This window comes from Ursus arctos, unplaced genomic scaffold (assembly GCF_023065955.2).
Source record: "Ursus arctos isolate Adak ecotype North America unplaced genomic scaffold, UrsArc2.0 scaffold_22, whole genome shotgun sequence".
Classification (NCBI taxonomy): domain Eukaryota; kingdom Metazoa; phylum Chordata; class Mammalia; order Carnivora; family Ursidae; genus Ursus; species Ursus arctos.
This window is the reverse complement of record NW_026622897.1, coordinates 58,844,122-58,909,436: the sequence shown is the minus strand read 5'-3', so window position 1 is coordinate 58,909,436 and position 65,315 is coordinate 58,844,122. Positions and strand designations below refer to the sequence as shown.

At 37.9% G+C, this 65,315-nt stretch overlaps 3 protein-coding genes across 3 annotated transcripts; all 3 read right to left on the bottom strand.

Annotated features, from left to right (window-relative positions):
* Positions 1–19,057: 19,057 nt before the first annotated feature.
* On the bottom strand, positions 19,058–20,005 carry LOC130544595 (olfactory receptor 56A3-like). The gene has a single exon (XM_057316911.1). It carries the CDS (start codon positions 20,003–20,005, stop codon positions 19,058–19,060), a length of 948 nt encoding a protein of 315 aa, XP_057172894.1.
* Positions 20,006–36,419: 16,414 nt separating this feature from the next.
* LOC130544524 (olfactory receptor 56A3-like) lies at positions 36,420–37,379 on the bottom strand. Its single transcript, XM_057316630.1, has one exon. The coding sequence runs from the start codon at positions 37,377–37,379 to the stop codon at positions 36,420–36,422; it is 960 nt and encodes a 319-aa protein (XP_057172613.1).
* A 20,928-nt stretch (positions 37,380–58,307) lies between these two features.
* Positions 58,308–59,255, bottom strand: LOC113248218 (olfactory receptor 56A3-like). The gene has a single exon (XM_026489576.4). It carries the CDS (start codon positions 59,253–59,255, stop codon positions 58,308–58,310), a length of 948 nt encoding a protein of 315 aa, XP_026345361.1.
* Positions 59,256–65,315: the final 6,060 nt, after the last annotated feature.

The following is a 65,315-nucleotide window of genomic DNA, read 5'->3' as shown; positions in this document are numbered from 1 at the left end:
TGTCACCTCCCTCCAAGGATGTGCTAAGTTCAGCTACACGTTCTTGTGGAGTTTAGGCACATGGTCAGTGAAGGACCGGTATTGTCTGTCCATGTTGAAAGAATAATCACTTATGGTGACTTTAACCATGACTATATTATAATGATGAAAGGGAAATGAAACAAAAATTTTACCTGTTGAGAAAGGATACCAGAGAGGATACCCACATAAAAGTATTTTTGTTACAATGAAAATGTAATTTGATTTTAACTTAATAATTGTTACGGAACATGAAGTCTTCCATTATTTTCCTTTGGGACCTCTGGTGCCCCAAACTGAGGTGCCCACACTCTTCACATTACTCTACACTGGTATTATGACCTTAATTTAGCTTTATGCTAATGTTTTTATTAATAGTAATAATAAAATCTTATTTAATTTTACTTCATCACAACCTCCATCTGAATCTCTGCCCCCTCCAAAAGGCACAAACCTTATTTATTTAATATATATCCTTTCTAATTCACTTTTAATATGTTTATTTATCGATGGGTTACCCATAAGAAAGTGTTTTTCTCAGTGTTGATGAGTGTTTAATTTTTATATATTGTATTGTATTATAAATCTCATCTTGGTTCTTAATTTTTCACTCAGTAGTCTCTAAAAAAAAACCGATCCAAGGTACAACATTGCAACTATAGTTCATTTCTTTTAACTTTGAGTAGTATTCTATTGTCTGTATATAGCTTTTTATTAATACAGGCAACATCTTATTTATTTAATTACTTATTTTTAAAGATTATTTATTTATTTACTTGACAGAGAGAGACAGCAAGAGAGGGAACACAAGAAAGGGGAGTGTGAGAGGGAGAAGCAGACTCCCCACTAAGCAGGGAGGCTGATGTGGGGCTTGATCCCAGGACCCTGGGATCATGACCTGAGCCAAAGGCAGACGCTTAACTGACTGAGCCACCCAGGTGCCCTGTTATAGGCAACATTTAGGCTGAGACCTTGCTATTAATACATTAGGAAGAATATTGTCATTTACCATTTTCTTAATGGACGTGTGAAAGTTTCCCTATGGTGTATACCTAAGAATAGGATTACTAAGGGCGTTCAAACATGCTTTTCTCTAACTATACCAGATTTCCCTCTAGGATACTTAAGCAATCCAACCAGAATTAGATTAAGTGTCTTGATTTCTTATAGCCACAGCAGTATTAGATATTGTCCAATTTCTTCTTTCCAGATATGATGGTTGAAGGTAGTCTGAATTATTTTTATTTAATTTTTCTGATTGTTTAGCATTTTTTTATTTTTTAATTTAGTATTTTTTCTTAGTGTTTTTAAAATAAACTTTTTCGTTATTCTGATTTTCCTTTCTCTGAATTAGCTATTTATGCTTTTTACTCATTCTTGCTCTTCTTTTTTCTTGATGACTTACAGAAATTTTTATTAAAAAATTTAAGTTTTAGAACATTTAATTCTAGTTTTAGATTTTGCTAATATCCTCTCCTAATCCCTCACAAATTTGCCTATTTTTGAACATGATATCTTTTGTTAAGTAGAAATCTTTTAGTTTTGACATAGGCCACCCTGTCTAGATCTCTTCTGATAGTTTCTAATGTTGGGCTCTTGTTTAGAAACTCTTTCCCCATCTCAAGGCCACAAACTTTTATTTTCATGTCTTCATTTATGGTTCATGTTGCCTATCTTGAGGCTGATATTCAGTTGGTTGCTCTGGTATAGTTATTTTGGTCATTAAAATAATTAGTTGATAAAAGCTACTGTTCTGGTACCTCTGGGCATCTATTCCCAGCACTGCCCTGGTGTCTGTTATTTATTTAGGATCAAGCAATTAAGGGTTAAATATTTGGCAAACTGATGGCCTTTCATGATGTGTCACGATCTGATTCACTCTGATCAGTTAGTGTCCATGTTATACTAGTTATTAAATATTTTGAATATTACCTCTGTGGATATTCTAAAGTATGCAATCAACTTTGCTTTTTGCAAATGGGGAACCCATTTTATCAACACAATTTACTAAATAATGGATATTTAGTACTGATTAGTAATAGATATTTGACAATACTGATTTGTGTGGTCAACTATGACGTTTGCTACATTCTCATATACAAGAATCTATTGTTCATATCATTATTGAAGTTGGTGTATTTGACCATTTTTGAATCAGTTCTACAATGTTTTTGTTACAATAGCTTTGTGAAATGAATAATATCAGGTAGGGTGAATTGGGCTTTATTCTGTTTCCTAAATTGTTTTAGTTAATGTGAAGAATTAGAATAAATGATTTTTTAAAGATTTATTTATTTATATTAGAGAGAGCAGGGGGAGGGGCAGAGGGAGAGAGGAAGAGAGGGAGAGAGAGGCAGACTCCCTGCTGACTGCAGAGCAGGACATGGGATCTCTCTACCCTGAGATCATGACCTGTGCTGAAATCGAGTTGGACGCTCAATGGACTGAGCCACCCAGGTGCCCCTAGACTAAATGATTTTTGAGTGTTAAACCAACCTTGCATTTCTGGGATAAACTTTGCTTGGAATACTGTATTACCCTTTAAATATACATATTTGATTTGCTAAGATTTTGTGTATTTATTCATGAATGAAATTAGTCTGAAAAGTTATTATAATATTTTTTTCTGGTTTTGATATCAGGGTAATTCTGGTCTCATAAAACGACTTAGGAATTTTTTTTAAACTTTATTCTATTTTTCTGAATTTTTGAAAGACGAGTACTATTTTTTCCTTAAATGTTTACTAGAATTCACTATGGAAGTCATATGTGACCAATTTGTGTGTGTGTATGTGTGTGTGTGTGTGTGTGTGCATGTGTGTGTGTGTATATGCACCACATCTTCTTTATCCATTCATCAGTCAATGGACATCTGGGCTCTTTCCATTGTTTGGCAATTGTGGACATTGCTCCTGTAAACATTGGGGTGCAGGTGCCCCTTTGGATCACTTTGTTTGTATCCTTTGGATAAATAACTAGTAGTGCAATTGCTGGGTTGTAGGGTAGTTCTATTTTTAAATTTTTGAGGAACTCCATACTGTTTTCCATAGTGGCTGCACCAGTTTGCATTCCCACCAACATGGTAAGAGGGTTCCCCTTTCTCCGCATCCTTACTAAGATCTGTTGTCAATGGTTTTTAATATACTCAGAGTTGTGCAATCATCATCATTAATTTTGGAACATTTTATCACCCCCCAAAGAAACCCCACACCCATTACCAGTCATTCTCTATTTTTTCCAAGCCCCCCATCCTACCCAGCTCCTAGGCGACTACTAATCTACTCTCTGTTTCTAAAGATTTTCTTATTATGGACATATTATGTAAATGGCATCATGAAATATGTGGTCTTCTGACACTGACTTCTTTCACTTAGCATAATATTTTCAAGGTTCTTCCATGTTGTATTGTATATCAGTACTTCATTTACTTTTATTGCTGAATAATATCCTATTGTATGGATATACCACATTTTATTGATCCATTCATTCATCAATTAATGGGCATTTGGGTCGACTCCATTTTTATCTGTTATGCATAATGTTGCTATGAGCATTTGTGTAGCATTTTTGTGTAAATATATATATGTCTATATACATGTCTATTTATTTATTTGGGGGTGTTTATCTAGGAATAGAATTGCTGGGTCATATGGTAAATCTGTAAAACCTTTCGAGAAATTGCCTGACTGTATTCCAAAGTGACTGCACCATTTTATACTCCCACCAGCACTGTATGAGGATTCACTATTTCCTTATATCCTCATTAATCTGTCTTTGTGATTATAGCAATCCTAGAGAGAATAAAATGGTATGTCATTATGGTTTTGATTTTCATTTTCCTGATGTCTAATGATATTAAGCATCTTTTCATGTTTATTGGCCATTTGTATATCATCTTTGGAAAAATGTGTATTTTCCCTTTATTTATTTATTTATTTATTTATTTATTTATTTATTTATTTTTCCATTTATTTAAACCCATTTATTAATTGGGTTCTCTTTTTGTGTTGAGTTGGAAAAAATCTTTATATTTTCTAGATACAATTCTCTTATCAGATATATAATTTGCAAATATTTTCTTATTCTGTGGATTTTTTTTTTTTTTTTGAGTATGGTTGACAGACAATGTTATATTAATTTCAGGTGTACAACATAGTGATTCAACACCTCTGTATGTTATACTATGCTCACCACAAGTGTAGCTACCATCTTTACCATGCAATGCTATTACAGTATCATTGACTATATTCCCTGGGCTCTACCTTTTATTCCCATGATTTATTCATTCCATAACTGGAAGCCTGTATCTCCCACTCCCCTTCACTCATTTTGCTCACCCCTCCCACCCCTCGCCTTTCTGGCAACCATCAGTTTATTCCCTGTATTTATAGGTGTGATTCTGCTTTTTATTTGATAATTCATTTGTTTTGTTATTTTAGATTTCACATGTAATTGAGATCATATGGTGTTTGTCTATGTCTGTCTGACTTATTTCATTTAGCATAATACCTTCTGGGTCCATTCATGTTCCCACAAATGGCAAGATCTCATTCTTTTCGTGGATGAACAATATTCGGTTATATCTATCTATCTATCTATCTATCTATCTATCTAATCACATCTTCTTTATCCATTCATTTGTCAATAGACATTTGGGCTGCTTCCATAGCTTGGCTGTTGTAAATATTGCTGCAGTAAACATAGGGGTGCATATATCATTTTCAATTAGTGTTTCATTTTTCTTTGAGTAAATACCCAGTAGTGGAATTATTGGATCTATTGGATCATATATTTCTATTTTTAATTTTTTGAGGAATGTCCACCTGTTTTTACTAGTGGCTCTACCAGATTACATTCCCGCCAGCAGAGCATGAGGGTTCCTTTTTCTCCACATCCTTACCAACACTTGTTATTTTTTCTCTTTTTCATTAGAGCCATTCTGATGGGTGCAAGGTGATCTTTCACTAGTTTTGATACGCATTTCCTTATGATGAGTGATATTGAGCATCTTCACGTGTCTGTTGGCCATCTGTATGCCTTCTTTGGAAAAATGTCTGTTCAGGTCCTCTGCTAATTTTTAATCAGATTATTTGCGTTTTTTTGGTATTGAGTTGTGTAAGTTCTTTATATATTTTGGAAATTAACCCCTTATTGAATTATTTGCAAATGTCTTTTCTCATTCAGTTGGTTACTTTTTGGTTTGGTGATGTTTTCTTTCACTGTGAAGAAACTTTATTTTGATGTAGTCTCCATAGTTTATTTTTGCCTTTGTTTCCCTTGCCCAGGTGACATGTCTAGAAAAAGATTGCTACAACCAATGTCTAGAATTTTTATGGTTTCAGGTCTCACATTTAGGTCTTTAATCCCTTTTGAGTTTATTTTTGTGGATGGTGTTAGAAAGTTGTCTGGTTTCATTCTTTTGCATGTAGCTGACCAGTTTTCTCAGCATCATTTATTGAAGAAACTGTCTTTTCCTCATTGTATGTTCTTGCCTCCTTTGTTGTAGATTAATTGACCATATAAGCATGGGTTTATTTCTGGGCTCTATTTTGTCACATTGATTTATATGTCTGTTTTTGTACAAACACCATACTATTTTGATTACTCAGCTCTGTAGTATATCTTGAAATTTGGAATTATGATATCTCTGGGTTTGTTTTTCTTTCTCACGATTGATTTGACTATTTGGGATCTTTTGTGGTTCCATACAAATTTTAGGATTATTTGTTCTAGCTCTGTGAAAAATACTGTGGGTATTTTAATAGGGATTGCATTGAATCTGTAGACTGCTTTGGGTTGTATGTACATTTAAACAATATTAATTCTTCCAATCCCTGAGTATGGAATATCTTCCAATTTGTGTGTGTTGTCTTCAATTTCTTTCATCAGTGTTTCACAGTTTTCAGAATATATGTCTTTCACCTCCTTGGTTAAGTTTATTCCTAGGTATTTAATTCTTTTTGGTGCAATTATAAATGGTGTTGTTTTAAAAATTCCCCCTCTCCTACTTTGTTATTACTGTATAGAAATGCTACCAATTTCTGGGTATTAATTTTGTATTCTGTGACTTTACTGAATTCATTTGTTACTTCTAATAGCTTTATGGTGGAGTCTTTAGGATTTTCTGTGTATAGTATTGTGTCATCTGCAAATAGTGACAGTTTAACTTCTTCCTTACCAATATAGATGCTTTTAATTTTTTTCTTGTCTGACAAGACTTCCAGTACTATGTTGAATAAGAGTGGCAAGATGAACACCCTCCTCTTACTCCTGATCTTAGAGGAAAATCTCTCAGCTTTTTCCCATTGAGTATGTTAGCTGTGGATTTTTCACATATGGCCTTTATTATGTTGAGGTATGTTCCCTCTAAACCCACTTTGTTGAAAGAACAAATGTTGAATTTTGTCAAATGCTTTTTCTGCATCTATTGAGATGGTCATATGATTTTTATCTTTCATTTTGTTAATGTGGTATACCAAATTAATTCGTGAATGTTGAGCTGTTTTTGCATCCTCAGAATAAATCCCACTTTACTGTGGTGAATGATCCTTTTAATATATTGTTGGATTTAGTTTGCTAATATTTTGTAGAGAATTGTTGCATCTGTGTTTATCAGGGATATTGGCCTATAATTTTCTTTGTTTATGGTGTTGTCTAGTTTTGGTATCAGGGTAATCCTGGCCTTGTAGGATATACATAGACACTTCCCTTCCTCTTCTATAATTAGGAATAGTTTGAAGAGAGGATGTATTAACTCTTTTTTAAATGTTTAGTAGGATTCACCTGTGAGTCCATCTGGTCCTGATTTTCATTTTTTTGGTAGTCTTTTGATTACCAATTCAATTTGGTCAATTTGTTCCTAGCAACTTGTCTGTTAAGATTTTCTATATCTTCTTGATTCAGTTTTAGAAGATTGTATGTTTCTGGTAACTTATCCATTTCTTCTAGGTTGTCCAATTTGTTGGCATATAATTTTTTATAGTATTCTCTTATAATCTTTTGTATTTCTGTGGTGTCAGTTGTTACTTCTCTTTCATTTGTGATTTTATTTATTTAGGTCCTTTTTTTTTCTTGATGAGTCTGGCTAAAGATTTATTAATTTTATTTATCTTTTCAAAGACTGAGCTCTTGTTTTCCTATTGTTATTTTAGTTTCAGTGTCATTTTTATTATTTCCTTTTCCCTACTGACCTTGGGATTTCTTGTTCTTTTTCCAGTTACTTTAGGTGTAAGGTTAGATTATTTATTTGAACTTTTTCTTGTTTCTTGAGGTAGGCCTCTATTGCTATATAGTTCACATTTATTTATTTATTTATTTATTTATTTATTTATTTTTCGATTAAAATAAAAACTTTATTTTTTAAAACTTTTATTTTAAATGCCAGTATAGTTAACATACAGTGTTATACTAGTCTCAGGTGTACAAACTCAGAAGTTCCATACGGCACCCAATGTGCATCATGACAAATGCATTTCTTAATCTGCATTGTCTATTTTACTCATCCCCCAACCGCATCCCCTCAGGTAACCATTAGTTTGTTCTCAAGAGTCTATTTCCTGGTTTTCCTCTCTCTGTCTTTTTTTCTTTCCTTTGCTTGTGTTTTGTTTGTTTTGTTTCTTTGTTTCTTAAATTCCACATATGAGTGAAATCAGAAAAGCAAAGCTGGAGGCATCACAATTCCAGACTTCAAGTTATATTTCAAAGCTGTAGTCATCCAAACAGTATGGTCCTGGCACAAAAACAGACACACAGATCAATGGAACAGAATAGAAAACCCAGAAATAAATCCATAACTATATGGTCAATTACTCTTTGACAAAGTAGGAAAGAATATCCAGTGGGCAACAGTCTCTTCAACAAAGAGTTTTGGGAAAAGTGGACAACTACATCCAAAAGAATGAAACTGGATCACTGTCTTTCACCATACACAAAAATAAATTAAAAATGGATTAATGAGCACTGACTGTTATACGCAACTAATGAATCATTGAACACTACATCAAAAACTAATGATGTACTATACAGTGGCTAACTGAACATAATAAATAAATAAATAATAAATAAATAAACAAACAAACCCAAAATGGATTAAAGATCTAAATGTGAGATCTGAAACCATAAAAATCCTAGAAGAGAACATAGGCAGTAATCTCTCTGACATTGGTTGTTGCAACACTTTTCTGGATATATAGATGAAGTGGGCATGGACTGGGGTGGTCCTAAGGCTTTCTGTGCAGAAGGTTCCCTGGCAGGATAGATGAAGCTGACATGGGTAGAGGCTGGGATGTCCCCTAGACTGTGTGCAGAGGATGCCCTGGCAGAATATCTGAAGCTAAAGTGGGTGAAAGCTGGGAGTGGTCCTTGGGCAGAATGTAGAGAGGGCTCCTTGGCAGAATGGCTAAAGCCTAAATGGATGTAAACTGGAATTTTCCAGGACTCTCTGCTCAGAGGGTACCCTGGGCAGGATGGCTGGCGTCAAGGAGGGGTGTGGGCTGGGGTGTCCTTGGGTGTTCTATGCATTGGATGACCTGGCAGGACAGTTGTAGCTGAAGTGGACATAGGCTGGTGTAGTCTGGTTTCTCTGTGCACAGGGTGCCCTGGCAGAACAGCTGAAGGTGCAGTGGGTAAAAACACAGGTGTCCTGGGGCTTTCAACACTGATGTCCCTCTGGTAGGACAGCTGAAGCTGAAGTAGATGCAAGCTGGGATTTCCTAGGGTGCTGAGCACAGTGGTGCCCTGGTGGGGTGGCTGGTCTGAGGCTGGTGTGAATAGAGGTGTCCCTCATGAGAATGCCCTGGCAAGGTGACTGGGGCCAAATCAGGCATCAGCCAGGAGGTTCTGGAGCACTCTGCCAAGGGGATGCCCTAGCAAACCATCTGAGCTGAAGCAGCGTAGGCCTAGAGTGTTCCAGGGTACTTTGTGCACATGTAACCTTGGCATGAAGGCTGGGGCTGTGCCCTGGTATGCACCACGTTGGGGCTACCTAGGTGGAATGGCGGGGGCTTTTGTGGGCTAAGGGCCCTGAGCTCACTGGGCAGGTTGGTTAGGGTGTCTGGACCCTGCTCCCATTCAGGATATCATGGTGGAGGGGGAATGTAAGCTGAGGCTCTTGCCAGCCCCTCCAAACTGGAGAGAGTTCCAGCAGCTCCCCCACCATTTGGTGGAGTTTTAGGGCTGGCTTCTTTATATGCTAGTTGCTCTTCTAAAGTGCAGCTTTTTATGTGTGCCCCGGTGTGTCTGGGGCTGGTGTGGTAGCAGGCTGGCTATGGCTTCCAGACCCTGCCCCAGTCTGCCCTTTCAAGGTGGAGAGGGAGTGTAAACTGTGGCGCTCACCAGTCCCTTCCACTGCGACTTTGTCCCAGCAGCTCTCACAGCATTTGGCAGCTTTCTAGGGCTGGATCTTTCATAAACTCGTTCTGTTTTTAGACCTGAGGTTATTTTCCTGTGCCCCAGGGCAGATGAATCTGCCCCCAGTCCCTCTCTCCCACTGCAGTTCTCAGTATGGGGTGGAGGTTCTCTGCATTACTGTCTCCATCTCTCCTGTAGTCCTCTGTGTCTTTTGCTGTGTAGAAGCTGTTCACTTAGCCCTCAGTTCTTCAGGAGGGTTTGCTCTATAAAGAGCTGTAGATTTGGGGTGTCCATGGAGGAGTTTGGGGTCACCATCTTGTACTGGAACCCTTCCTTTTTTTTCTTGATCAGCTTGTTTAGTCATATATTAATTTCTATTTCTATTAATACTAGTTTCTGGTTTGATTGATTTTTCTCAATTTTTTTTTTGTCTTTTTACTGTCTCATTAATTTTCAGTCTTATCTCTATTATGCTGAGTATGGTGGATATCATCTTAAGAGGCTCTGGAGTCTCTTACAGTCTTTCAAAGAGTGTTGAAGCTTTTGTTTAAGCAGACAGTTAACATGGTTTGACCCCAAAATAGAAACTTCTATGGGAAAACAACTCAAATACTACTTCAGCTGTTTATCTGAACTGCTTTGCATTTGCTGTATGCATGCTTGTTTCAGGAGTTAGCCAGAGACTTGGGAGAGTTCATATGTAGCATTGAGGTTTTCCACACTCTGGCACTCTTCTTTCCTTGATTTTTTTTTTTTTAAGATTTTATGTATTTGACAGAGAGAGAGAGAGAGTGAGCTAGCAGGGGAGAGGAAGATGCAGGCTCCCTGCTGAGCAAGGAGCCTGATGCGGGACTTGATAGCAGGACCCCCAAGACCCCGAGATCAAGACCTGAGCTGAAGGCAGATGCTTAACTGACTGAGCCACCCAGGCACCCCTCCCTTTCCTTGAATCTTGTTTCCTATTCCAGTGGCTGTTGCCCAAAACTTTCCTCTAGTTTTTCAGGACAGATAAGAAGACTGCTGGTTTTAACTACTCCATATTTTGTACTGACTTTGTTATTCGTTCAGGCTAAAGTCAACTGAGATGATAAATTGCCCACACCATTTCCTTCCTTCCGGCTTCAGCTCCCATCCAGTGTCTTCATGTTTTCCTTCACCCTTCAGTGCCTTCACCCCGTCCTCTCTTGAGGTTTATAGAGGTTATCTGTAAGGTTAGCAGGCCTGCTAGGAGTTTACCTGACCATACCGGAGATGGAAATTTGTGTGATATTAGTATTTTTTAATCTTTAGAGAGAGTGCATGTGTATGTGTGAGTGGGGTGGGGTATCAGGAGAAGGAGAGGGAGAGAGAGAATCATAAGCAGGCTCGACCCCGAGTGTGGAGCCTGATGCGGGACTCGATCTCACAACCCTGAGATCATGACCTGAGCTAAAATGAAGGGTCAGATGCTTTTTTTTTTTTTTAAAAGATTTTATTTATTTGTCAGAGAGAGAGAGAAAGAGAGTACAAGCAGGTGAAGCTGCAGGCAGAGGGAGAAGCAGGCTCCTCACTGAGCAAGGAGCCAGATGTGGGGCTCAATCCCAAGACCCTGGGATCATGACCTGAGCTGAAGGCAGCTGCTTAACTGACTGAGCCACCCAGGCATCCCAGAAGTCAGACACTTAACCACTGAGACACCCAGACACTCCGTGTCTGATATTAGTATAATCATTCCAACTTTCTTATGACTATTTGCTTTGTGTATATTTCTCCATTTTTTTTTTTTTAGTTTTTATTACTCTGTGCTTTTTTAAACTTAATTTTTTTAGACCAATTTTAGGTTTACAACAAAATAAAGAGGGAGGTACAGAGATCTCCCATATACGCCCTGCTCTGTGCATATGCAGAGCTTCCCCATTATCAACATCATACATTTTTACCAAGGATGAACCTACAATGACACATTATAATCACCATTGGTTTACCTTAGGGTCCACTTTTGCTGTTATATATTCTATGGATCTGGAGATGATATCCATCAATATAGCCATCAATATAATATTGTACAGAGTATTTTCATTGTTCTAAAACTCTTCTGTTCTCTGCCTACTCTACTCTCCACTACTCCCCCTCCCTCACCCAGCAACCTCTGTTTTTATTATCTCCCTAGTGCTGCCTTCCCCAGAAGGTCATATAGATGGAATCATATAGTATGTAGCCTTTTCACACTGGCTTCTTACACTCAGTAATATGCATTTAAGCTTCCTCCGTGTCTTTTCATGGTTTGATAGCTCATTTCTTTTTAGGCCTGAATAATATTCCATTGGATGTACCTCAGTTTATGTATCAATTCCCCTACTGAAGGACACCTTGGTTGCTTGCACATTTTGGCAATTATGAATAAAGTTGCTGTATACATCCTTGTGTGGGTTTTTGTGTAATCCATTTTCAACTTCTTTGTGTAAAAACTAAGGAGTGCCCTTGCTGGATCAAATGCTAAGAGTATGTTTTGTTTTGTAAAAAACCACCAAATCATCTTCTAAAGTGGCTGTAGCAATTTGCAGTCCTACTAGTAATGAATGAGAGTTCCTGTTGCTCCGTGTGCCGTTGTCAGTGTTCTCAATTTTGGCCATTATAATAAGTGTATAATGGTACTTCATTGTTGTTTTCATTTACATTTCCCTCATGACATAAGATGTGGAACATTGTTTCATATGTTTATTTGCCACCTGTGTATCTTCTTTGGTGAGATGTGTATTCTTTACAAATATTTTCTTCTAGTCTATGAGTTATCTTTTTTCCTATGACTTATCATTCTCTGGACATTGATTTTCTCAGAGCAGAAGTTTTTAATTTTAATGAAGTCCAGCTTATCAATTCTTTCTTATAGATTGTGTCTTTGGTGTTGTATCTAAAAAGGCATTACCATATCCAAGGTCATCCAGGTTTTCTCCTATGTTACCTTCTAGACTTTTATAGTTTGACATTCTAAGTTGAGGACTATAGTCCATTTTGAGTTAATTTTTGCGAAGGGTGCAAGGTGTGTCAATTTATTTATTTATTTGAGGATGGATGTGCAGTTATTCCAGCACCGTTTGTTGAAGACTTGCCTGTGCTTTTATATTGGAGGTGAATTTCATGTTAACAGCATATAGATGAGACTTGCTTTTTTCCTCTCCTTCCAAATCCCATATGTCTATTTGTGCTTTTTATTTGGATTATTTAGACCAGGGTTTCTCAGCTTGTAATGATAGTTAGGTCAGACAGTTTGTGTGTGTGTGTGTGTGTCTGTGTGAGTCTGCCCTGTATATTGTGGGATTTTTTCTTATTATTAACATATAATATATTATTTGTTTCAGGGGTACAGGTCTGTGATTCATCAGTCTTACACAATACACAGTGCTCACCATAACACATATCCTCCCCAATGTCCATCACCCAGCCACCCCATCCCTCCCTATTGTGGGATATTTAATAGCATTCCTCACTAGTTGTCAGTAGCACCATACACCCTAACTCACCTCTATCCCCACAGTTGTAATGAGCAAAAATGTCTCTAGACATTGCCAAATGTGTCCTGGGGGCCAAAATTGCCATCTCTTCCTGAGCCACTGATTTAACCATATGCATTTGCTATGTCGATGTGATTAATGCCCACTCATGGCTACTTTTACTCTATATGTCAGGGCAGTTGTAACAGAGACTATATGTCCTTAAAAATATGGGTATTTTAAAGAAAATTTCTTCTGTCAGTAGTCTAGTGTTTAAAAAATGCATCTTTCTATTGCTACAGTCAACTTTCTATTAATATTATTCTACTTCACATATAAATAAGAGTTCATAAAAGTTTACTTCCATTTCACCCCTTCTTATTATTCTTCTATTTTTATCACACATTTTATTTCTACATCTTTCATAAACGTGTCACTAGTACAATGTCACTGCTTTGCTCCTCTACTTTGTTTCTATCTATGCCTTCAATTACCAAGTACACAAATACTAGGCTGGCTAATATTATCTCATCAGTTGTCAGGTCACTCTACATTGTTTTCAGCATTATTTCCTTCCATTTTTTTAAGTTTAAATAGTTTATATTTCTATACCGTTAAGTTCTTTTTTCCCCTCTACACTGTCAAATCTGCTATAAAAGCCCATGTATAGACAGTACCTCTTTTATAAGAATTAAAACATTTGCTAAAACCATACAGCATTGCAAGTAACCCCCTCTTCATATATATGTAAAAGAGAACTGATAATATTCAATCAAGATTTAAAATTATGCAAAAGGAAAAATAAATAAATACTCTGTTAATGACAAGAAATGTGAAAACGCTCACTGACAAAGGATAGTGTGTCCGAAGTCCTGGAGTTAGATTGCTACTCTTTTCCTGGGTTCTACCAGATGCAGAAAGATTCACAGTTCTGTGAATTGTCTCAGTTTTCCCCCATGTGACACCTAATCTAGGCATGCTAGAGTAATAACGTAATTATTTGATTAATATTTTGGAATGCGAGGGCTTAGTATTGAGCTATCATTTCTATTAGATTACACTGTGATACATTTCCTCTGGATTGTGCCTGTTTTTAATGAAGGGCCTGCTGTTTTTTAGTCCCAATATCTTCAGTTTATACAATCGTGTTACTTCTTTGGCTCAAACTGAAGTTCCTGTTGCAATATTCTGTCTAGGCTTTGAAATCCTATTCTAGCTTTGGGTCCTGACTTTCTGCCAAGTGGTCACCTTCTTAGAGCTCGACCTTGGCTTCTCCTTGGCTATGTTCTTCCTACATATTGATATTTCTCCTTGCTTCTTGGACCCCTGTCTCACCCAGGTACAGACCCTTTGCACTTAGAAACATGGACCTTGCCTATCTTGCTCTCTACTGCAACCCTAGCACCATAGCAAGGATTTGTCTGTATTAGGTGTAAATGCATCTTTTGCAGATAATATGATGTTAATTGTGGGCCTAAAGGGTCATGACCATTCTCTATATGTGCTCTACATTGTTCTCTTGGCCCAGTATCCAGTGTCAGTTGTGTCTCAGATATCTGTTTCACTTTCTCAGGTCATTGAAGGAAGGGTCCAAATATGGGTAATGTGTGAGTAAACTGAAAAGTCTCCCCAATAAAATCTGAGCTTTAAGATTTTCTGGGTATGGCTGTCTAGTTTGAAGAGACCTGTTTCCTACTCTAATATTTTATTGAATAATTACAACACTTTTAATATTAAGCATTTCATATAAAATATATTTTATTAAAATAATAGAGCACAAAATAACTAACTTAAAATATTCATTTGTAAATGTAAATACTGTTGAGAAAAATTTAAAGAATTACAAAATATGATTGTTATCTTCTACCTTTTGAGCAACCGTTGACACTAACATCCAGTGCTTCCCCTAGCACTAATATTCCTGCCTTATCATGAGTAAAGTCTCTATTTACATCTTTCCTTAGGTTCTGTGACTTCCAAGGTTTATACATGGCTCTATTTAAAATCTGTCGCTGTAGGATTTGAGGGCTGTGTGTTGTAAGAAGCCAAAAAATGAGCGTTCTCTTATTTTACTCTTCTCACATTGGTGCTGGGATATAAGCACTCACGTCATGTAGCATTTTAGGACAAAGACGTTATTATCCATTTTCTTTTTATCCATCTTTCTTTTCTCCATGTGGAAAAACATAAGAAAGAGAAAAATCACAGCCATTTAGAAAGAATTTGGCTTTAGCTCTTTTCCAGGAAGGATAAATTTTTCTCAATTCAATTGCTCTCCTACCCATTTTTCATTTGCCTTTGAAGCCATAGACCTAGTGCGGATCCGACCCGTGTAGCACCTACTAGCCACACGTGGCTACTGGGCACCTGCAGTGTGATTGTCCTGACTGAAATATGTTGTAAATATAAAATACACACTGTATTTCGATGGCCTAGTGCAGAAAAAGAATGTAAAATATGTTATTATTAAATTTTCCTATATTGATTATGTGGTGGAATTATAATGTTTTAGATATATTGGATTCAGTAAGGTACATTATTAGGATCAATTTAACTTTTTATATTTTAACGTGACTACTAAAACGTTTAAAATTGTGTGGCTCACATTGAACAGCATTGTTCTGGAGGAGATTCTTATTAGTATCAGTTATTTTTGGGATAAGGCCATCGCTAATCTGTTCCCCTTGTTTACGAAATGAACCTGTCAATACTGCTTTTTTGTGTTAATACTGCTTTGATGGGAGCCATAAATGTGTAAAAGTTGCATATCAACACGTCAGTGCAAAGCTTTCAAAAATATATGTTTTAAATACAAAGATCTTACCAGTCTATTTGGAAGAGAAGACTTGTGTCAGATTTTCTCAGTCTTGGGTGGTACACGCTTTAAATCCCCTGATGTAGCCCTTTTGGGGCATTCCCTGTTCGTTTTCTAACAGTTAACTGGGGAGATTTGGGTTTGTTGTATAATGTGACCATGGTAGAAGTCAGTCCTGAAGGTTTTTGGTCCCTTGATGAGTAGATGTTAATATATGATAGTGTTAAAACTGGTAGACTTTTAATCTTCCCTAAGAGATTATAGCTTAAATTTACCTTAGCATATTATATCTTCCTACTTGTAAGACCTTCCTGTTGGTATTACCTGCATTTAAACCAAGTCATTTAATCTTATGTTGAAATATGTGAGAGAATGAGATATTGGAGAATTCTTTTTGAAGTAACAAAGAAAAGCACATCTATGGTATGAACCTCATTGGATCTGGACATTCTATTTTTATTTTTTAAAAGATTTTATTTAGTTATTTGATAGAGAGAGCACGAGCATGGGGAGGGGTAGTGTGAAAGGGAGAGGGAGAAGCTGACTCCCTGCTAAGGTGGAGCCTGACACAGGGCTTGATCCTGGGACCCTGGGACCATGACCTGAGCTGAAGGCAGATATTTAACTGACTGAGCACACCAGATGCCCCAACGTTCTTTTTTCACTTTTGAGAAATATATTATTCCAAGTAAAATGTTGACTATGTGCTTTTAACTATCACTTCTTAATTATGTGAGTACATGTTTATTCTTTTTTTATAATAATTTTTTATTATGGTATGTTAGTCACCATACAGTATATCCTTAGTTTTTGATGTAGTATTCTTAAAATAGTAGCAGACAGTGATATCTAGGAGCAGAGGAATAAAATATCCATTTATTGTTCTTCACTGTGAGATAGAGAAGACAAAGAAATGGACAGAGTTTGCTGAATGAAAGGTTAAGTAGTACAAGGATGAATCAGTCAAGGCTGAAAAACCCATATTTTGGAGAGAATATTGGTATTAGAGTATTGAGAGATTTTTCTTCCATGGTCAAAACAAGGAAACACATTTCTAAGTTGTTATGAAGCACACGAGCTAACATTTAGAAAGGATCTTCTAGAACAAATTGTTCACTGTTCTCAGGGGTAGCAGATGAGTAACATGAAACACAATCAGACCACCTCATTTGTTCCCAAGAATCCACCCCTTTTTTGGTAGTTGTGCAAGACTTACAATTCAGACCTTTACCCTCTATCTAGTGCTTTCTTATTTTGCCAGGTATCCTACTGCCTACGGGTGCCTTATTCCATTCTTCATTCTCTCCCATCAAGAATAATATATTCCTGGAACGCATATTTATATTCTCCCTAACCAAACTTTGAGCTCTCACAGCAAAATATTCAATCTATTTTTGTGTTTAATAGCTAACAAAGTTCCCAGGATGCAAAGTATGCTTAGAAACTATCCAGTTAATATGAAAAAAATGTTTAGATATTTAGATGGTATGTTTTCAAAACTTTTAATTATTATTACTGGATCACATAGTATAATTTTGCAATCTTTGACTCATTAGCAGAACTATGTGTGCATACCATAAATTATGACAGCTTGGATTCAAAAGATAAATGTCCAAAGCATAAATCCATTGGGGAGGAGAATTTAGGAGTCTCTTAAATATAGTGAAACACATGACTTGTTGCATGAATGAGAAATCCATGCAAAACCCCTCTCTTCCTGCAATGCTCATTTTGAGTGATCACCCAATTGCAGACCCAATTACACACCAATAGTAACATACCATCATTTAGGATTGAAATTTTTTTTTAATGTTTTTTTATTACATTATGTTAGTCACCATACAGTACATCCCTGGTTTCTGATGCAAGGTTCGATGATTCATTAATTGCGTATAATACCCAGTGCACCATGCAATATGTGCCCTCCTTACTACCCATCACCAGTCTATCCCCCCCCCCCCAGAAGCCCTCAGTTTGTTTCTCAGAGTCCATAGTCTCCCATGCTTCACTCCCCCTTCTGATTATCCCCCTTTCTTTATCCCTTTCTTCCCCTACTGATCATCCTAGTTCTTATGTTCCATAGATGAGAGAAATCATGTGATAATTGTCTTTCTCTGCTTGACTTATTTCAGTTAGCATTATCTCCTCCAGTGCCATCCATGTTGCAGCAAATGTTGAGAACTCGTTCTTTCTGATAGCTGAGTAATATTCCATTGTATATATGGACCACAGCTTCTTAATCCAGTCATCTGTTGAAGGGCATCTCGGTTCCTTCCACGATTTAGCTATTGTGGACAATGCTGTTATGAACATTGGGGTGCATATGGCCCTTCTTTTCACTACGTCTGTATCTTTGGGGTAAATACCCAGTAGTGCAATGGCTGGGTCATAGGGTAGCTCAATTTTTAACTTTTTAAGGGACCTCGACACTATTTTCCAGAGTGGCTGTACCAACTTGCATTCCCACCAACAATGTAGGAGGGATCCCCTTTCTCCACATCCTCTCCAGCAATTGCTGTTTTCTGCCTTGTTGATTTTTGCCATTCTAACTGGCATAAGGTGGTATCTTAGTGTGGTTTTGATTTGAATTTCCCTGATGGCTAATGATTTTGGACATTTTTTCATGTGTCTGTTAGCCATTTGTATGTCCTCATTGGAAAAGTGTCTGTTCATATCTTCTGCCCATTTTATGATTTGTTTATTTGTTTCTCGCGTATTGAGTTTGAGAAGTTCTTTGTAGATCTTGGATACCAGTCTTTTATCTGTAGCATCATTTTCAAATATATTCTCCCATTCCGTGGGCTGCCTCTTAGTTTTTTTGATTGTTTCCTTGGCCGTGCAGAAGCTTTTTATCTTGATGTAGTCCCACATGTTCATTTTATCTTTTGTTTCTCTTGCCTTTGGAGATGTGTCATGAAAAAGGTTGCTTTGGCCGATGTCGTAGAGGTTGTTGCCTCTGTTGTCCTCCAGGATTGAAATTTTACTCCCATGTCTTTGGCTTCAATATGCTCCCTTCTGTGAAAATAAGAATAAGAATGCACTACACTTTACACAACTCTACCCAGAAATATCCACAATTGTATATTCATGATTGTAAAGGCATGACATATTAACGCTATATATTCCAAACCATTAATTTCTCACTTTAAAACCTGCCTCGAGGACCCCAGTATTTTGTTAAAATAGGATCGTGTATATGGGAAAAAACAGAAGAGGTCAAGGATATTGTTCAAGGAGAAGTTAGAGTAAAGGGAACTACAATGAAACTTAAGTTTTATTAAAGAAGACACAATATCCAATTTATACAGTTTGAATTATAACTCATAGATATGAATTTCAACCTACTCTGTCATTATTGATTCAAAACTCATCCTATATTAGGAATGCAGAGATCCAGTTGTCCTTACTACCACACTTTCTTTAGTAATCTCTGGATTCCTTGCTTGATCTCCTGGGTTCGCACTCCATAAACAATGGGGTTGAGGGCTGAGAAGATGACATGGTGGAGAACATTGAGCAAGACTGGCACATCAGGGGAGACTTTCTCCTTCACCACAAGAGTGAGCACAAAGACCAGAAGAATGGTGCTGAAGAAGAGGATAAGGATGAAGTGAGAACCACATGTGCTTAGGGCCTTGGCCACAGCACCCTCTGCCTTGAGTCTCAGCACAGCTTGAAGGATGAGGCTGTAGGAGAGGAAGATGAGGATGAGATCGGATCCTAGCAGTGTCCAGCCTACAGCAAACTGGTAGAGGCGATTGATGGTGACATCATCACAGGAGAGCCTGGAGACAGACATATTGGCGCAGATGCAGTTCTCAATAACATTTCTCCCACAATAATTGAGTCGGGATGATAGAATGGGGATAGGCACTGTTAAAATACCATTTCTGGCCAAAATAAAAATGGCGGCCTTGGCCACAAATTGGTCCGTGATGAGGGATGGGTACCTCAGTGGGTGGCAGATAGCCACATAGCGGTCATAGGCCATGACCATGAATGTACAGGACTCCATAGAAAGGAAGCAGTTCATGATGAACATCTGGAGGAAGCAGGCATAGAAGCTGATGGACTTGAGGTTGAACCAAAAGATGGCCAGGACCTTGGGAATGACGGTGAGGCAGACAACAATGTCCAGGAGGGAGAGGAGGCTGAGTAGGTAGTACATGGGCTCATGCAGAGAGGCCTCCAGCCGAATGGTGATAAGGAGAATACTATTGGCTCCCATGGCCAGGAGGAAGAGGAGGCTGAGGGGCAGGGACAACCAGAACTTCCAGCTGGGGGACCTGACAAAACAATTCAAGAGGAAGTCTGAAACCTCAATGGAGATGTTGCCATTTTGGTGTGCTGTCATATTTTGTCATATATCTACAGCTTTCTTTTAGCGATCTGTAAAATTAGGATAAAAATTAGCTCGTGACTGAAGACACATGAATTTAGACAATTTGCTTCATTTAGGTGAAATTTGTGAATACTAGCAGGTCATCCAAAGCATGTGAATCCATCTGTCTATCCTTTGTGCTCTGCTACAGAGACATTCCTATCACTTTAAGGTGTATAGAGGACTTAGGAAATATGGTTTATTTTTACATGTTTGATTCGTTCAAGTTTTATTTTTAATAGAACTGTTATGTTTTTGGAGACTGTAAAGAGAAGAAAAAATTGCTTAAGAACTCCTTTGTGAGAGGTGAGTCTCTAAACTTGTACTTATAAGTTTCTTCCTTTTTGTTTTTTTTTAATGACCACACAGACCACCATGTGATCATTTACCTGTAACAATATGCACAGATAAGTAGTGGAACCTGGCACAAATAGGGACTCAGATAGATACATGTCCCTCGTTCTCCATGCCACCCCCATTCTGAGTTTTCAAATTGAGTTTGGTTTAATTAAACTTTAAAAAATGATACTCTGAAAATAAAGTTATTCAATTTTCATTTTGTCTAAAAAGTTTAATTCAGTAAGTATAGATTCTGGCAAATAATTGCTCCTTCCCTTATGCATCTTCATATTTTTAGTATTCTTGACTTCTGAAAGAAACAATATTAAAAGGAACTTAAGAAATTGCCCATAGGTATGTGAGAGTGATACCTGTCATTGAAGAAGATGAAGTTGATTGTTCTGATTGTAATAGTGTAAGGGTGATGAAGACTACCTTTAAAGTTCTTATCCTCTTTCTATTTTTCTTTGCATCTTCAATATAATGATCCAGTTTCTGTCTAGTAGGTCTTTGCTTTGCCTTGGTGGAGTGGCCCACAAAGTATTGGAGATACTGCAATTGCAGGAAAAAAACCTATAGAAAAATAACATCCAGTCGTTGACCAAAGGAGCTTCTCCTGTCTTAGGCACTATATTCATTTAACTCTGCCTATCTGACAATTTTTTTCATTAGATACATTCACTTTTAAGTTTGAAGCATAAAGTAATACTTCTTGCTCAACCCAGACCTTGCTGCAATGACCCACAACATGTACGACCTCAGGCTGCCAAATTGAAATACTCCCCTAAAAACCAATTTCATTGTTTAGGTTTTGTCCTTTATCTTTGCTCATTGCATCTTCTGATCCTACTCATTGCAAAATTTTGACATTTAGGCCTTACAAGTCAGCTACCCAAACCTTACCATTTCCAAGAAGTTTTTCTACTTCAGGGGTTTCAGAGTATTCTTAGAAAGAATTAGGGATTCATTGAATGGAAGGAGTGAAAATCTGGAGGGTACAGCCACATGGAAGAAATGGGAATTCAGACATTAGTGTCCATGGGGAAGTATAGAGCAAGAAGTATGTTCTCTTTGTCTCCTGAAGAACTTTGGGATAATTATTTCTAGCACCAGGATAACATTTCTGAGTACAACTTCAGGGGATTATTTTATCTGTTCCTTCCACTCACTGACTCTTTCTTTCTCCTCTTTTCTCTGGAATGTTCCTACATGTTCTTTAATCTACAGTTCATCCAATAAGCTTTGAAATACCTATTCAGCCCTAGAAGTAAAGCGTCTGAGACTGTGTATGTCCTTCTTCTCCTCCTCTTTCAATCTTGGATTGCAATCAGAGCTAGGCAATAGCATCACTAGGCTGAGGACCTAGAGCTAATGACTACTGGTTCCAGGTAGGGACAGGATGAAGAAGCCTAGGAAGTTGAAGGGCAATGACAAAAGCAGAGACCCTGCTGGACAAGCTTCTTCCCAGGCTGCAGGACAGGACCCCAGCATAGCAGTATGGAAGCCCTGTTTGAAGAAGTGGAGGGGTCGTTAAGGACTGCCTAACTCTATAAACACACACAGATTTGTGAGTAATCTCTCCCAAATATCGTTTCAGACATCACTGAGCTGACCAACCACGGAGAGATACCTGTATGATCCTATGACCTGTGCATTATTTTGTGTTTTTGGTGGTAGTAGCTTTTAGAAATTCTTTAGATTGAGCTGAAATCTGAGGAACTACTTTCTGACTCTCACTGACCCTCAACTGTGGTCTGTGTCCTCAATTTCTGAAGTTATAGATTAAATTTAATTCCTACACCATGATTCAAGCATTTGTGGACAGATTCTTTGCCCCAGATCTCCTAAATTTTCATTTTCATAGCTGAAAACCCTGTGTTTTCTAGTTGAATGTCCAGATGGTGTACTTCTCCAACCCTGTCTGCCCATTAATCTCCTATGGACAAATCCCTGCTTCTCTGCATTTCTGGCACCACCCAGCAAAAGATCCTAAAAGGCAAAAAGGATTGTTTTTTTTAATGTTTTTTTATTATATTATGTTAGTCACCATACAGTACATCCCCGGTTTCCGACGTAAAGTTCGATGATTCATCAGTTGCATATAACACCCAGTGCACCATGCAATACGTGCCCTCCTTAGTACCCATCACTGGTCTATCCCATTCCCCCAACCCCCTCCCCTCTGAGGCCCTCAGTTTGTTTCTCATAATCCGTAGTCTCTCATGTTTCATTCCCCCTTCTGATTACCCCCCCCTTTCTTTATCCCTTTCTTCCCCTACCGATCTTCCTAGTTCTTATGTTCCATAGATGGGAGAAACCATATGATAAATGTCTTTCTCTGCTTGACTTATTTCACTTAGCATTATCTCCTCCAGTGTAAAAGGCAAAAAGGATTGTAAAAGAGAAGGCCTCAGAGCACAGGTTCTCACATGTGCCTCCTGACCTGAGACCGGATGCAGTCTCTATTACTCCTTTGTGAGACTAATTCATCATTACTGACTCAGGAATGGAAAGGAGCACAGATCTGACTGAAGAGAAAGGTCCCCTTCTCCCTGCCTCCCATGTTCTGGCTGATATTGGTATAGCTGCCTCTCAGCTACCCTCTACCCAGACTCACTTACAGAGGATGTGAAGCACGGGGTCCACTGACGTTGGAGCTCTGGTTAGTTCCTGAAGTATCTGTGGTAGTTATAACTGCAGAGCCTCAGGGACTTTGTCCTCTGGGAACTCTCCATCCCTAATTCTTTGGGCCCGAAAAGTCCTCCTGGAACACAAGGCAGGCAGGTATGAGAAGAAAATGATTTTCTTTCTCTCTAAAAGCAAGGAGCTCTTGTAATTCAGCCCAAGATTGACTGTGTGTTCTGTAGGCAGTTAATCTCCTGGGTGTAGGGGTGTTTACATTCACCCATCCATGTTCACACTCCTTTGTACATGCATAGTCGGTGCCTTCCACAGGTCCCATAAGCTCACTCAGTTCTTACGGGCTTCCTGCACATAATTCTTAGATAAGTAACTCCCAAACCATTCTATTGAAAGGATTGATGTTAACTTATTATGACTTTTATGATGGCATCATAATGATAATAATGCAAGAGAGCCTTAAAAAAATATTCCTGAGTAAATGCAATCTGTTTTTCAGAGAAAAAAATCCCATAGAAAATTTGCTGTAGTGAAAGATGTTTTAAATGGATTGTATATACACCTGTATTTAGGAAACATGACTTGTTCCTCTATTTTTTACTATCATTTTGAATTTTATGTGAATTCCTCACACCCCCTCAAGTAAAGGGACCAAGCACAATTGGTTAGTTAGTTAGTTTATTTATTTATTTTCATTAATTTTTGTGTGTAATTGACACGAAATGTTCCATTAGTTTCCAGTGTGTAACATAGTGGTTCAACAAATCTGTACATTATCCTGTAGTCACCACAAGTATACCTGCCATCGTGTCACCATACAAAGCTATTACAATACCATTCAATATATTTCCTATGGTGTACCATTGTCATCTGTCTCTTGAAAGCACTTCTTTTGCTGTGTTTTTACTTTTCTTTCTTCTGTGTATCTCAGTATTGCTCCTATTTCTGCTTCCTTCAGAAAAGTGAAAACTCTAGAGTTCTTAAATTATGTCTTTCTAGTTAATCTTAAATATGCTTATTTAGTTACATGTGCTTATGGGAGAAGAGCTTGGAAATTAAATTTATACAAATGTCCTTGGGTTGTAAATCTGATTTTTTTTTTTTTTGTGGGAGTGCACACAAGAGAGTGGGTGGTGGTGTGGGGTGGAGTGGAGTGGGGAGGGGAGGGCCAGAGGGAGAGAGAAGACCTTGAGCAGGCTCCACACTGGGTGTCAATAAGAGAAGCATTCAAGGATATTGACAGCAATAAGGCTGGATCTCAGGATCCTGAGATCATGATCTGAGCTGAAATCAAGTCAGACAGCTAACGGACTGAGCCACCCAGCCACCCTGATCTGATATTATTCTTTGTTTTCACTCTAAATCTTAAACATCTTTCCATGTTGTTCTGTGAAAGTCCACTTCATTCTTTTTGGCTGTTGCTCAGTTCCCATTATGTACAATTCTCTCTTTATGTAGGTAGGCAACACTCAAGTGACCTGTAATTAATTGTCACTAAAAATAATGTTGCTGTCAATATCCTTGTGTGCTTCTCTTTGTCGACCTAAAACAGGTAGATATGGAGGATTTTTTTTTTCAGTTAAAACATAAAAATATTTATTTTTACTAGGAATTATCAAATTTCTCTCTAAAATATTTAAAAATATCACTGGAAATTCCTAAAGTTTATTTTTCACATTCCTTATACCATTTGATGTTTTTTTAAAACCTAGATGTATGTAAAGTAGTATTTTATTATTTTAAATTTGATTTTCTCCTGATAAGTGAACATTGTTCATATACTGATTAACCATTTGTGGTTTTCAAGCTGTGACTTATGTGTTGACATCCTTTACCTGCTTTTTCTTAATGTTTGTTTTTTCTTGCATATTTGCAAAATCTCCATGCATATTTTATTTTATTATTATTATGTTTTTTCTTATTAATGTTTTGGTTTAAGTAATCTCTTCATCCAATGTATCCTCAAAATGATGACCCAAAGATCAAGAGTCCTATGCTCTATGGACTGAGCCATCCAGGTGTCCATCCCTACATATTTAAATATTAGAGCCCCATTGTTGGCTAGATATTGCTAGTATCTCCTCTAATCTGTTATATAGCTCTCCATTTTAGTGTCTGCTGTCCAGTATTCAATGGACATCTTTCAATGTGATCAAGTCAAACTCTGTTTTTCTTTCTCTTTTTTTCCCAGTTTTTAATTGAAATTCAATTTAGATAACATGTAGTGTATTATTAGTTTTGGGGGTAGAATTTAGTGATTCATCAGTTGCATATAATGCCCAGTGCTCATTACATCAAGTGCCCTCCTTAATGTCCATCACCCAGTTACCCCATCCTCCTTCCAACCTCCACTCCAGCAATCCTGCTTGTTTCCTATAGTTAAGAGTCTTTTATGGTTAGCTTCCCTCTCGGTTTTTATCTTATTTTCCCTTTCTTTCCCCTATGTTCATCTGTTTTGTTTTTTAAATTCCACATAGGAGTAAAATCACATGGTACTTGTCTTTCTCTGACTTATTTCGCTTAGCATAATACCCTCTAGTTCTATCCATGCCATTGCAAATGGCAAGATTTCATTCTTTTTTTTTTTTTTTAAGATTTTATTTATTTGACAGAGAGAGAGACAGCCAGCAAGAGAGGGAACACAATCAGGGGGAGTGGGAGAGGAAGAAGCAGGCTCCTAGAACCCTAGGATCATGCCCTGGGCAGAAGGCAGACGCTTAATGCTGAGCCACCAGGTGCCCCAAGATTTTATTCTTTTTGATGGCTGAGTAGTATTCCATTTTATTCCAAGTAGTATTCCATTCCATATATATATACCACACTTCTTTCTCCATCCATCTGTTGGTGGACATCTGGGCTCTTTCCATATTTTGGCTATTGTGGACATTGCTGCTATAAACATTGGGGTGTATGTGCCCCTTCCAATCACTATCTTTGTATCCTTTGGATAAATACCTAATACTGCAGTTACTGGGTAATACGTAGCTCTATTTTTAACTATTTGAGGCACCTGCATTCTGTCTTCCAGAGTGGCTGCATCAGTTTGCATTCCCACCTGTAAGAGGATTCCCCTTTCTCCACATCCTCACCAACATCTGTTGTTTCCTGACTTGTTAGTTTTAGCCATTCTGACTGGTGTAGGGTGGTATCGTATTGTGGTTTTGATTTGTATTTCTCTGATGCCAAGTGATATTAAGCATTTGTCATGTGTCTGTTGGTCATTTGCATGGCTTCTTTGGAGAAATGTCTGTTCATGTCTCCTGACCATTTCTTGACTGGATTATTTTTTGGGTGATAAGTTTGATAAGTTCTTTATAGATTTTGGATACTAGCCCTTTATCTTATATGTCATTTGTTAATATCTTATCCTATTTCGTAGGTTGCCTGTTAGTTTTGTTGACTGTTTCCTTTGTTGTTCAAAAGCTTTTTATCCTAATTAAGTCTCAATAGTTCATTTTTGCTTTTGTTTACCTTGCCTTTGGAGACATATCCTGCAAGAAGTTTCTGTGGCCAGGGTCAGAAAGGTTGCTGCCTGTGTTCTCCTGTAGGATTTTGATGGATTCCTGTCTCATATTTAGGTCTTTCATCCATTTTGAGTTATTTTTTGTGTAGAGTCTAAGAAAGTGGTCCAGTTTCATTCTTCTGCATGTGGCTGTCCAATTTTCCCAACACCATTTATTAAAGAGACTGTCTTTTTCCACTGAATACTCTTTCCTGCTTGTCAAAGATTAGTTGACCATCGAGTTGAGGGTCCATTTCTGGGTTCTCTAGTCTGTTCCATTGGTCCACATGTCTGTTTTTGTTCCAGTACCATGCTGTCTTGATGATTATAGCTTTGTAAAACAGCGTGAAGTCCAGAATTGTGATGCCTCCAGCTGTGGTTTTCTTTTTCAATATTCCTTTGGATCTTTAGAGTCTTTTCTGGTGTGATACAAATTTTAGGATTTTTCCAGGTCTGTGAAAAATGCTGATGGTATTTTGATAGGGATTGCATTGAATGTGAGGTTGCCTTGGGTAGCATAGACATTTTAACAATATTTGTTCTTCCAATCCATGAGCATGGAATATTTTTCCATTTCTTTGTGTCTTCCTCAATTTCTTTCATGTGTTCTGTAGTTTCTAGAGTATAGATCCTTTCCCTCTTTGGTTAGGTTTATTCCTAGGTTTCTTATGTTTTTTTTGGTGCAATTGTAAATGGAATTGATTCCTTAATATTTATCCCTGTTGCTTCATTGTTAGTGCATAGAAATGCAACTGACTTCTGTGCATTGATTTTATATCCTGCAACTGTGCTGAATTCGTGTATCATAGGTTCTAGCAATTTTTTGGTGGAGTCTTTGGATTTTCTACATAGAATATCATGTTGTCTGTGTAGAGTGAAAGTTTGACTTCTTCTTTACAGATTTGGAAGCCTTTTATTTCTTTTTATTGTCTGATTGCTGAAGCTAGGACTTCTAGTGTTATGTTAAACAACAGTTGTGAGAGTGGACATCCCTATCCTGTTCCTGACCTTAGGGGAAAAGCTCTGTTTTTCCCCATTGAGGGTGAGATTTACTGTGGGTCTTTCTCTATCCCTACCTGGTGGAGGCTTTTTATCAAGAAAGGATGCTGTGTTTTGTCAAATGCTTTTTCTACATCTATTGAACGGATCATATGGTTCTTTCTTTTTTTTTAAAATCAATGTGGCATATCACATTGATTGATTTGCAGATTTTGAACCACCCCTGCAGCCCAGGAATATGTCCCACTTGGTCATGGTGAATAGTACTTTTAAGGTACTCTTAGCAACATACTATTAGCTAGTATCTGGGTGAGAACTTTTGCATCCATGTTCATCAGTGATATTGGTCTGTAGTTCTCCTTTTTAGTGGGGTCTTTGGTTTTGGGATCAAGGTAATGCTGGCCTCATAGAATGAGTTTGGAAGTTTTCCTTCCATTTCTGTTTTTTTGGAACAGTTTCAGAAGAATAGGTATTAATTCTTCTTTAAATGTTTAGATGAATTCCCCTGGGAAACCCTCTGGCCCTGGACTCTTTTGGGGAGACTTCTGATTACTGATTCAATTTCTTTGCTGGTTATGGGTCCGCTCAGATTTTCTACCTCTTCCTGATTCAGTCTTGGTAGTTTATAAGTTTCCAGGAATGCATCCATTTCTTTCGGCTTGACTAATTTGTTGGCATGTAATTGCTCATAATATGTTCTAACAATTATCTGTATTTCCTTGATATTGGTCATGATCTCTCCCCTTTCGTTCATGATTTTATTAACATGGGTCCTTTGAGTTTCCTTTTGGATATGTCTGGCCAGAGGTTTATCGATCTTGTTAATTCTTTTTTTTTTTTTTTAAAGACTTTATTTATTCGACAGAGATAGAGACAGCCAGCGAGAGAGGGAACACAAGCAGGGGGAGTGGGAGAGGAAGAAGCAGGCTCACAGCGGAAGAGCCTGATGTGGGGCTCGATCCCATAACGCCAGGATCACGCCCTGAGCTGAAGGCAGACGCCCAACCGCTGTGCCACCCAGGCGCCCCGATCTTATTAATTCTTGCAAAGAACCAGCTTCTGGTTTTGTTGATCTATTCTACTCTTCTAGTTTCTATTTCATTGATTTCTGCTCTAATCTTTATTATTTCTCTTCTTCTGCTTGGTTTAGGCTTTATTTGCTGTTCTTTCTCCAGCTCCTTTAAGTATAAGGTTAGCTTGTACATTTGAGATTTTTCTAATTTTTGAGAGAGGCTTGTATTGCTATGTACTTCCCTCTTAGGACCACCTTTGCTGTATCCCAAAGCTTTGAGCAGTTGTATTTTCATTTTCATTAGTTTCTATGAATTTTTAAAATTCTTTAATTTCCTGGTTGACCCTTTCATTCTTTAGTAGGATGCTCTTTAACCTCCATATGTTTGAGTTCCTTCCAAATTTCCTCTTGTGACTGAGTTTCAAAGCATTGTGATCTGAAAATATGCAGGGAATAATCCCAGTCTTTTGGTATTGATTGAGACCTAGTTTGTGACCCATTATGTGATCTATTCTGGAGAATGTTCCATGTGCAATTGAGAAGAATGTGTATTCTGTTGCTTTAGTATGGAATGCTCTGATAAAATCTGTGAAGTCCATCTGGTCCAATGTGTCATTCAAAGCCCTCATTTCTTTGTTGATCTTTGCTTAGTTGATCTGTCTGTTGCTGTGAGTGGGGTGTTGAAGTCCCTTACTATTATTCTATTATCATCAATGCGCTTTTATTTTTTACTTTGGTTATTAATTGGCGGATATAACTGGCTGCTCCCAAGTTAGGAACATAAATATTTATAATTGTTGGATCATCTTGTTGAATAGACCCTTTAAGTATAATATAGTGTCCTTCTTCATTGCTTACTACAGTCTTTGACTTAAAATCTAATTTGTCTGAAATGAGGATTTGCTACCCCAGCTTTCTTTTGATGTCCATTAACATGATCAATTGTTTTCACCCCCTCACTTTCAATCAGAAGGTGTCTGGGTGTAAAATAGGTCTCTTGTAGATAGCATGTGGATGGGTCTTGCTTTTTTATCCAATCTGATACACTGTGTCTTTTGATTGGAGCATTTAGCCCATTTACATTGAGTAGCTATTGCAAAATATTTATTTAGTGCCATTGTATTACCTATAAAGTTGCTGTCCTGTAGATTGTCTCTGTTCCTTTTTGATCCTTGTTACTTTGGGGCTCTCTCGCCACTCAAAGGATTCCCTTTAATATTTTTTGCAGGGCTGGTTTAGTGTTCACAAGTTCCTTTAGTTTTTGTTTGTCCTGGAAACGCTATCTCTCCTTCTATTCTGAATAACAGCCTTGCTGGATAAAGCATTCTTGGCTGCATATTTTCCCCATCTAACTTGTTGAATATATTATGCCTTTCCTTTCTGGTCTGCTAGGTCTCTGTGGACAGGTCTGCTGCCAGCCTTATATGTCTACCCTTGTAGGTTAAGGACCTCTTGTCCTGAGCTTCTTTCAGGATTTTCTCTTTTTCTTTTAATTTGCAAGTTTCACTATAATATGTCGAGGTGTTGACCTGTTTTTGTTTATATTGAGGGGCATTCTCTGTGCTTCCTGGACTTGAATGCCTGTTTTCTTCCCCAGATTAGGGAAGTTCTTAGCCTTAATTTGTTAAAAGAAACCTTCTGCCTCTTTTTCCCACTCTTCATCTTCTTGGACTCCTACAATGTGGATATTATTTCATTTCATGGAATTGCTGAGTTCCCTAAGTTTACCTCATGATCCACTAGTTTTCTTTCCCTTTTCTTCTCAGCTTCATTATTTTCCATCATTTTATCTTTTACACCACTGATTCACTCTTCTGCTTCCTTCACCCTCATTTTTATGGCCTCTGCTTGGGACTGCATATCTGTAAAAGCATCTTAATTTTGGCCTGAGTAGATTTTAGTTCTTTTATTTCTACAGTAACGGATACTCTAGTGTCTCCTATGCTTTTTTGAAGCTGAGCTATTATCTTTATAATCATTATTTTAAATTGTAGTTCACACATCTTACTTATATCCATATTGATTAAATCCCTGGCAGTGTATATTACTTCCTGTTATTTATTTTGAGGTGAACTCTATTTTGTCATTTTGTACAGAAGAGAAATGAAGAAAGAAGTAGACAGAGGCATAGGCCTGGAGTTTTTTTGTTTTTGTTTCTTTGTTTGTTTTTGCAAAGGTTTTTAACTACTAATTTAAGTCTTTAATCGATATAGATCAGTTTAGGTGATCATTTCTTCTCAAGTGAGCTTTGGTAGGTTTTGTGTTTCAAAGAATGTCTTTACTTCATCTCAACTGACATGTTTGTTAGCATAAAGATGTACATAATAATCCATTACTATCTTTTTAATATGTATAGGATCTCTAGTGATGTAACCTATCTATCTCATTCCTAATACTGATAAGTTGTGTCTTCTTTCCCTCTCCCTCCATTCTCCCCCTCTCCTCCTCTCTTTACCCCTCCTCCCTCTCTGTCTTTCCCTAATTTGTTTGGCTTAATCTTAGAATCATAATATTTTCACTCTTCTGAAAGTAAAATATTGTGGTTTTAATGATTTGCTCTATTGTGTTTGTTTCTAATTTCATTGATTTCTGATATTTATTCTTTTCTTTATTTTGGTTTAATTTATTCTTGTGTTTTTCTTTTTTTCCTTTTAATGGTAGAAGTTGGTCATGGATTTGAGACCTTGTTTCTTTCTTTCTCCTTTTTTTCCTTTCTTTTGTTCCTTCATTCTTTTGTTATTTTTTTAGAGAGAGAGGCAGGGAGAGACAGAGAGAGAGGAAGAGAGCGAATCTTAAGCAGGCTCCATGCCTTGCATGGAGCCTTACGTGGGGCTCAATCTCACAACCCTGCGATCATGACCTCAGCCAAAATCATGAATTGGATGCTTAATCAGCTGAGCCACCAGGTGCCCCGAGACCTTGTATTTTTAATAAAGGCTTTAATGGTATATATTTTTCTTTAAGTACAGCTGATCCTTAATAACACAGGCTTGAACTCTGTGGGTTCAATTATACATGGACTATTTTTTTTAAGGATTTTATTTATTTATTTATTTATTTATTTATTTATTTATTCAGAGAGAGCATGGATGGGAGGGAGGGGCAAAGGGAAAGGGACAAGCAGACTCCCTGCTGAGGAGGGAGCACAACATGAGGCTCAATCCCAGGACTCTGGGATCATGACCTGAGCCAAAGGCATCCATTTAACTAACTGAGCAACCCAGGCACTGCTGGACTTTTTTTTTTTTTTTAATCAATACAGTACAGTATTGTGTATATATATATATTTCCCTCCCTTATAATTTTTTAGCATTTTCTTTTCTCAAGCTTATTTTGTTGTAAGAATATAGTATATAGTACATATAAGATACAAAATATGAATTAATCACCTATCTAAATTATTGGTAAGGCTTCCAGAGAATAGTGGTCTGTTAGTTGTTTTTGGAGGGTCGAAAGTTATATGTGGAGTTTTGACGATGTTGTTCAAGCATCAACTATATTGGATTAGCAGCATTTCAAAAATTTTGATGTATTTTAATTTTTTTCTGAGTTCAAAATACTTTCTACTTTTCATTGTGATTTCTTCTTTGTCTCGTGGGTTATTTATACATTTATTTTTTGCATGTGGATACATTTTTTTGAGCATTTGTTACATTTTTTAAATTCTTAGCACCTAAAATTAACAGAGTAAAATTGAATTTTTTGATGTACTGTTAGGAGTATTAAGACTTATACTGATTCACAACCAGCATTGTAATTAGAATACAGAATACTTCTACCACTTTAGGAAAGCCTCCTTATATCTACCCCCTTGTAGCATATTGTTTAGTTTTAAATGTTTGATACTGATATCTAATTTAATTCCACTGTGGTCAGAGAATATACTTTGTATGAGTTCTTTTATGTGCATGGGGATTTATTTTATGACCCAGAATATGATTTTTTTTTATAAAAGTTCAGTGTGCACTTGAAAGAATGTACATTCTATTGTTCATCTTGGCTTAGAAACTCATCTTTTCTGTTAATGTAGCCATTGTAGTTTTCTTTTGATTAGTGTTGATGTGGTATATATTTCTATGCCTTTACTTTTAATCTATTTGTCTTTATATTTCAGGTGTGTGTTGTTGAGACTCCCCCACCCCCAATTTGACAAGCTCTGCTTGTTAATTGAGTAATTAGTTCCTTTATAGTAATGTGATTTATTGATAGAGTTTGGTTTAATTAATTAATTAATATTATGTTCAGTTAGCCACTATATAGTACATCATTAGCTTTTGATGTAGTGTTCAATGATTCATTAGTTGCATATAACACCCAGTGCTCATCCCAGCACGTGCCCTCCTTAACAACCATCACCCGGCAAGCCCAACCCCTCACCCCCCTCACCTCTGAAACCCTCAGATGGTTTCCTGGAGTCCAGAGTCCCTCATGGTTTGTCTCCCTCTCTGATTTCTCCCCCTTCATTTTTCCCTCCCTTCCCCTATGGTCCTCTGTGCTATTTCTTATGTTCCATATATGAGTGAAACCATAATTGTCTTTCTCTGCTTGACTTATTTCACTTAGCATAATACCCTCCAGTTCCAACCAGTTCGATGCAAATGGTGGGTATTCATCCATTCTGATGGCTGAGTAATATTCCATTGTATATATGAACCACATCTTCTTTATCCATTCATCTGCTGAAGGGCATCTTGGCTCCTTCCACAGTTTGGCTATTGTGGACATTGCTGCTATGAATATTGTGGTGCAGGTGCCTCTTCATTTCACTACATCTGTATCTTTGGGGTAAATACCCAGTAGTGCAATTGCTGGGTCATAGGGTAGCTCTATTGTTAACATATTGAGAAGCCTCCATACGGTTTTCCAGAGTGGTTGCACCAGCTTGCATTCCCACCAATAGTGAAAAATGTTCCCCTTTCTCCACATCCTCTGTAGTTCACTTTAAATCAGTCATTTGGGCATTTGTTCTGTTTCTTTTCCCTTCATTTTTTTTTCTTTTAGATTACCTGTGTGTATTTTTAAAATTCCATCTTATCTTTTCTCTTATGAGTATTAACTATTGAATTTTGGGGGCTTACTTTAGAGATTATAGTATGATCTCTAAACAATCCCAGTCTACCTTCAAGTAGTAACACATCATTTCACATGTAATGTAATGGTTTGCCATGGTGCAGTTCCAGTTCTGCCTTTCTGTTTTGTGCTATTATTGTCATACATTTTAGAAGCCACATTCTGCATTGTTATTATTTTTGTTACAGACAATAATTTTTAGATAACTATAAATAATTTTAAAATCTTACAATTGACCCATGTAGCAACAAATTCTGATGGTGTTTAGACCTTTTTCTAGGTCTGTATTTATATCAGATATTATTTTTCTTCTTTCTGTTGAAACTTTTCAAACATTGTTTGTAGTATGAGTATGATGGTGAACATTATTTCTCTTTTTGTATATTAAAAAACACATATCTGCTTTTGAAAAGCATTTGAGGGAGATAGAATTGTACATTAAATTTTTTCTGTTTCAGTACTTTAAAGATAATGCTCTATGTTTTCTCACTTGCATTGTTTTTGTAAGAAATCTGCTGTCATGCTTAATTTAGTCTCTTGTTTTTTTAAAGATTTTATTTATTTGAAAGAGAGAGAGAGAGAGAGGGAGAGAGAGTGCACAGGTGGAGGGGAGAGACAGAGGGAGAGGGAGAAGGAGGATCTCCAGTGATCAGGGAGCCCAGTGCCATGCTTGATCCCACCGTCCTGGGATCATGACCTGAGCTGAAGGCAGACACACAATTGACTGAGCCACTGAGGTGCCCCTTAATTTATTCCCTTGGTTTGTAATGTGTCATTTTTCTCTGGCTTTTACAATTTTTTCTCTGTCATTACTTCTGAACAATTGGGTTATGATGTACCTTAGTATACTTTTCTTCATGTTTCTTATTCTTGGGTTTCATTGAGGTCTTGTAATTCTGGGTTTATAATTTTTGTCAGATTGGAAACTCAAAGCTATTGTTTTTTCAAATATATTTTACATCCCTTCTTTTGTCAAGAGATGGTGTTTTGACACAACAACGACCTTATGTGCACTGAGCGGATAATAAATAAATATGTACAATTTCTTCTCTGTTTATAACATTCATTGATAAACCCATATTTTTATAATGGGCACACATGAGCCCATCTATTTTGCAATGCGTTTTACACATTAAGTTGCTTATACAGATAGGGCCCCTCCACACTCTACAGGGGGCCTTTAATAAGGTGACCGTGGCCTCTTGAGTGAACACAGTTCATGTTGAAGTTTTTTTTATTCTGTGACTCTTTTATTTTTCCTTCCTTTTCCTGACCACTACTACTTTGAGTTCTCTCCAAGCTACACTCTACAAACCAGAAGGTAAGAATGATATGGGGGCTTTTCAGGACTGTTTGCTGGATTTTCTTCTGTTCTTATTTCATATTCTTTCTCTAGGTCCTTCCATCTGTTTTCCCATTGTTTCAATAATGATATGTAGTGAGTTCCCAAGTATATATCTTATTTGAGGGCTGAACTTATCCGTGCAATGGTTTACTATACACTATAACTTGGATGCCTCAGATGTATTCAACCAAAGTCCCTAAAAATGCACTTCTGGTCTTACCTCTAAGCCCCCATTTGTCCCCTGGCAATAGTCCGTACAATCCTCAGACCATGGAATATTGCACGAAGTATGGTCTCCCTCACTCTTGATAAGTAGTATGAAAACCCAGAGGACAAGGACCATGCTTGAATTATATTCCTAGAAAATAGCATACATTCAATCATTGATTCAATGTGTATTCAGTCATTAACTTCTAAACATTTATGGTCTCTACCATACCACTAGCACTGTTTGGGCACTGCAAATACAACAGTGAACACATCAGGCAAAAGTTCTTGCCCTTCTGCTTAAATTTTAGTAAAGGTAGGGCTGACTAAACAAATAAAAGCAAAATGTACAGTCAGTAGATAGGGATTAATGTGCAAAACAGGGAAACAGACAAGGTGTTAGGACATCATCTGTGCTTTGGGGGAATATTGTTGGGTACTATTTTTAAATACTGTGGTCGGGGAGACACAACGGACCTGAGGGAAGGAGCTATGTGGCCAGAGGAACAACAAGCCAAAATTCCCAGAGACGGGAATGTGGTTCATGTTTTTGAGAAGCTGTGAGGGAGGCAGTTCTGACTGAGGGACTGAAGGAGGAGGTCAGATACATAAAGGAATCCCACCTACAGAAACAAATTCCTCTCTCTTCTGGGCTTCTTTATGTGTTTTAATCTAACTCTTCTTACATTGATTTTTACATGTTTTTGGCTTTTCCCCTAGGCTTTAGAGTAATGGGATCAAGATTTATGTATGTTAGAGTCCCATTTTCTAGCTCTGTGCCGGACATAAAATAACTTTCAATAAATATGTTTGAGTGCCTGAGGGAAAGATTAAAGCGCAATGGTCATTTTCAACAGTTTTTAGCAGTTGCTTTTTAATCTCGTTTTACTTCTCCAAAGTCATGCACTGTCTTTAAGTTCTGATACTTCCCATCAGCCACACATCTTAAAGTGAGTATGGATTTTCCATCACACTGACTCTAAATGGTATTTAATCAGGGGCAGACAATGAAGTGTGATGCTCGGCTCATGAACTTTCATAGCCCCTGGTCTGGGTACCATGATGAGAATTTTACGTCTGTATCCTTAGTCGCTTCCTGAAATTGATGGAAGGTAAAAGGTGTGTTATGACTGTGGGTAAGAGGGAAACCATGCAGTTCATATCTTCAGGCATGTCCAGAGAGAGGATTAGGACTGTAATTTTATCCCCATGTCCCTGCCTTTCGACTGTGATTTGGGTGTTCATGGTTGAGAAGAGTCAAGCTAGAACACGATTAGTTGCTGCTCTCTCCCACCCTCCTCAGTAATTTCCTAATCCCCACTTTAATCTCCTGGGTTCGTACCCCATAGACAATGGGGTTGAGAGCTGCAGGAATTACATGGTGTAGGACATTAAGTAAGATGGGGATATCGGGGGAAACTTTCTTCTTGGCAATGTGGGTAAAAACAAAAACCAGCAGGATGGTGCTGAAGAAGAGGATGAGAATGAAGTGAGAGCCACATGTGCTCAGAGCTTTGGCAGCTGCCCCTTTTGCCTTGAGTCTAAGAACGGCTCTTAGGATGAAGGTATAGGAGAGGAAGATGAGGATGAGGTCGGAGCCCAGAAGAGTCCAGGCCACAATTAACTGGTAAATTCTGTTAAGGGCAATGTTATCACAGGAGAGCTTGGACACAGAGAGGTTGGCACAGATACAGTTCTCAATTATATTTTTTCCACAATAATGGAGCCGGGAAGAGAGGATGGGAATGAACATAGTAAGAAGTACATTCCTGGCCAAAATAAAAATGGCGGCCTTGGCTACAAATTGGTCAGTGATGATGGATGAGTACCTCAGTGGGTGGCAGATAGCCACATAGCGGTCATAGGCCATGACCATGAAAGTGCAGGACTCCATGCCAAGGAAGCAATTCATGATGTACATTTGGAGGAAGCAGGCATAGAAGTTGATGGACTTGATGTCAAACCAGAAGATGACCAGGACCTTGGGGATAACGGTGAGGCAGAGCACCATGTCAAGTAGGGAGAGGATGCTGAGTAGGTAGTACATGGGCTCATGCAGAGAGACCTCCAGCCGGATGGTGACCAGGAGAACACCATTGGCTCCCATGGCCAGTAGAAAGAGGAGGCTGAGGGGCAGGGACAACCAGAACTTCCAACTGGGCGACCTGACAAAACAATTCAGGAGGAACTCTGAAACCTCAATGGAGATGGTGCCATTTTGGTGTGCTGTCATCTTTTGTCTTATATTCCTACAGCTTTCTTTTAGTGATCTGTAAAATTAGGGTAAAAATTAGGTATGACTCAAGACACATGAATTCACAATAATTTGCCTCTCCTAGGTGAAACTGGTGAGTCCTAGCAGGTCATCCAGAACCAAATGAATTCATCTGTTTTTTTTCTTTGTGACATGGTTCTAGGACATTCCTATCACTTTAAGCAGTATACAGGACTGGGGAAATATGGTTTGTTTATATATGTTTGTTTTTTTCAAGGTTTATATTTAATAGAATTGTTCCTGCTTCACAGAAACTAAAGAGAAGGAATTACTTAGTAAACTACTTTTTGACAATTTTGTCCCCAAATTTGTATGTGTAAGTTTCTTCCTTTGTTTTGTTTTGTTTTTTAATAACCACATAGACTGCCATATGACAATTTAACTATAGCAATATGCCCAGATAACTAACAGAGCCCAGCACAAAAAGGGACTCAAATTCATCTCCTTGGTTCTGTGTGCCATGCCCATTCTGAGTTTCTGGCTATAGTTTGCTTTAATTATAGACTTAAAAGATGATACCCTGGTAATAAATTTAGTTAGTCTTCATGATCTCTAAACAGTCATTTGATGAGGGAGGTATGGATCCTGCCATATAATCCTATTACGTCCCTCTATACATCTTCATATTTGTAGGATTCTTAACTTTGGGAAGACATAACCTTAAGAGGAGAAGGAACACTTCCACATAGGTATGTGAGAGTCATACCCGCCATTAGACAAAATGAAAATTTGATTGTTCTGCTTGCAATAGCCTGAGGGTGATGAAGACTTATATTTAAAGTTTTTGCATCTCTTTTCTGTTTTATTTTTCCATTTTCAATATAACAATCCAGGTACACATTCTCCTGCTACTATGCACAGTTCAATGTTGCCATGTTTTCTTATCACTTAACCTCCTCCCCTGGCATTCTGTTGGGTAACACTGAAAAAGAAATTGTCCTTACTCTTGGGAGGTAAAAGTAAAACCATTCAGGGGACGAGTAAAATAAGAACAAATGATAGGGTCTTGCACAAACTATGAGGAGAGCGTAGGGTTGGCTGAGTCACTCTGATGTTGGATATAGGCTGGCAAAAAGGAATTGTAAATAAAGTGAACCAGTCTTCTCCTTTACATGAAGGGTGAAGGATTCTAAGGTTCTCACCCCTCTGAATTATGAAAGGTAAGGGTCAGGTCTTTCTGGGGTCCTTCAAACCATGCAGTCCATTGTAGCTAAATCTGTGTACATGCACCAAGGCCTCTGTTAAAGTGTTATTTTGTGGGATTAGAAACATTTTTTCATTAGGAGTTTAAGTACTTCCATATTTATCATTCTTTAGGTTCATTATATAACATAAATTGCATATCAGTTTGGGAACTTTTTTCCATTTCCTCTACCTATACTCAAATACCCTACGGCTTTTTCCCACCAAATTATTTGGCATTCAAGGAGATATGTTATAATATCACATTACCAACAAGGGAATTTATATCTCACAGTCTTGTCCACCAGTACTGCATCACACTGATCTTATTGCTTATGCAGTGGGTTGGGTTGGAGTAATTTCTAGGATACTCTGGATCTCATGAATAATTGTATGATGATGTGTGTGCCCCATCAATCCTATTAAAAGAAAACAAACCTCACCCATGATACAATGAATTATTTTGACCAGAGACTGTGATGGAGGAGAAATAGTATTGGAGTGGGGGTAGGGTACCAAGGAAGGGGGTTTTAATAAAACTGTGACCCCAGATCTGAATGATATTTTCATACTTTTGGAAACACTTTTTTTTTTCCCTTGGAGGGGTTCGAATAGTATTTTTGTATCCAGTTGTGATTTTCTATTACCTAACTGCAGTTCCAGTCCTGCTCAGCTGCCTCCTGTTAGATTTTCCCCATCAGAGAGACCCTGCCTGTGTCTGGGGCTTGCTCTCAGAGGAGGTAGAAATGGCATTCCCTTCCAGGGCTCCTCTCTTCACTCCTGATCCTCTGCTTCCCCAGGCAAGGGTTGTGAAGCTGACGTGTGCCAGGCATGGCTCCCACCTGATATATAGAAGAGATCAAGATGGCCTCCCAATTCTTGTTCTCTTGCTAATAGAATACATTTGTAGTGACTTTGGCAATTTGGGGATGAAGTTTAAACATATTATATCATTTGTGACTCATAGCACTCTGAAGTAGGTAGGATAAGTTGACCATTTTTTTCAGGATTTTACTTATTTATTCATGAGAGAGAGACACACACAGAGAGGCAGAAGCAGAGGGAGATGCAGGGTCCCCGCAGAGCAGGGAGCCCAATGCAGGACTCAACGCCAGGAGCCCGGGATCATGACTTGAGTTGAAGGCAGATGTTTAACAAATTGAGCCACCCAGGTGCCCCTTAAGTTGATCATTTTAACAATATATCTTTTGAAATGGGTAGATTGAGATTCAGTGGTGTTATATTTCCACTGTTTAATTAGTAGGGTTCGAGTGTGGAAGAAATAAAATTTAGATCCAAAGCCAGTGAATATATGAATATACCCATGTCCTGTGTTACCACAGTGATGTAGCAATGCATATCTTTTTTTTTTTTTAAAGATTTTATTTATTTATTTGACAGAGATAGAGACAGCCAGCGAGAGAGGGAACACAAGCAGGGGGAGTGGGAGAGGAAGAAGCAGGCTCATAGTGGAGGAGCCTGATGTGGGGCTCGATCCCAGAACGCCGGGATCACGCCCTGAGCTGAAGGCAGACGCTTAACCGCTGTGCCACCCAGGCGCCCCAGCAATGCATATCTTAAATGTCATTTTATACTATATATTTTTAGGTTTCTCTCTTTTTCCTTCTCCCCTCCTTCCATGCTCATACAGTCCTTGAACAGTTCTCAAAAATCTGGAATTTTTCTTTTTATTACATTTACCACTCTGACTCCTGCTTCCACTTATCAAAATCCAATTTTCTTCTTTCTTTCCCTTTATTTTGTTTATCTTATTATTATTTCCCCCTAGGAAGCAACCCAGTCATGGTTTCAATTAAGATTGTAAAACAATTTCCATGGGCATATTCTCTGATTTATCCTTCTGTCACAAAACTGTATACCCTCCACTCCCCAAGTCAGCATCTCGTCTATTCTTTGCCTTGTTTGTCTTACAAAGACTGGGAGATTCTGGACGTGCAGTAGGTCATGAAGATTAAAACCCAGAGAAAAATGACATCCAGTCATGAGTTGTTGACCAAAGGACCTTCTGTACGTCCTGGGCATCATGTTCATTCAACTCGGTCTTTCCCTCTCTCATTCTATTTGAGTACTTTCACTTGTATGTTTGCGGCGTAAAATAATAGCACCTGGCCGACCCAGACCTTGCCACCATCACCCTCAACATGTTCAAAAGCAGACTGCCAAATTCCAAATATTCCATCTAAAACCCACTTTCATCATTTAGGTTTTGTCATTTGCATTTGCTTATCACATCCTCTGATCCTACTCTGCAAAGTTTTTACGTTTAATTCTTACATGTCATAGCCCCAAATCTCACCATCTCCGAGAAGCTTTCCTTCTCCAGGGTATTCAAAGTATTCTTGGAGAGAATTAGAGAGTCATTCAATGGAAATAGGGGAAATCTTGAAATGACCTTGGGAGGGTACAGCCACATGGAAGAAATGGGAATTCAGACATTAGTGTACATGGAGAAGAATTGAGCAAGAAATATGTTCTCTTTGTCTCCTGAAGAACTTTGGGATAATTATTTCTAGTGCCAGGATAATGTTTCTGAGTACAACTTAAAGGGATTATTTTATCTCTTCTTTCCACTCACCGACTCTTCCTTTCTCCTCTTTTTCCTGGAACGTTCCTACATGTTCTTCAATCTACAATTCTTCCAATAAGCTTTGAAATACCTACTCAGCCCTAGAAGTAAAGCCACTGAGACTGTATATGTCCTTCTTCCCCTCCTCTTTCAATCTTGGATTGCAATCAGAGCTAGGCAACAGCATCACTAGGGCTGAGGACCTAGAGCTAATGACTTCTGGTTCCAGGTAGGGACAGGATGAAGAAGCCTAGGAAGTTGAAGGGCAATGACAAAAGCAGAGACCCTGCTGGACAAGCTTTTTCCCAGGCTGCAGGACAGGACCCCAGCATAGAAGTATGGAAGCCCTGTTTGAAGAAGTGGAGGGGTTGTTAAGGACTGCCTAACACTAGAAATACATGCAGATTTGTGAGATATCTCTCCCAAGTATCATTTTTAACCATCATTGATCTGAACCAATCTATGACAGATAACTCTAGGATCTGTGCATGATTTTCTGTTTTTGGTGGGAGTAGCTTTTAGAAATTCTTTAGATTGAGCTTAATCTGAGGACCTACTCTTGTACTCTCACTGACCCCCACTTGTCTCTGTCCTCAACATCTTAAGTTATTTAGATTAAATTTAATTCCTACACCATGATTCAAACATTTGTGTGCAGAATCTTTGCCCCAAAGTCCCTACATTTCAATATGTACAGTCGAACACCCCAAATCATCTAAACTAAGCTGCAGATGTAGCACTTTCCAGGCTCCCCCCCATTTATCTCCTATGGACAAATTCCTGCTTCTCTGCATCTCTGGTACCACCCAGCAAAAGATCTGAAAAGGCAAGAGGAGGGGGAAAGGAAGGTCCCAGAGCACAGGTTGTCACATGTGCCTCCTTACCTGAGACAGGATGTAGTCTCTACTCCCCTATTTTCAGACTACTTCAGCTGTACTGACTTAGGAATGGAAAGAAGTACAGACCTGGACTGAAAAGAAAGATTCCCCCCATCCCTCCACCTCACCCCGTTCTGGCTAATAGCAGTATAGCTGCCTCTCAGCTACCCTCTACCCAGACTCACCTACAGAGGATTGAAGCATGGGGTCCCCTGGAGTTCTGGTTAGTTCCTGAAGTTATCTGGGGTAGTTATAACTCCAGAGCCTCAGGGACTTTACGCTCTGGGAACTTCTCCTTCTCTAATTCCTTGGGCCCAAGAGGTCCTCTTAGGACAGATAAGTAGTCAGGTGTGAGAAGAAAGTGATTTTTGTTCTCTCTAAAAGCAAGGAGCTCTGGTAATCCAGCCCTATGTTGACTATGTATTCTGTAGGCAGTTAGTGTCCTCATTGTAGGGCTCTTGATTGCCATTAACTTATGACTTTTATAATGGCATTATGATGATAATGCAAGAGAAACTTGAAACAAATATTCCTGAGACAATGCATATTGTTTTTCAGAGAGATAATCCTACAAAAATTTTTGTTGCACTGAAGAGTTTTAAAATGTGAGGCGCATATGACTGTATACTAGGACACATCACTTTAAAAAGTTTTAATTTCCATTTGAACTTTGTGTGAATTAGTCAAATCCCCACATTATGGGAACAAGCGCCATTGGTTTCTTTATTTTTTTATGAATGGTTTTATGAATGGTTTATGAATGAGTATGGTGGACACATGATAGTTTTTTTTTAAAGATTTTATTTATTTACTTGGACACATGATGTTATATTTGTTTCAAGTGTCCAACATAGTGATTTGCCAAGTTTATATATTATGCTGTGTTCACCAGTGTAGCTACCATCTGTCACCATTCAATGCTATTACAATATCATCGCCCATATTCCCTATGCTGTGCCATCATCATCAGTTTCTACAAAGACCTTATTTTGCTTTATTATTTATTTAAAGATTTTATTCATTTATTTGAGAGGGAGGGAGAGAGAGATCATGAGCAGGGGGTGGGGCAAATGAGGGACAAGCAGACTCCTTGCTGAGCAGGGAGCCTGAGGGACTCTCTCCCAGGATCCTGAGATCATGACTTGAGTTGAAGTCAGGCACTTAACCGAGGGTCGCCAGGTGCCCCTTCTTTGGGTTTCTTTTTCTTTTTCTTTTTTCTGCACATGTCAACATTGCTTCTATTTCTCTTCCCTTCAGAAAAGTATAGGCTTCAGTGTTCTTAAAATACGCTGTTCTAATTAATCTCTATTGTTCTTATTAAGCTGCAATGTTCATTTGTAGGAGATAGGTTTGGATATTGAATTTATATAAATGGTATTGGCTTATAAATGTGAGGTTATTCTTTGATTTTACTCAACACTAAATTTTAAGTGTCTGTCCATGTTACTCTGCGTAAGTCACTTCATTTTTAACAGCTGTTCAATTTCGAGTATGTGCATTTTCCCTCTTTATGTGAGTAGTCAACACTTCAGTGATGCATAATTTTTTGTTACCAAAAATAATGTTGCTGTCCATATCCTTGTACATTTCTCTTTAGAGACCTAAAATAGCTGTATGTGCAGGAGTTTCTTCTTTTTAAGTTATGGTATAAAAATATTTAATTTCACTAGTAATTATCAAATTTCTCTCCAAAATATTTAGAAAATATCCCTAGAAATCCCTAAAATTTCTTTATTTTTCACATTTCTTACACCATTTGATGCTTTTTTTTAAAGCTTGGTAGATATAAAATAGTTATCTCATTACTTTAATTAGAATGTCTCCTTATACCTGAGATTTTTTTGTATAGTCATTTGGGATTTCCATGCTGTAAATTTTATGTTGACATTCCCTGCCTTTGGTTTTGGTATTAATTTTTGTTTTTCTTGTGTATTTACAAAATCTTGCATTTTTAAATATGAGAGCCCCTTTCTGGCTAGATATTGCTATTATCTCCCTTAATCTGTCATTTACTGTGAATTTTAGTGTATGCTGTCCAGTATTCAGTAAAAATTCTTCAATTTGATCAAGTGAAACTCTATTTTTCTATGAAAAAATTTTCTCTGGGGTTCTTATTTAAGAAATATTCCACAAGATCACAAAAGGTGCTTTTTTTTTGTTCTCATTTTAACTTTTTAAAAACTTAGTGCTTTATGTTTCATACTGCTGTATTTATATCTGCTTGTGGCTTAGACTGTCAAAAGTAAGGGGTGGTACTAATTTAGTATGCACTCCTATGGTCCCAACAACTGTAAAAATGTGAAATAGTGTCTTCTCACTTTTATAAATATCTTCTACTCTGAACCCCCCAGCATCTGAACACTGCTGTGAGCACTCTTATGGTGTATCCCAGAACTCCCCATGTACCATCAAGTGTGGGTTACTGCCAGCAGAGTGGGGTCCATCAGTGCCAGGCTCCAGTGTATGGTCTGAAACTTTTTTGTTTTGTTGGTGGAGGTGCTGTTCGGGATATTAAGTATTGTTGAATAATTCCTCTGTATTCAGTGTTAAGTAACTTTATTTTTCTCCATATAGAGATAAATGATTGATCCCTTTCCCACTGATTTGAGATGTCAATTTTATTATATACAAAGGTTCATGCACATATGGCTGCGTTTCTGTTCCATTGTTGGCTTCTGTTCCATCACTGACTTGACTTACAGCAATCCCACATTATTTTTATTCCTATTGCTTTGTAATATATACTATAATATGGCAGGGTGAGTTTTCATTTGAATTTGATCCAAACATGTGTAGGGTTTTTTTGTATACAGATTTTTATTTAGAAAGGGAAACTCTCTTACATTGTTGGTAGGAATGCAAACTGGTGCAGCCACTCTGGAAAACGATATGAGGTTCCTCAAAAAGTTAAAAACAGAGCTACCCTATGATCCAGCCATTGCACTACTAGGTATTTCCCCAAAGGATACAAAGGTACTGATTTGAAGGGATACATGCACCCCATGTTTATAGCAGCATTATCTACAATAGCCAAATTATGGAAAGAGTCCAAATGTCCATTTCCTGATGAATGGATAAAGAAGATGTGGTATATATATATAACAGAAATTATTCAGCCATCAATAAGAATTAAATCTTGCTATTTGCAATGACATGGAAGGAGCTAGACAGTATTACGCTAAGTGAAATAAGTCTGTTAGAGAAAGACAAATAGCATATCATTTCCCCCATATGTGGAATTTAAGAAGCACAGCAAATGGACATAGGGTGGACAAGAGAGGAAAACCAAAAAACAGGCTCTTAACTAAAGAGAACAAACTGAGAGGAGGTGGTTAGGGGGATGGGTTAAATAGGTGATGGGGATTAAGGAGGGCACTTGGAATGAGCACCGAGTGTTGTTTGTAAGTGTTGAATCACTAAATTGTACACCTGAAACTAATTCACACTGTATGTTAACTAGCTGGAATTTGAGTAAAAACTTGAAAAAGAAAAATAAAAATTTGAAAATCTGAGCAAAACAAACAAACAGCCCCAGATATATTTGTTACAGGGCACTGTCTTCCAAGTTTCTTGGAGTGAAGCAAACCTGTAACAATCCGTGGCCCTACAGGAAAACTTCACCAACATGTGCACATTTAAAAAACTGGGTTTATGGTGTGTGTGCATTTTTGTATTCAAGTTTGTTTCCTTTAATGTTATATTGTGAACATTTCCCATTTCATGAAAATATCTTTGAAATCTCAAAGATACATAATTTTTTTTATTTTTTTATTATGTTCAGTTAGCCAGCATATCATTAGTTTTTGATGTAGTGTTCAATGATTCATTACTTGCATATGACACCCAGGGCTCATCACAACACGTACCCTCCTCAACTATTTTATTTTTTAAAACAATTAGTTCTTGGATCTCAGTTGGGTGTCTCAGTTGGTTAATCGTCCAACTGTTCATTTCAGCTCAGGTCATGATCTTGAGGTTGTGAGATCGAGCCCCGCAGCAGGCTCCATGCTCAGATGGGAGTCTGCTTGAGATTCTCCCTCTCCCGCTCTCTCTGCCCCTCCTGACTGACACCTTCTCTTTCTAAGTAAATACATAAATAAATAAATAAACAAATAAAATCTTTACAAAAAGAATTACTTCTGTATTATAAGTGAATGTAGCAACTTCATATTTCCAATATCTGTTTTTAAGTCTCTGAAGACATTTATTAATGCTTTTATTTATCTAATAAATACTTGCATTGTGCTTACATGCTAAGCATTATTAATTTATCCTTAATTGTTATTCTTTCTAGCCCATTAATTCTGATTGTTATGATATGGCTGCTCACCGCCTTTTTTCCATATTATTATTATTTTCTTATTTTATATCCTGTATGCATATGTCCCTGGGACAATAAGTAGCTCCTGTAGAAAATATACATGGGGATAGAGGAAGAGAAGAAGATCAAGTTCTAGGTTGCAAGTTCTCCAGGTGGGTTTTGTGATCATCACCTCAGAGAAAGTTTATTACTTTTTGGGCTTTATTATTTCTTGTTTCCTACACCCTACGCAAACAAGCCCCTCAAGGTAACGTTCCATTATCCAAGCTCCAACATTACTCTTGTCCAGGAATTATTCAGTGAAATTGGTGAGATTGCATGGATCCCAGCTGGGACAAAAAGGGCCTTCTCAGTGCTTACAAGTACCTGGCCATGACAAGTGCTCTGCAGTTCTTTTTCCTACTCAGTAGCTTCAAGGTTGGTGAAGATACTCTCAAGGGAAAGCAAAGGAGAAATAAAAGAGCAACTAAAATCTCTCCCTGTCATCTAGTTTTATATATGTGTGTTTGTGTGTGTGTGTGTATCATATCTACTTTATCCACGTATTTTTTATTTCTTATTTTATTTGTTAACTCGTTGATTGTTTAATAGCATGTCAAACCTCTCGGTATTTGTGTATTTTTCCGTGTTTTTACTTGTGATGTTTTTCTAAGTTCATAACATTTTCCTTGGAAATTGATCTCAATCTGCTTAAATTTATTCAGACTTGTTTTGTGGTCTAATGTGTGATCTATCCTGGATAATGATGCACGCACACTTGAGAAGAATGTGTATTCCGTTGTTTTTGGATGGATTATATATCTCTTATGTCCTTCTGATCCAATGTGTCTTTCAAAGACATTGTTTCCTTATTGATTTTCTGCTTGAATGATCTATCCATTGATGTAAGTGGGGTATTAAAGTCGAATTTATACATTTATAATTTATAAATATATAATTTATATTTTTATATTCATAAATATATATTTATATATAAATATATCATAAATTTATAATTTATATATATTATAAAATATAAAATTTATAAATATATAAATATAAATTATACACTTATAATTTATACACATATAAATATGTATAAATTCATACATATATAAATATACATTTATAATTTATAAATACATAATTTATATTTTTATATTTATAAATATATAAATATATAAAAATAAATATATAAATATATATTTATGAATTTATAATTTAAATATATAATTTATAAATATATAAATATATACATATAAATTATACATTTATAATTGTATCACAATCAATATCTCCCTTTGTTCATTAATATTTGCTTTATGTATTTAGGTGCTTCATTGTTGAGTATATAGATATTTACAACTGTTATATCTTCTTCTTGGATTGATCCCTTTATCATTATGTAATCTCTTCTTTGTCTCTTGTTGCAGTCTTTGTTTTAAAGTCCATTTTATCTAAGTATTGCTGCCCTGGCTTTTTCTTGGCTTCCGTTTGTATGGTAAATGTTTTTCAGTCCTTTACTTTCAGTCTGCATGTGTCTTTAGGTCCGAAGTGAGTCTCTTGTAGGCAGCATATAGATGGGTCTTGTTTTTTTAATCCATTCTGCCACTTTATGTCTTTTTATTGTAGCATTTAGATCATTCACATTTAAAGTAACTATTGATAGGTTTGTAGTAATTGCCATTTTGTTTTTTTGTTTTGTTTTGTTTTGTTTTTGTCTCCTCATGCTCTCCTTTGTAATTGATGATTTTCCGTAGTGCTATGTTTGGCTTTCTTTCTCTTTATTTATTTTTTTTCCTATTTCTCAATAAGTTTTGGGTTTGTGGTTACCATAAGGTTCAACTAAAACATCCTAAGTGTATAGCTGTCTGTTTTAAATTGATAACCGTGTCAAATAGAATATGTTTCATTGTTAAGTTTTTTCCTTTGAATATATGAGTACTTTGAATATATATCATAACCCTGTGCTGGTCTGCAACATTTCTCTGAGAAATCATCTGATAGTCTTATGGGATTTCTGTTGTATACAACTTTTTGTTTCTTTTTTGCTGCTTTTAAAATTCTCTTTTTCTTTATCCTTTGGTATTTTAATTACTATGTGCTGTGGTGCGAACCTCTTTGGGTTCGTCTTGTTTGGAGCTCTCCGTGCTTCCCGCGCTGGATCTCTATTACCATCCCGAGCTTAGGGAAGTTTTAGCTACTTCTCCAAATAAGTTTTCTGCCCCCTTTTCTCCCTTCCTATTCTGGGACCCCTATAATGTGATTGTTTGTTTGGCTGATGTTGTTCAAGAGATCCTTTAACCTATCCTCATTTTTTCAAATTTCTTTTTCTTTTCCTCGTCAGCTTGGGTGATTTCTTTCCATTATCCTGTCTTCCAGACTGCTGATCCTTTCTTATACATCCTCTAATCCACTGTTGAATCCCTCAGTGTATTTTTCACATCAGTTACGGTATTCTTCACCTCTGATTGTTTTTTTTTTAAATATGTATTTTCTATTTCTGTGTTGAAGGTCGCACTGAGTTCTCCCGCTCTCCTCTCAAGGCCTGTGTGCAGCTTTATGGCCATCACTTTATACTCTTTATCAGGCACACTGCTTTACTCTCTTTCAATCAGTTGTTTTTCTGAGGTTTTACCCTATTCTTTCTTCTGGAGTGTTTTCCTCTGTGTCCCAGTTTTCTTTGACTTCAGTGTTTGTTTCTACGAATTAGGTGAAACAGCTACTTCTCTTAAACTGGAAGGAATAACCCTAGGTAGGGTCATCTTCTGTGTGGCCCATGTGTGCTTGGTTACTGGCTGATAGGAGCTGTGGCTGTTGTGGGCTGGGAATTGAGGAGGACTCCATGCTGGAGCTTCATGGTGGGATGGCCACAGCTGAAGTGGGCGTGGTTTGGGATGGTCCTAAGGCTGTCTGTTCAGAAAGGAATCAGGCAGGACAGGTGAAGCCAAAGTGGGTGAGGCTGTGGGGTTCCCAGGGCTCTATATGAAGAGGGCACCATGGTAGAACAGCTGCAGCTGAAGTGGGTGCAAGCTGGGGTGGGGTGGGTCCTGGTGTCTATGCAAAGAGGGTACCTTGGCAGAATAGCTGAAGTGGAAGTGGGTATAAACCAGAGCATTGGAAAACTCTATTCAGAGGGGCCCCTGGCAGGGCTGCTGGGTTGCTGGGGTCTGAAGGTGAGCTATGAGTTTTGTCAAGTCCTGGGATGTTCTGTGCAGGGGATGCCCAGGCCAGACCTCTGTAGCTTAAGTGGGCATGAGCTGGGGAGTTTTATGTGCAATGGGTACCCTGGCAGGATAGCTGAAGGTGGAGTGGGTGGAAGCTTGTGTGTCTTGGGGCTTTCCACACTGAAGGCACTCTGGTAGGACAGCTGTATTTAAAGCAGACAGTCCAGGATGTCCTGGGCTACTCAGGACACAGGGATGCCCTGTTGGAGTGGCTGGATCTGAACCTTGTGTGGGTGGGGGTGTCCCAGGGAACTCTGCACAGGGGGTGTCCTGGTGGGGTGTCTGGAACCAAGGCAGGCACAGGATGAATAATGGCACATATCTATCATCATAATATCATACGCAGTATTTTCATTACGCCCCAAATCCTCGGTGCCCTGCCTACTCCTCTCTCCATCACCCCCCTCCCTCATCCAGGATCCTCTGATCTTTTTATTGTCTTGTAGTGTTGCCTTCTCCAGAATGTTATATGGATGGAATCATATATTATGTAGCCTTTTCATACCGCCTACTTTCACTCAATAAGATGCATTTAAAGTTCCTCCATGTCTTTTCATGGTTTGATAGCTCATTTCTTTTTAGGCCTAAGTAGTATTCCATTGGATATATCTCAGTTTATTTACCCATTCACCTACTGAAGGACACCTTGGATGCTTGTACATTTTGGCAATTATGAATAAAGAATCCTTGTGTAGGTTTTTGTATAGAAATGCGTTTTCAACTTCTTTGTGTAAAAACCAAGGAGTGCCTTTGCTGGATCAAATGGTAAGAGCATGTTTTGTTCTGTAAGAAACCACCAAATCATTTCTAATGTGGCTGTAGCATTTTCCAATCCTACCAGTAGTGAATGAGAGTTCCTGTTGCTCCATCTCCTTCCCAGCATGCACCATTGTCAGTGTTCTTGATTTTGGCCATTCTAATAAGTGTATGATGATATCTCATTGTGGTTTTAACCGGCATTTCCCTGATGACCTATGACATAGAGCAGCTTTTCATATGTTTTGTTGTTTGTTGTTTGTTTGTTTTTTTTCATCTGTGCATCTTTGGTGAGGTGTGTGTTCAGTGTGTTCTTGAGGTGTGTGTTCTGTTCTCCTGGTTTATGACTTAACTTCTCATTCTCTGGACATTGATTTTCTGAGTGCGAATTTAATGTAATTAGATTATATTTTAAAGATTTATTTATTTCCTTATTGGAGAGTGAGGGAGAGGAAAAGAGCACATGAGCAGGGGTAGAGGCAGAGGGAGAGGGAGAAGGATGAAGCAGACTCCCCGAGCCTGGAGTCCAGTAGCAGGGCTCCATCTCAGGACCATGAGATCATGACCCGAGCTAAAATCAAGAGTTGGACCCTTAAGTGACTCAGCCACCCAGGTGCCCTGAAGGTTTTAATTTTAATGAAGTCCAGGTTATAAGTTCTTTCTTTCATAGATTGTGTCTTTGGTGTTGTATCTAAAAAGGCATCACCATACCCAAGGTCATCTAGGTTTTCTCCTATGTTACTTTCTAGGATCTTTATAAATTGGCCTTTTGTTTTTTTAAAGATTTTATTTATTTATTTGACAGAGATAGAGACAGCCAGCGAGAGAGGGAACACAAGCAGGGGGAGTGGGAGAGGAAGAAGCAGGCTCATAGCAGAGGAGCCTGATGTGGGGCTCGATCCCAGAACGCCGGGATCACGCCCTGAGCCAAAGGCAGACGCTTAACGACTGCGCCACCCAGGCGCCCCTATAAATTGGCCTTTTATATTGAGATCCATGTTCCATTTTGAGTTAATTTTTTTCTGAAAGGAGCAAAGACTGTGTCTTGATTTTTCTATCCATTCATTTATTTATTTGCAGATGGCTGGCCAGTTATTCCAGCACTTTTTGTTGATGACCCGCTGGTGCTTTTATATTGAAAGTGAATTTCTTGTTAGCATATAGATGAGACTTGCTTTTTTTTTTTCCTCCTTCCAAATCCCATATGTCAATTTGTGCTTTTTATTTGGATTATTTAGACCAGAGTTTCTCAGCTTGTAATGACAGTTCAGACAATTTTCTTTTGTGTGTGAGTCTGTTCTATATATTGTGGCATATTTAATAGCATTCCTCACTAGTTGTCAGTAGCACCATACACTCTAACTCACCTCTATCCGCACAGTTGTAATGAGAAAAACGACTCTAGACATTGCCAAATGTGTCCCAGGGGCCAAAATTGCCACCCCTTCCTGAGCCAGTGATTTAACCATATGCATTTGCTATGTCGATGTGATTAATACCCACTCATGGCTTCTTTTACTCTATATGTCAGAGCAGTTGCAACAGAGACCATATGACCTTAAAAAGCTTGGCTTTTTAATGAAAACTTCTGCTGTTACAAGCAGTAGTGTTTAAAAAATGCGTCTTTCTATTATCACAGTCAAATTTCTAATATTATTCTATTCCATGTATAAAATACAAATTCATACAAACTTGCTTCTATTTCACCCCTTCTTATCAATCTTCCATTTTTACTATGCATTTTATTTCTGTATGTTTTATAAACGTTGGCAGTATGTTTTGCTCCTGTACTTTGTCTCTGTCTCTGCCTTCAATTACCAAGTACACAAATACTAGATTAAGTAACATTATGTCATCACTCATCAGGTCACTTCTTCATTGTTTTCAGCATTATTTCTTTCCGTTTTTTAGTTTAAAGTGTTTCCATGTCTATGCCTTTCATTCTCCTCCCCGCCCCACACAGTGAAATCTGCTATAAAAGCCCATGTGTAGGCCGTACATCTTTTTTAAGAATGAAAGCATTCACTAAAATGATAGAGCATTGCCAGTAACCTTCATATGAGACTTCATATATACAAAATATGTATATGTAAATATATACAAAATAAAGCTTCATGTATCCAAAATGAAACTCAGAACATTAGAGCAAGATTTACAATTACATAGAAAGAAAATGTAAAGAGATGTAAACTGTTACAGAAAATGTAAACAAATATTTCATTCATAACCAGAAAGTTTGGAAAACTCTGAAAAAGGACAGTGTGTCCGAAGTCCTGGAGTTAGATTGCTACTCTTTTCCCGGGTTCTACCAGATGCAGAAAGATTCACAGTTCTGTGAATTGTCTCAGTTTTCCCCCATGTGACACCTAATCTAGGCATGGGGAGTAATAACGTAATTATTTGATTAATATTTTGGAATGCAGAGGTCTTAGTATTGAGCTATCATTTCTATTAGATTACACTGTGATACATTTCCTCTGGATTGTGCCTGTTTTTAATGAAGGGCCTGCTGTTTTTCAGCCCCAATATCTTCAGTTTATACAATTGTGTTACTTCTTTGGCTCAAACTGAAGTTCCTATTGCAATATTCTGTCTAGGCTTTGAAATCCTAATCTAGCTTTGGGTCCTGACTTTCTGCCAAGTGGTCACCTTCTTAGAACTCTACCTTGGCTTCTCCTTGGCTATGTTCTTCCTACATATTGATATTTCTCCTTGCTTCTTGGACCTCTTTCTCACCCAGGCACAGACCCTTTGCACTTATAAACATGGACCTTGCCTATCTTGCTCTCTACTGCAACCCTAGCACCATAGCAGGGATTTGTCTGTATTAGGAGTAAATGCATATTTTGCAGACAAAATGGTGTTAACTGTGGACCTAAAGGGTCATCACCATTCTCATATGTGCTCTGCTTTGTTTTCTGGGCCCAGTATCCAATGTCAGTTGTGTCTCAGATATCTGTTTCACTTTCTCAGGTCATTGAAGGAAAGGTCCAAATATGGGTAATGTGTGAGTAAACTGAAAAGTCTCCCCAATAAAATCTGAGTTTTAACAGTTTCTGGATATTTCTGTCTAGTTTGAAGAGACCTACTTCCTACTGTAATATTTTATTGAATAATTACAACACTTTCACTTTAAGCATTTCATATAAAATATATTTATTAAAATAATAGAGCACAAAATAACTAACTTAAAATATTCATATGTACATGTAGTGTTAAAAACAGTTTAATGAATTACAAACTATGATTATTATCATCTACCTTTTGAGCAACCTTTGACACTAACATCCAGTGCTTCCCCTAGCACTAATATTCCTGCCTTATCATGAGTAAAGTCTCTATTTACATTTTTCCTTAGGTTCTATGACTTCCAAGGTTTATACATGGCTCTATTGCAAATCTGTCGCTGTAGGAGTTGAGGGCTGTGTGTTGTAAGAAGCCAAAAAATGAGCGTTCTCTTATTTTACTCTTCTCACATTGGTGCTGGGACATAAGCACTCACGTCATGTAGCATTTTAGGACAAAGACGTTATTATCCATTTTCTTTTTATCCATCTTTCTTTTCTCCATGTGGAAAAACATAAGAAAGAGAAAAATCACAGCCATTTAGAAAGAATTTGGCTTTAGCTCTTTTCCAGGAAGGATAAATTTTTCTCAATTCAATTGCTCTCCTACCCATTTTTCATTTGCCTTTGAAGCCATAGACCTAGTGCGGATCCGACCCGTGTAGCACCTACTAGCCACACGTGGCTACTGGGCACCTGCAGTGTGATTGTCCTGACTGAAATATGTTGTAAATATAAAATACACACTGTATTTCGATGGCCTAGTGCAGAAAAAGAATGTAAAATATGTTATTATTAAATTTTCCTATATTGATTATGTGGTGGAATTATAATGTTTTAGATATATTGGATTCAGTAAGGTACATTATTAGGATCAATTTAACTTTTTATATTTTAACGTGACTACTAAAACGTTTAAAATTGTGTGGCTCACATTGAACAGCATTGTTCTGGAGGAGATTCTTATTAGTATCAGTTATTTTTGGGATAAGGCCATCGCTAATCTGTTCCCCTTGTTTACGAAATGAACCTGTCAATACTGCTTTTTTGTGTTAATACTGCTTTGATGGGAGCCATAAATGTGTAAAAGTTGCATATCAACACGTCAGTGCAAAGCTTTCAAAAATATATGTTTTAAATACAAAGATCTTACCAGTCTATTTGGAAGAGAAGACTTGTGTCAGATTTTCTCAGTCTTGGGTGGTACACGCTTTAAATCCCCTGATGTAGCCCTTTTGGGGCATTCCCTGTTCGTTTTCTAACAGCTAACTGGGGAGATTTGGGTTTGTTGTACAATGTGACCATGGTAGAGGTCAGTCCTGAAGGTTTTTGGTCCCTTGATGAGTAGATGTTAATATATGATAGTGTTAAAACTGGTAGACTTTTAATCTTCCCTAAGAGATTATAGCTTAAATTTACCTTAGCATATTATATCTTCCTACTTGTAAGACCTTCCTGTTGGTATTACCTGCATTTAAACCAAGTCATTTAATCTTATGTTGAAATATGTGAGAGAATGAGATATTGGAGAATTCTTTTTGAAGTAACAAAGAAAAGCACATCTATGGTATGAACCTCATTGGATCTGGACATTCTATTTTTATTTTTTAAAAGATTTTATTTAGTTATTTGATAGAGAGAGCACGAGCATGGGGAGGGGTAGTGTGAAAGGGAGAGGGAGAAGCTGACTCCCTGCTAAGGTGGAGCCTGACACAGGGCTTGATCCTGGGACCCTGGGACCATGACCTGAGCTGAAGGCAGATATTTAACTGACTGAGCACACCAGATGCCCCAACGTTCTTTTTTCACTTTTGAGAAATATATTATTCCAAGTAAAATGTTGACTATGTGCTTTTAACTATCACTTCTTAATTATGTGAGTACATGTTTATTCTTTTTTTATAATAATTTTTTATTATGGTATGTTAGTCACCATACAGTATATCCTTAGTTTTTGATGTAGTATTCTTAAAATAGTAGCAGACAGTGATATCTAGGAGCAGAGGAATAAAATATCCATTTATTGTTCTTCACTGTGAGATAGAGAAGACAAAGAAATGGACAGAGTTTGCTGAATGAAAGGTTAAGTAGTACAAGGATGAATCAGTCAAGGCTGAAAAACCCATATTTTGAAGAGAATATTGGTATTAGAGTATTGAGAGATTTTTCTTCCATGGTCAAAACAAGGAAACACATTTCTAAGTTGTTATGAAGCACACGAGCTAACATTTAGAAAGGATCTTCTAGAACAAATTGTTCACTGTTCTCAGGGGTAGCAGATGAGTAACATGAAACACAATCAGACCACCTCATTTGTTCCCAAGAATCCACCCCTTTTTTGGTAGTTGTGCAAGACTTACAATTCGGACCTTTACCCTCTATCTAGTGCTTTCTTATTTTGCCAGGTATCCTACTGCCTACGGGTGCCTTATTCCATTCTTCATTCTCTCCCATCAAGAATAATATATTCCTGGAACTCATATTTATATTCTCCCTAACCAAACTTTGAGCTCTCACAGCAAAAATATTCAATCTATTTTTGTGTTTAAGAGCTAACAAAGTTCCCAGGATGCAAAGTATGCTTAGAAACTATCCAGTTAATATGAAAAAAATGTTTAGATATTTAGATGGTATGTTTTCAAAACTTTTAATTATTATTACTGGATCACATAGTACAATTTTGCAATCTTTAACTCATTAGCAGAACTATGGGGGCATACCATAAATTATGACAGCTTGGATTCAAAAGATAAATGTCCAAAGCATAAATCCATTGGGGAGGAGAATTTAGGAGTCTCTTAAATATAGTGAAACACATGACTTGTTGCATGAATGAGAAATCCATGCAAAACCCCTCTCTTCCTGCAATGCTCATTTTGAGTGATCACCCAATTGCAGACCCAATTACACACCAATAGTAACATACCATCATTTAGGATTGAAATTTTTTTTTAATGTTTTTTTATTACATTATGTTAGTCACCATACAGTACATCCCTGGTTTCTGATGCAAGGTTCGATGATTCATTAATTGCGTATAACACCCAGTGCACCATGCAATATGTGCCCTCCTTACTACCCATCACCGGTCTATCCCCCCCCCCCAGAAGCCCTCAGTTTGTTTCTCAGAGTCCATAGTCTCCCATGCTTCACTCCCCCTTCTGATTATCCCCCTTTCTTTATCCCTTTCTTCCCCTACTGATCATTCTAGTTCTTATGTTCCATAGATGAGAGAAATCATATAATTGTCTTTCTCTGCTTGACTTATTCCAGTTAGCATTATCTCCTCCAGTGCCATCCATGTTGCAGCAAATGTTGAGAACTCGTTCTTTCTGATAGCTGAGTAATATTCCATTGTATATATGGACCACAGCTTCTTTTTTTTTTTTTTTAATAATGATTTTTTATTAAATTATGTTAGTCACCATACAGTACATCTCCGGTTTCCGATGTAAGGCTCGATGATTCATTAGTTGTGTATAACACCCAGTGCACCATGCAATATGTGCCCTCCTTACTACCCATCACCGGTCTATCCCATTCCCCCACCCCCCTCCCCTCTGTAGCCCTCAGTTTGTTTCTCATAGTCCATAGTCTCTCATGTTTCATTCCCCCTTCTGATTACCCCCCCTTTCTTTATCCCTTTCTTCCCCTACTGATCATTCTAGTTCTTATGTTCCATAGATGAGAGAAATCATATGATAATTGTCTTTCTCTGCTTGACTTATTTCACTAAGCATTATCTCCTCCAGTGCCGTCCATGTTGTAGCAAATGTTGAGAACTCGTTCTTTCTGATAGCTGAGTAATATTCCATTGTATATATGGACCACAACTTCTTAATCCAGTCATCTGTTGAAGGGCATCTCGGCTCCTTCCACGATTTAGCTATTGTGGACATTGCTGCTATGAACATTGGGGTGCATATGGCCCTTCTCTTCACTACGTCTGTATCTTTGGGGTAAACACCCAGTAGTGCAATGGCTGGATCATAGGGTAGCTCAATTTTTAACTTTTTAAGGGACCTCCACACTGCTTTCCAGAGTGGCTGTACCAACTTGCATTCCCACCAACAATGTAGGAGGGATCCCCTTTCTCCACACCCTCTCCAGCAATTGCTGTTTTCATTTGTATGTCATCATTGGAAAAGTGTCTGTTCATATCTTCTGCCCATTTTTTGATTTGTTTATTTGTTTCTCGTGTATTGAGTTTGAGAAGTTCTTTGTAGATCTTGGATACCAGTCCTTTATCTGTAGCGTCATTTGCAAATATCTTCTCCCATTCCGTGGGCTGCCTCTTAGTTTTTCTGACTGTTTCCTTGGCTGTGCAGAAACTTTTAATCTTGATGAAGTCCCATAAATTCATTTTATCTTTTGTTTCTCTTGCCTTTGGGGATGTATCATGAAAAAGGTTGCTTTGGCCGTTGTCGTAGAGGTTGCTGCCTATGTTGTCCTCCAGGATTGAAATTTTACTCCCATGTCTTTGGCTTCAATATGCTCCCTTCTGTGAAAATAAGAATAAGAATGCACTACACTTTACACAACTCTACCCAGAAATATCCACAATTGTATATTCATGATTGTAAAGGCATGACATATTAACGCTATATATTCCAAACCATTAATTTCTCACTTTAAAACCTGCCTCAAGGACCCCAGTATTTTGTTAAAATAGGATCGTGTATATGGGAAAAAACAGAAGAGGTCAAGGATATTGTTCAAGGAGAAGTTAGAGTAAAGGGAACTACAATGAAACTTAAGTTTTATTAAAGAAGACACAATATCCAATTTATACAGTTTGAATTATAACTCATAGATATGTATTTCAACCTACTCTGTCATATTGATTCAAAACTCATCCTATATTAGGAATGCAGAGATCCAGTTGTCCTTACTACCACACTTTCTTTAGTAATCTCTGGATTCCTTGCTTGATCTCCTGGGTTCGCACTCCATAAACAATGGGGTTGAGGGCTGAGAAGATGACATGGTGGAGAACATTGAGCAAGACTGGCACATCAGGGGAGACTTTCTCCTTCACCACAAGAGTGAGCACAAAGACCAGAAGAATGGTGCTGAAGAAGAGGATAAGGATGAAGTGAGAACCACATGTGCTTAGGGCCTTGGCCACAGCACCCTCTGCCTTGAGTCTCAGCACAGCTTGAAGGATGAGGCTGTAGGAGAGGAAGATGAGGATGAGATCGGATCCTAGCAGTGTCCAGCCTACAGCAAACTGGTAGAGGCGATTGATGGTGACATCATCACAGGAGAGCCTGGAGACAGACATATTGGCGCAGATGCAGTTCTCAATAACATTTCTCCCACAATAATTGAGTCGGGATGATAGAATGGGGATAGGCACTGTTAAAATACCATTTCTGGCCAAAATAAAAATGGCGGCCTTGGCCACAAATTGGTCCGTGATGAGGGATGGGTACCTCAGTGGGTGGCAGATAGCCACATAGCGGTCATAGGCCATGACCATGAATGTACAGGACTCCATAGAAAGGAAGCAGTTCATGATGAACATCTGGAGGAAGCAGGCATAGAAGCTGATGGACTTGAGGTTGAACCAAAAGATGGCCAGGACCTTGGGAATGACGGTGAGGCAGACAACAATGTCCAGGAGGGAGAGGAGGCTGAGTAGGTAGTACATAGGCTCATGCAGAGAGGCCTCCAGCCGAATGGTGATAAGGAGAATACTATTGGCTCCCATGGCCAGGAGGAAGAGGAGGCTGAGGGGCAGGGACAACCAGAACTTCCAGCTGGGGGACCTGACAAAACAATTCAAGAGGAAGTCTGAAACCTCAATGGAGATGTTGCCATTTTGGTGTGCTGTCATATTTTGTCATATATCTACAGCTTTCTTTTAGCGATCTGTAAAATTAGGATAAAAATTAGCTCGTGACTGAAGACACATGAATTTAGACAATTTGCTTCATTTAGGTGAAATTTGTGAATACTAGCAGGTCATCCAAAGCATGTGAATCCATCTGTCTATCCTTTGTGCTCTGCTACAGAGACATTCCTATCACTTTAAGGTGTATAGAGGACTTAGGAAATATGGTTTATTTTTACATGTTTGATTCGTTCAAGTTTTATTTTTAATAGAACTGTTATGTTTTTGGAGACTGTAAAGAGAAGAAAAAATTGCTTAAGAACTCCTTTGTGAGAGGTGAGTCTCTAAACTTGTACTTATAAGTTTCTTCCTTTTTGTTTTTTTTTAATGACCACACAGACCACCATGTGATCATTTACCTGTAACAATATGCACAGATAAGTAGTGGAACCTGGCACAAATAGGGACTCAGATAGATACATGTCCCTCGTTCTCCATGCCACCCCCATTCTGAGTTTTCAAATTGAGTTTGGTTTAATTAAACTTTAAAAAATGATACTCTGAAAATAAAGTTATTCAATTTTCATTTTGTCTAAAAAGTTTAATTCAGTAAGTATAGATTCTGGCAAATAATTGCTCCTTCCCTTATGCATCTTCATATTTTTAGTATTCTTGACTTCTGAAAGAAACAATATTAAAAGGAACTTAAGAAATTGCCCATAGGTATGTGAGAGTGATACCTGTCATTGAAGAAGATGAAGTTGATTGTTCTGATTGTAATAGTGTAAGGGTGATGAAGACTACCTTTAAAGTTCTTATCCTCTTTCTATTTTTCTTTGCATCTTCAATATAATGATCCAGTTTCTGTCTAGTAGGTCTTTGCTTTGCCTTGGTGGAGTGGCCCACAAAGCATTGGAGATACTGCAATTGCAGGAAAAAAACCTATAGAAAAATAACATCCAGTTGTTGACCAAAGGACCTTCTCCTGTCTTAGACACTATATTCATTTAACTCTGCCTATCTGTCAATTTGTTTCATTAGATACATTCACTTTTAAGTTTGAAGCATAAAGTAATACTTCTTGCTCAGCCCAGACCTTGCTGCAATGACCCACAACATGTACGACCTCAGGCTGCCAAACTGAAATACTCCCCTAAAAACTATTTTCATTGTTTAGGTTTTGTCCTTTATCTTTGCTCATTGCATCTTCTGATCCTACTCATTGCAAAATTTTGACATTTAGGCCTTACAAGTCAGCTACCCAAACCTTACCATTTCCAAGAAGCTTTTCTACTTCAGGGGTTTCAGAGTATTCTTAGAAAGAATTAGGGATTCATTGAATGGAAGGAGTGAAAATCTGGAGGGTACAGCCACATGGAAGAAATGGGAATTCAGACATTAGTGTCCGTGGGGAAGTATAGAGCAAGAAGTATGTTCTCTTTGTCTCCTGAAGAACTTTGGGGTAATTATTTCTAGCACCAGGATAACATTTCTGAGTACAACTTCAGGGGATTATTTTATCTGTTCCTTCCACTCACTGGCTCTTTCTTTCTCCTCTTTTCTCTGGAATGTTCCTACATGTTCTTTAATCTACAGTTCATCCAATAAGCTTTGAAATACCTATTCAGCCCTAGAAGTAAAGCGTCTGAGACTGTGTATGTCCTTCTTCTCCTCCTCTTTCAATCTTGGATTGCAATCAGAGCTAGGCAACAGCATCACTAGGCTGAGGACCTAGAGCTAATGACTACTGGTTCCAGGTAGGGACAGGATGAAGAAGCCTAGGAAGTTGAAGGGCAATGACAAAAGCAGAGACCCTGCTGGACAAGCTTCTTCCCAGGCTGCAGGACAGGACCCCAGCATAGCAGTATGGAAGCCCTGTTTGAAGAAGTGGAGGGGTCGTTAAGGACTGCCTAACTCTATAAACACACACAGATTTGTGAGTAATCTCTCCCAAATATCGTTTCAGACATCACTGAGCTGACCAACCACGGAGAGATACCTGTATGATCCTATGACCTGTGCATTATTTTGTGTTTTTGGTGGCAGTAGCTTTTAGAAATTCTTTAGATTGAGCTGAAATCTGAGGAACTACTTTCTGACTCTCACTGACCCTCAACTGTGGTCTGTGTCCTCAATTTCTGAAGTTATAGATTAAATTTAATTCCTACACCATGATTCAAGCATTTGTGGACAGATTCTTTGCCCCAGATCTCCTAAATTTTCATTTTCATAGATGAAAACCCTGTGTTTTGTAGTTGAATGTCCAGATGGTGTACTTCTCCAACCCTGTCTGCCCATTAATCTCCTATGGACAAATCCCTGCTTCTCTGCATTTCTGGCACCACCCAGCAAAAGATCCTAAAAGGCAAAAAGGATTGTTTTTTTTTTTTTTTAATTTTTTTTATTATATTATGTTAGTCACCATACAATACATCCCCGGTTTCCGAAGTAAAGTTCGATGATTCATCAGTTGCGTATAACACCCAGTGCACCATGCAATACGTGCCCTCCTTACTACCCATCACCAGCCTATCCCATTCCCCCACCCCCTCCCCTCTGAGGCCCTCAGTTTGTTTCTCATAATCCGTAGTCTCTCATGTTTCATTCCCCCTTCTGATTACCCCCCCTTTCTTTATCCCTTTCTTCCCCTACCGATCTTCCTAGTTCTTATGTTCCATAGATGGGAGAAACCATATGATAAATGTCTTTCTCTGCTTGACTTATTTCACTTAGCATTATCTCCTCCAGTGTAAAAGGCAAAAAGGATTGTAAAAGAGAAGGCCTCAGAGCACAGGTTCTCACATGTGCCTCCTGACCTGAGACCGGATGCAGTCTCTATTACTCCTTTGTGAGACTAATTCATCATTACTGACTCAGGAATGGAAAGGAGCACAGATCTGACTGAAGAGAAAGGTCCCCTTCTCCCTGCCTCCCATGTTCTGGCTGATATTGGTATAGCTGCCTCTCAGCTACCCTCTACCCAGACTCACTTACAGAGGATGTGAAGCACGGGGTCCACTGACGTTGGAGCTCTGGTTAGTTCCTGAAGTATCTGTGGTAGTTATAACTGCAGAGCCTCAGGGACTTTGTCCTCTGGGAACTCTCCATCCCTAATTCTTTGGGCCCGAAAAGTCCTCCTGGAACACAAGGCAGGCAGGTATGAGAAGAAAATGATTTTCTTTCTCTCTAAAAGCAAGGAGCTCTTGTAATTCAGCCCAAGATTGACTGTGTGTTCTGTAGGCAGTTAATCTCCTGGGTGTAGGGGTGTTTACATTCACCCATCCATGTTCACACTCCCTTGTACATGCATCGTCGGTGCCTTCCACAGGTCCCATAAGCTCACTCAGTTCTTACGGGCTTCCTGCACATAATTCTTAGATAAGTAACTCCCAAACCATTCTATTGAAAGGATTGATGTTAACTTATTATGACTTTTATGATGGCATCATAATGATAATAATGCAAGAGAGCCTTAAAAAAATATTCCTGAGTAAATGCAATCTGTTTTTCAGAGAAAAAAATCCCATAGAAAATTTGCTGTAGTGAAAGATGTTTTAAATGGATTGTATATACACCTGTATTTAGGAAACATGACTTGTTCCTCTATTTTTTACTATCATTTTGAATTTTATGTGAATTCCTCACACCCCCTCAAGTAAAGGGAGCAAGCACAATTGGTTAGTTTGTTTGTTTATTTATTTATTTTCATTAATTTTTGTGTGTAATTGACACGAAATGTTCCATTAGTTTCCGGTGTGTAACATAGTGGTTCAACAAATCTGTACATTATCCTGTAGTCACCACAAGTATACCTGCCATCGTGTCACCATACAAAGCTATTACAATACCATTGAATATATTTCCTATGGTGTACCATTGTCATCTGTCTCTTGAAAGCACTTCTTTTGCTGTGTTTTTACTTTTCTTTCTTCTGTGTATCTCAATATTGCTCCTATTTCTGCTTCCTTCAGAAAAGTGAAAACTCTAGAGTTCTTAAATTATGTCTTTCTAGTTAATCTTAAATATGCTTATTTAGTTACATGTGCTTATGGGAGAAGAGCTTGGAAATTAAATTTATACAAATGTCTTTGGGTTGTAAATCTGATGTTATTCTTTTTTGTGTGTGTGTGGGAGTGCACACAAGAGAGTGGGTGGTGGTGTGGGGTGGAGTGGAGTGGGGAGGGGAGGGCCAGAGGGAGAGAGAAGACCTTGAGCAGGCTCCACACTGGGTGTCAATAAGAGAAGCATTCAAGGATATTGACAGCAATAAGGCTGGATCTTAGGATCCTGAGATCATGATCTGAGCTGAAATCAAGTCAGACAGTTAACGGACTGAGCCACCCAGCCACCCTGATCTGATATTATTCTTTGTTTCCACTCTAAATCTTAAACATCTTTCCATGTTGCTCTGTGAAAGTCCACTTTATTCTTTTTGGCTGTTGCTCAGTTCCCATTATGTACAATTCTCTCTTTATGTAGGTAGGCAACACTCAAGTGACCTGTAATTAATTGTCACTAAAAATAATGTTGCTGTCAATATCCTTGTGTGCTTCTCTTTGTCGACCTAAAACAGGTAGATATGGAGGATTTTTTTTTCAGTTAAAACATAAAAATATTTATTTTCACTAGGAATTCTCAAATTTCTCTCTAAAATATTTAAAAATATCACTGGAAATTCCTAAAGTTTATTTATTTTTCACATTCCTTACACCATTTGATGTTTTTTTTAAAACCTAGATGTATGTAAAGTAGTATTTTATTATTTTTAATTTGATTTTCTCCTGATAAGTGAACATTGTTCATATACTGATTAACCATTTGTGGTTTTCAAGCTGTGACTTATGTGTTGACATCCTTTACCTGCTTTTTCTATTAATTTTTGTTTTTTCTTGCATATTTGCAAAATCTCCATGCATATTTTATTTTATTATGTTTTTTCTTATTAATGTTTTGGTTTAAGTAATCTCTTCATCCAATGTATCCTCAAAATGATGACCTAAAGATCAAGAGTCCTATGCTCTATGGACTGAGCCATCCAGGTGTCCATCCCTACATATTTAAATATTAGAGCCCCATTGTTGGCTAGATATTGCTAGTATCTCCTCTAATCTGTTATATAGCTCTCCATTTTAGTGTCTGCTGTCCAGTATTCAATGGACATCTTTCAATGTGATCAAGTCAAACTCTGTTTTTCTTTCTCTTTTTTTCCCAGTTTTTAATTGAAATTCAATTTAGATAACATGTAGTGTATTATTAGTTTTGGGGGTAGAATTTAGTGATTCATCAGTTGCATATAATGCCCAGTGCTCATTACATCAAGTGCCCTCCTTAATGTCCATCACCCAGTTACCCCATCCTCCTTCCAACCTCCACTCCAGCAATCCTGCTTGTTTCCTATAGTTAAGAGTCTTTTATGGTTAGCTTCCCTCTCGGTTTTTATCTTATTTTCCCTTTCTTTCCCCTATGTTCATCTGTTTTGTTTTTTAAATTCCACATAGGAGTAAAATCACATGGTACTTGTCTTTCTCTGACTTATTTCGCTTAGCATAATACCCTCTAGTTCTATCCATGCCATTGCAAATGGCAAGATTTCATTCTTTTTTTTTTTTTAAGATTTTATTTATTTGACAGAGAGAGAGACAGCCAGCAAGAGAGGGAACACAATCAGGGGGAGTGGGAGAGGAAGAAGCAGGCTCCTAGAACCCTAGGATCATGCCCTGGGCAGAAGGCAGACGCTTAATGCTGAGCCACCAGGTGCCCCAAGATTTTATTCTTTTTGATGGCTGAGTAGTATTCCATTTTATTCCAAGTAGTATTCCATTCCATATATATATACCACACTTCTTTCTCCATCCATCTGTTGGTGGACATCTGGGCTCTTTCCATATTTTGGCTATTGTGGACATTGCTGCTATAAACATTGGGGTGTATGTGCCCCTTCCAATCACTATCTTTGTATCCTTTGGATAAATACCTAATACTGCAGTTACTGGGTAATACGTAGCTCTATTTTTAACTATTTGAGGCACCTGCATTCTGTCTTCCAGAGTGGCTGCATCAGTT

Bases quoted from the DNA above. Each gene is read 5' to 3' on its own strand.
- LOC130544595 (XM_057316911.1), bottom strand. From the start codon at position 20,005: ATGACAGCACACCAAAATGGCAACATCTCCATTGAGGTTTCAGACTTC.
- LOC130544524 (XM_057316630.1), bottom strand. From the start codon at position 37,379: ATGACAGCACACCAAAATGGCACCATCTCCATTGAGGTTTCAGAGTTC.
- LOC113248218 (XM_026489576.4), bottom strand. From the start codon at position 59,255: ATGACAGCACACCAAAATGGCAACATCTCCATTGAGGTTTCAGACTTC.